The following is a 67,511-nucleotide window of genomic DNA, read 5'->3' on the forward strand; positions in this document are numbered from 1 at the left end:
GAGATAAAGTTAATACTTTAAATGCTTTGATATACATGATTTGTTTTAGGGTTGCTTGGGAGGCAGGAGGGAGAGGGGAATTGGGGGAAGGGGGTAAAGGTAGGAAACATAGTAAGATTTTTAAGCATGTGTTTAAAGTACTCATACATGACCAGAGAGGTTAGTGTAACAAATATAGAAGCAGCAGCAGCTGTTGTTTGGACCAGGAGACCGGGCTGTAGGATGCATTATGAACAGGATTTTTTAGTTGGGTATGGTTTGACTGGAGAGCTGGATTTCAATGCGACCTGTGGTGACATGGTTATGAACGGTGGTAGGCGCAGCAGCTAGGACTATTTTGAGAAGTAGCTTTTTGGGCAGTTGAAACGGTGTATTGTTTAGGTATAAGTTGTTATATTATTGAGGAGCTATTGTTGTTTTATTTTTATTTTATTATAATACTGAGAAGCAGGCTCATCCTTGCCTTGTATGCAGCCCACGATCAGTCCCCAATTACCGGCTTTATTCCCCAAGGCTTCTTGGGAGGCTTTTTTTAAACTCAGTGCAGGCACAGGTTATATTACATATATTACGTTTATTACAGTCCCCTTCTCTAATCTTCCTTATGTTTGACCAGACCACCACAACACACTGTCCATTGTACTTATACCCTCATTTCATTCATTTTTGCCATTGTTTTTTTAATTTTCTTATGGTGGTTTTTTTTTTTTTTTTAAATAAAATTTAATGAGTCTCCCTCCTGTAGAGGGCATCATTGATGTGCCCCAGAGCCAGTCAGTAAGTCTCCCTCCCATAGAGGGTATCATTGGTGCACTCTGGGGCATGCCAGCGAGTCCCCCTCCTGTAGAGGGAATTGTTGATGCATTCTGTGGCAACTCATAGGACATTTTATTCCAGCTTCCTGAAACCCACCTAAGCGGCACTTCAGGGGAGACTGACTGAGCACACGCTTGTATTCAGTCTACTGCAGCACACATTCTGGTGCTCAGTACCTGGCGATGCAGCCTTCTCCTACAGTGATCCCTGCACTCCAAAACCTGGCAATGCAGCCTTCACTTCCAGCAATCCCTGCACCCCAAAAACTTGGCCACAAACACATTTCCGTTCAGTCCTCTTGTTTGTGCGTCCTAGATGTGGTCCGTATTAAAAAAGGGGTGTGAAGGGGTGTCTCGGGGAGTCCCAACCAAGGTGTGCACTAGAGGTGGTAAGTAAAAGGGTACTCACCTCTATCCCTGGTTGTGAGAAACTCTCTGAGGATTCCTGATCACACCCTGCTCGCTGCGACAAAACCATTAGGCAAAAAGATTCTTTTTCCCAAGAATTAGGCAGGCACAGACCATACTTAAGGGGATTTATTCATGGTACCGGGAAGACTGATAAACGGTTTCAAAACTGTAGTGCTACAATAACCAATTTTATACCTTTCTTTTATTACTTTATTTGCATTTATTTGTATATACAAAAACAAACATTGTTACAAGTCAAAAAATAACTCTAAACAAAAATAAAAACAGTACATACATATAAAGGTCATCCTAATTACATCAAGTATTTATGGCTATCTTGCGGGGAGAAGAAGCGGGGTGAGGGGGTAGGGATAAGTGTTTACAGATATTCGGTGGGCTGTAAAGGGAGGGTTTGTTCTGTTCTAAAAGCTAACTTACTAAGCAAACATTTAACCATATAAGTTTATTAAGTGTTTACAGTTGTCAGTGTCCTTAGGCTACTAAAGCATTCCTGCTTAATCTGCGGTTTCTGTTTTAGCTGCTAGCTAAATCTTAACTTTTGCCTAACACTATCCATATTAAGAAAAATAGACAAACTGAAATGCTGTGCCAGTGAAATCCGTTGGAGTTTTGCCATTGTCTTAAATGGAGTCAGAATTCCACACCTCATCTTTGAGAGTAAGAAACATAACTGTTTCTATGCTTTGTGCAAAATGGAAAGATGACTGATGAAAAGACTTCAAACTGGTGCATACCCTTAGGTTATAAAAAGTATGATCTTTGTCTGAATCTGCAGGCTAAGTTCTTGGTTTTGGATTTTTTTTTTTCCCCCAAATCTTCATTTGTTCTGGTGTTTTTCTGTTTGATGAACTCCCTAGAGGGTTTACAAAGTGTTAAATATGAAGTTATTTTGAAGCATAAATCAGTATAATATGAGGTTTTGTTAGTACTAATTATAAATCACCGAAGCGAAAATCTTAATGTAATAAAAGGACAAGTCAGACACAAAGGTGTGGCACCTTACAACTGGATATAAGGTAGGACCTGAATCCGCCTTTCCATTAGAAAGCATTGAAAATTATAATATTACAAAGTTTTTCTAATTTAAATTCTATAATTGACAAATGTTCATGGCAAAAATACTAAAACAGTGACAAGTAGTTCTAGAAGTGTCTGAATATTTTACATATATTTTCACATAAAAAACTAGAACATTATTAAGGTTGCAAAGTCAAGAACTTAAAAGTTAGGAAATCCCAGAATTAAGGATGCCTGTGCAACCTTAATTCAGTTCCTTTGTGCCGATGTATTAGGATACCATTTTTCTATTATCATATACTGTTTTTTTCACAGGACCCCAGCCTCATTCGGTGCACACTTAATGAGCAGTTCAATATTTTGTTTCCCCATTTTGCAATGTGGGGTCCCATGCCTGATTTACTGCACACTATTCAAACCTGGCTCTGAAGATAGATTTATTAATTTCCTCATGGGCTATTCTGTGGTGCTCATCACTATATAGTATCTGGTTGCTTCATAAACATTAATTTATTTTCACAACATCCATTTGTGTGTTGAGAGGGTATTATCATCCCCATTTTACAGATAGGGAGCTGAGGCTCAAAGAGAGAGGTCAAATACCAACTAATTTTGGGTGCCCAACATGAGACACTTGGATGTGATTTTTCAAAGTATGTAGCATTTAATATATTCAAACCTTGGCTCCCATTGACTTTAACTGCAGCTGCTAGCACTCAGCACTTCTGCAAATCAGATCACAGGGTCTGGAATCAGACACCCAGAAAATAAGGAATATATAAGAAACTTTTCACAAGAGGTCAGTAACTTGACTAGCATTACACAGGGAGTCTGTGGCAGGGATGAAATTTAGATTTCCAGGGCAGGATTCAATTGCCTCCCCAGTGAGACAATCCTTTCTCTTCCTGTACACATCTTCTGCAGTCTGAATAATAGGCCTTGCTACCAGCTCTGCCTATAGTACATGTGTGTCTTCTCACATAATTTTTCTAATATATTAAAGATAATCACAAGTGACTCATGAAAGGAAAATAAACCCACTTCTTTGCTTTCTGATAGTTTAGCTTTTCTTCCAACTGTTTCTTGAGTGTTTTTGTTATCACCTGTTAAACTCAAACAAGTCTCTAAATATTCTGAATAAAAATAATTTCCTCTTAACTGAGCAAAATCATTGAGTTCTCTTAGGAGGGAGCTGTTTTCTGCAATCCATATGGCGTATCAAAATTGTCAGCTAAAATTGCTTACTTGAAACCCTGAGATTTATTATTAAGCTCTGTATTCGACACTTCTGTTCTTAAACCAACACCAAATTAAACTTTTTTTAAATGTTTTATTTCTCTGCATGTAGCAAAAATCTTTCTTTTGGAGAGAGTGTATTTTTGGTAACTATAAAAGTTTAAACTACTTCCAGAACTATGTTTTGTGATACATGGTAATCACTCTGAGCAAGCGTTAAGAATATTACAAGTATTACTAGTACAATTCTTGTGTTATAAACGGTTCCCTTTGCACATAAGAAAGATGGATTCTCATTCTTGAACTTCTACAGTGGTCACAAGCACTCTGACATTCAACACCTAAAAGAGAGAGAGAAGGAAATTGCTGGAGAGAGACTAGCAAAGGTATTATATCTTTTTATATTATATTGTTTTGCTGGTTGTAAATGTTGCTGGTCATGTTTTGTTTTGTTTCCTATCAATGCAAAATTTATAATTCTCATGAATTCTAAAGGATACTCGGCCTGATTCTAATCTATCCTTGCTTTTACACTGGTTTAACTTGATTGAATTCAACAATAGTAATGATAATTTACAGCAGAATGAGACCCAGTGAGCCTGAGTCATCTTCACCGGGACATAGACTCCATGTGTACACTTACCGGGTATTGGCTGCTGCGATCGATGTAGCGGTGGCCGATTAGCGGGTCTAGTGAAGACCGGCTAAATCAACCACAGAGCGTTCTCCAGTCAACTCAGGTATTCCACCGGAATTAGAGGAGTAAAGTAAGTCGATGGGAGAGCATTGTGCATAGATCGTGGCAGTGTCGATCCCCAGTAAGTGTAGACATGGTCTCCATGTCCCAGTGAAGATGAATCAAGCTCACTGGGTCTCATTCACCTCTCTTACTCTGCTGTAAATCATCATTACTAGGGCCCTACCAAATTCACAGTCCATTTTGGTCAGTTTCACGGTCATAGGATTTTAAAAATCATTAATTTCATTATTGCAGCTATTTAAATCTGAAATTTCACGGTGTTGTAATTGTAGGGATCCTGAACCAAAAAGGAGCTGTGATAAGTGGGGGTTGCAAGGTTACTGTGGGGCGGGAGGGTTGTGGTACTGCTAGCCTTACTTCTGCACTGCTGCTGGTGGCAGCGCTGCATTCAGAGCTGAGCGACTGGAGAGCGGTGGCTGCTGGCTGGGAGCCCAGCTCTGAAGGCAGAGCCACCACCAGCAGCAACACAGAAGTAAGGGTGGCATGGTATGGTATTGCCACCCTTACTTCTATGCTGATGCTGGCAGGGTGCTGCCTTCATAGCTGGGCTCCTGGCCAACAGCCGTCGCTCTCTGGCCACCCAGCTCTGAAAGCAGCGCAGAAGTAAGGGTGGCAATAACATGACCCCCCTGCAACTCTCTTTTGGGTCAGAACCCCCAGTTTGAGAATCGCTGGTCTCCCCCTGTGAAATCTGTACAGTTAGGGTAAAAGCACACAAAAGACCAGATTTCACGGGCGGGGGAGACCAGATTTCATGGTTCTTGATGTGTTTTTCACGGCCGTGAATTTGGTAGGACCCTAATCATTACTGTTGTTGAATTCAATCATGTTAAACCAGTGTAAAAGCAATGATAGATTTGAATCAGGCCCAGTATCCTTTAGAATTCACTAGAATTATAAATTTTGCATCGATATAAAACAGAACAAAAGATGTAGCTGGAGTAGCATAATTTAGGTTGACTTGCACCGTAGTGGAGACAAGACCGGAGTTGCAGCTTGTACCACTTTCCTCTCCTGAGGTTTCTGCCCAAAGAAAGCAATATTTAAGTTACAGTGGAGACTGCTCATGGCATCTGCTGAATGAGCCCTGGCTATGCACTTCCCAGACAGTGCAGCCCAGTCTTACAGCTGCACTGGCTGGTTGTGGGTCATCCAGTGGAGGGATTATGTTTACATAACAAGGTCACCATACCTCTTAGTAGTCAGCGATGAATGTTGGTAATATTAGCCACAGTAGTGTTACAGGATTATTTCAGTGTCAGAAAAGACTAAGAAGCTTGCAGTTAAATAATCAATTGTATATATATGCTGTTATAACTTCTAAATTTTACTGGTGTAACACTTCCTATTTTAAACCTTTTCAGGATAAAGCGATGGAAGAAATACTGAAAATTAGATCAGAGTAAGTTAAATATTTTTCATAACCCTGAAAACTGGATCACAAAAGCTGTTTTAAATACTGAAAATAATTTACTTATATCTTAAAAGACATTATTTTCCAACTAACATTGAAGATCTGAACAAGAAAACTTAAAACCAGAAATCCTGTTTACCTTTTAAAATAAACATTCAGTTCTTAGCATTTTTCATCAGTAGGTGGTAGTAGTAGTTTCTACATTTAATACAAAAAGCTACTGTCTAGGTAAAGTGCTCTGAAATATGCTGAAACTGCATGAGGTTCTCTGAGTATGTGTCCTTGTGGATTCCACTGTAAGGCATGCATGCACATCAAGCATGTGAGTTCAGAATCTCTTGCATAGCCATGTCGGTTGGGACCATGGCATGTATCCTGTTTCCTTGTGGTTCCCATGCAGGGGTATAAAGGGCAGAGTGGCCTCGACACTCCCTCAGTTCCCTTACCCACCTGTGGCAGCAAGGTGAAATCCCAACTGTGTCCAATCTGCTCAGGCTTTGTCTAAGCTCCAAACTTTTGAAAAGTATTTTTTAAGTTCTTCCTTTTAGTTGAATGTTCCAAAAAACAAAACAAAAATGGAAGAGATGACAAGGGAAACACACATATCCCATCCCTCCCCATGCACCAGGGCAAAGTTGTACAGCTATTTAAATGGTGGACTCGAAGCCCTCTGTGCAGTGGCCTGATGCCCATATATATGGGTATAGCAGGTGTTTTTTCTTCCCCAGGGAAGCTCACCTCCGTAAAATATGCTCCATCTGCTGCTGCATCTCCTCCCACACATGGAAATCCAGGGATGTGAAGCTCAAATAGCATCTCTTGGAGCAATCCATGAAGATCCCCTAGGTCTGAGGCTAAGAAAGTGGAGAGACTTCTGCCTCCCCTTGACACTGAGCCCCCTTCTGGCACTGATCCGGCACGGGCTGATGATCCATTCCTTCCTAGGTTTGCTTTGAGGATCCACTCTCTCCTTTTTATCCACCACCATCTTCACTGCAACTGTGTCAGATGGCACTGTTGTTCCCAGAGGAGGAGTTCTCCCTCTTTCCAGGCCTCTCGTTTCCTGACTCCACCAGAGAGACTGTAACAATGCCCTAGGATATGCCCTAAGAACACTTAGTCCTGTGGGCCCCTATAAGACTGGTAGTAGATAGGCCACCCACAATCTGCCACTGTGACCCTTCTGGTCATAGTGGGATCCGCCATCCCACCAGTTCTGCAGTCATAGCCTATCACGTATCTTCATGAGGAGAATATCTTGATCCCCCTCAGCATAACTATAGCAACGGCCTCCTCACCAGAATCAGAGGAGCAACCAGGAAATCTGACAGGACAGGCCTGGGAAACGCTCCAGATTCCTTCCCTGCCCAAAAAACCACGGGCTACTGTGTGCCTCGCCAATCCCACTAATCGCCAGGGTGATTGCCAAAGCCAGACGAGATCGAGCCAAACCCATACTCATAGCTCTGTACATGCGGAGGCAGTTCTGGCTGATGGACTTCCTGCATGTCGGCACAGCTTCCAATCAGGGAAGGGAACAAGGGACAAATATTCCATCCAGACGTGGTGACTGTACAGCTGATTGGCTGAGTACCTTGGAAAACGACTGCTTTTCACATGTTCAGGAGATCCTAGCGTGAAACAGTCCACAAGGAAGACTTACTCCTTCAAGTGGAAGAGGTTTTCTATATGTATGACACATCACCTAGTGTCAAAGCAGACCTCAGCATGTAAAATTCTGGATTATTTACTGCATTGAAAACATTCCAGACTATCCTTCAATTTGATCATCTGGTGCAATATCAGTTTATCAGCTTCTGATGTAGTCACTTTCCTATTAAAGGTATTGACGTTTTTTAAGGGCCTTATTCATGCTTATTCCACCAGTAACAGACTCAGCCCAGCATGAAACCTCAGGGCCTCCTAAAGCTGATGGGGCCGCCCTTTGAGCCCTCTCACCATCTGACCCTTAAAATAGTCTTTCTGATTGCTATCATCTCAACCAGGAGAATGAGTGAGCTTCAGGTGCTCATGGCAGAACCTCCATAACCTCATTCCACAAGGACAGAGGAGTTCTGAGACCTCATGCAAAGCTAATCTCAATGTAGTGTCTGATTTTCATGTAAATCCTGCAATCTCTTTTCTTCCCTAAGTCACACCCAGGGAGAAGAAACTGAACACTTCAGACATATCTCATGCCCTTTAGTTACTACGCTGACTCGACTAAATCTTTTCCACTGTCCACATGCCTGTTTGTAGCAATAACTGGCCATTCTAAAAACCTGGCCATTTCATATCAATGACTACATGGATAACCATCACCTGTGTTACTTGTTGGCGAATAAACTGCCCTCTCTCTCCGTCAAGGCCCCCTCTACCAGAGCTCAGGCAAATTTCTCAGACTATTTCCAAACATGCTGACATCCAAAATCTGCTAGGCTGCTTATGTGGCGCAATCTGTTTACATTTGTAAAGCATTGTGCACTGTATTTGGCTACTAGGTCCAATGCCTCGTTGAAAAGAGCTATACACACCAATCTTTGTTTTGATGCAGCTAGCATTCCTCATTCTCAACATCCTGAAGAAGATACTGCTTGCCAGTCACCTTCAGTGGCATCCACACTGCCATATACTTGGAGAAGAAAATACAATTGCTTACCCTACAGTAACAGATTTTTCAGGATGTTGTAATCAGTGTGGATCCCACAACCCACCCTCCATTCCCACTTTCAAGGTCCTCAGCTAACATAGGTTTCAAATTGTGAGGGAAATGAGGGAGAGTCAAGGCTACTCTGCTCTTTATGCCATCACATAGACCCAACGGACACAACTCTCTGAAAAAGAATCTGATCTCACCTACATGGACACTTGCATACTTAGTGGCATACACACTGACTCCAACATCTCAAAGAACTACAGTTATGTTAGGGTAAGTAACTGTGGTTTTTCTGTTCATTTGTAAGACTTTTCAAAGCCAATTTGATTCAGAAAAGAGGGCCAGTCCTATGAAGAAGCATAAAATGTATGTGAGTAGCCCCACTGATCTTAATGGGATTGTGCATATGAGAAAGTGGTTGCAGCATGGGCATTAGATTTATTTTTTGAAAAAGCTTATCGCTTATTAGAGAGACTCCTGTTAAAATTAATATTTTATTTTAGTTTATTGCTTGAATTAAAACAATACATTAGATTTAAAACTGAAGAATTTTAAAAATCTAACTTTTCACCATTTATTTATTTATTTACTTTACTTTTGCCCTTCAGTCAGCTTGAATGATGAAAATAAACAATTTACTATGCATCCGGTGAAGTGGGTATTCACCCACGAAAGCTTATGCTCCAATGCATCTGTTAGTCTATAAGGTACCACAGGACTCTTTGCCGCTTTTACAGATCCAGACTAACACAGCTACCCCTCTGATAATTTACTATTTGAGTGCCATTAGATTGTCCTATGCCATATAAATATGGGGTGAGCCATATTTAGTCTCTGCTGCTAGAAATTCACCAGTATATGCTGCATATTGGGCAGACAGTAGTCAAGACTGGATGGATGGATTGGTCTTGAAATAGTGCTGATATAATCATTAGCTAATCCGTGTCACTTCAAATACTCATGCAATAACAGTGCTGCAATAGTTAGACGATGAACCCTGCAGGGGCATATTTTCCATGCAAATAAAACTTGTAAAAAATGGAAATGATTTTGAGTTTAGTCATTAATTATTAAAACCTGTCTTTAAAAACTAAATTTTGGACTGAACTACCAGACAGTTTCCCTTTTTAATTGTAAGCAGGAATTTTTTGTTATCCTCAAAATGTATTATTTTTCAAATAACTGTTTTCAAGTTTGCCTAAATATTCTTCAAAATCTGCTTTAACTGAGCAGAGCCCATGTGAACAAAGAAAGAGAGAGGTTCCAAGAGTTGGATCAGTGTCAAAGTAACACTGCTGGTGTGAGAAACCAATAGGGTTGCTTCATTGAATGCTCATATCTTAAGTCTTTAGTGCTAGAAATGAATATACCTTTAGAAAGATGGAAAATTAAGCTTTCCAGTAACGTCTATAGCATTTGTTCCTAGCCTTGATGGCATGTTAGATATTGCACATTACATTCACATCAGCATTCTGATTACCATCAAATTTCTCCCTGCGCGCGCACAAGCGCACACATACCACATGGAATCACTACTGTTCATCATCTAAAATCTTGCAAATGGTGTAAACCATTAATCTCCAGTTTTAGGAATTTGAGACTATTGGCTTCTCCTGTGATGTCAGAATTCAAATAGCGGGAATGGGAGCAAAGCGAAATTCTAAACAGAATAAGCTGATTTTAAACCATGCATCACCTCACGTTTTTGTCAGTATTTGCTGTTGAACATTATATAGTACTTCTAGTTTGTCTGTTTAGCTTGGTTTTATTTTCTCATGTGCCCATCACCACAGTAGTTTGATGCTGCTTAGAGTTTAAATATTAAAGTCAGTATTTGTATCACTTCTGTGGTTTCTTCTTCCAGCAAAGCCCCATGCAGCCTGCTGTCATCAGCAATTCCTTTTTTACATTCAAGAAGAGTGTCAGTGGGCCAAAAGAATTAAAGGTGACTGGCAAAGAATTTTTTTAAAATGGGTTGGGGTGGTTTTTTTAACCAGTCAGACAAAAATTCTCGTCTCCCCAATGCTCAGCTGACTGCTTTGAATCTTATCTCTTGTAGTGTCATATTTTACTAGTGCTCTGGTCTCCAAAGAGTTTTTTCTAGAGTAGAAAAGACCTGAATTACTAATGTAAAAAGCAAGGTGGGATGGGAGGAATCACTTTTTCCAACAAACCTTTCAGGCCATTTTTATTGCAACATAAAAAAGCAATAAGACTATGAGGCCTATTTTTTTCCAGCTTTGCAAGTTCTCTTTTAAGTGGCAAAAATATCAGACAAAAAATATATGGTCTATTGTTGTCTCTTCTCACCTTTAGGCCTTTTGTTGCTCCTCTTGAATGTGGAAACAGGACCTGCTTTTTGCAGCAGCGCTGGTACTTAGTCTCTCAAACTTCTGGGGAGGAAAAATGGAAGTAAAACATGAATAGGTTCACAAGTGTATATTCATTAACAGTGGAAATACTGGTAACGCATATGTTTTAAGATCTTACACTTCACAACCTGCCAGGGCTAGAAACATTTTAGCAGAGCAAAATGTTTCCTGAGCACTGCTCCTGGTCTTGTGATCGAGAAAAAGAATGTTCAAAGCATCACTATGAGCAGTGCAGGCTGAATTACTTGTGGGCGAAAATTCTATATGTAAAGAGATATTCACCATTAAGTAATCAAATATAGTAGTAATATAATCTTCATATAAGAGAATCTGAGTTCACCTTCTGAGTGCTGAATTTTTGTGGGTGAAGTGCACTCTAGGAAGTTCTTGTAGGCTAGGATTCCATTTCCAATTTCATTAGCTTAGTTGAGAGAGTTGGAAATTTAAGCTTGAAATGGAACACTTCTACCCAGCATTGAATCCCAAGTGAAGGGCACTAGCTAGGGTATGTCTACACTGCAAATAGACACCACAGCTGGCTCATGATGCTGACTCAGGCTTCCAGGGCTCAGGCTAAGGGGCTGTTTAATTGCTGTGTAGATGTTCAGGCTCAGGCTGCAGTCCGAGCTCTGGGGCCCTCCCACCTTGCAGGGTCCTAGAGTGTGCTCTCCAGCCCAAGTCTGAATAGCTCCGCCACAATTAAACAGACTCTTAGTGCAAGCCCAAGTCAGCTGGAACAGCCCAGCCACATCTTTTTTATTGCAATGTAGACATACCCTTAAAAGATTGGGCAATTGAAGATGGTGGTTATGTACCAATGTTAAACAGTGCCTATTAACAGATACCAGGGCACGTATGCCAAAAGGACCTTTTAATAACAGAGTGCGATGGGATATAGAGGAGTGATGTGAATGCATTAACATGGTTAATTTGAAGTGTTTTGTAATACTTTTATATCTGTAGATTAGCAGAGACCAAAAATGCCCTTAAGAGTACAGAGAGTGCCTATCTTGAAATGACCATGGAAATAGAACGAACAAGAGCTTTGGAGTCAAAAACATTCCAGGAAAAAGAAGAAATGAGATCAAAACTGGAAGAAACCTGTGAAGAGAGAGACAAAATTGAAAAGGTAATAAACAACATGTGTGACTTCCTTTCACTAATTGTATCCACTAGAACCTCACAGATTGGGAGACAAACCCATGATAAGTAGTCAATATTGTGAATTAACCAGAAAACAGTAAAGGAATCAAGGACTGCCTCCCAAAATGTAGCTTTTTATTTTATAGATTATTTTTATTTCAACTGTATTTCGTAGTGTAGTAATCAAATGCCAAGGGGAGCTCTATGCAGAGATGTGATCTGAAATGCAGATCAGCCAACTGTACTTTTCCACGAGAGAAATCTAGTCTAGTAGCCAATGAGAGTGAGGAACAAGTAGGTGTCAAGTGGTAGATGGACCCACAGGTATGTTATATGCTACAACAAACTTAAATACAGTAGAACCTCAGAGTAATGAGCACCAGCATTACAAACTGACCAGTCAACCACATGCCTCATTTGGAACCGCAATCAGACAGCAGCAGGCAAAGAAAAAGTAAATACTGTACAGTACTGTGTTAAACAAACTACTAAAAAAAAGGGGGGAAAGCAGTGTTTTTCTTCTGCATAGTAAAGTGTCAAAGCTGTATTAAGTCGATGTTCAGTTGTAAACTTTTGAAAGAACCATGTTTTGTTCAGAGTTATGAACAACCTCCATTCCTGAGGTGTACTTACGAACACTGAACTCTGAGGTTCTACTGTAGCAGTATTGCCAATTTCAAAAGAAACCGCTTTCTTAAAATCTGAACACGTCAAAAAAAGACAGAGTTGTATTTAATTTGTTATTTAATTACAGGAGATGGACTTGCTAAGGAAGCAAGTAGAGTTTCTCGCTGTGGAGAACGGGAAGTTAGTAGGTCACCAAAACCTAAACCAGAAGATTCAGTACCTTGTGAAACTGAAGAAAGATTATGCCAAACTTACTGAGGTATGTGTCCCAGAGATTAGAATACAGATTAAATAAATGATCTGTGGTAGAACAGAAAGCAAAAGTTTGATCAGGAGACTAGAATTCTCATTCCTCTATTTAAATATACCTGGCATCCCACAATTCCATGCAACAATGTTTGATTCATAGCTAGTCAGTTTCATCATCAATGTCAGTATTGTTCCATTTTCTTAATTACTCCTGTAGTTATAAGACACTAAAGAAGCTGTACAGCTTGCAGAAATTAGTTGTTAATGTCATCACATTTAGGTGACTTTTCTTTTTACAACTTAGAATAAGTATAATCTCTTGAGACAGGCTTTCTTCTAATTCTGAGTACCATATTTCTCTCTCTTTACAGGAGGTTGAAAAACTGCGTGTTGAAAATGTCTTTTTGAAGGAAATTAAAAAAGCTGAACCATGTCAAGAATCTTGATCAGCCACAACAACAAATAAACTTGCAAAATTGTTCATTTAAAAATGTTGATAGACTTTAAAGAGAGAGTTCTAAAAGTAAAGCTTCTCCTTCATCACTATTAACTTGAGCCCTTCATCAGATGTACTCAGGATAATGTTATTTCAGTCTGTGTAATGTGCCAGGTGGTGGTTTTTAGTGAAACAGTCTGCTTCAGCTTATCTGGCAGATTTTCTAACCCCCACCTTTTGAAGTTGTTCTACAGCTTTATCCATAGGTGCTGCAGGACTTTCCTTGCAACTTTGTACTTGTACAGGAAAAGTGACTAGTTTTCATTGGAACATTCTCTATTTCTTGTTTCCTTTTGTACTTTAATTCAGATCAATGCTTTTCCTTTTTTTTTTTTAATGCTAGGAGTTTTTCATATTACCTCAGTTTATAGAAAGGTATTTTGTACAAATTCAACCAGTATCTAAACTTCTGCCTGTTGTTTTTATGGATGTCTAAATGTTGATACTAGAATGATGAAATTCCCTTGTCAAGTTGTGAAATGATTCATATTTCTTTATTGCTCAAAAATACATGTTTTTTATTAAGGATTTTTTTTCAATAAAGCAAGAATGTCACTTTAATAATAAATTGATTTGTAAATAGTACTATGAATATTTGGAATCTTGTGGCATAATTGCTTGCTTTCCCTTGTTCCACTCTTTCTGGAATTCAAGTGCTCTCAAAACAAACTTTTTTTTCACTGAATAAGCTTCAAACAGGGACTACTGTAGTGATAAGAAACCATTCTGCACGAGTATTGTTGAGAATAACCTCACTGGCTAACTTGTTTGAGCACTGTATAACTGAAAAATCTATCAAACAGAAGTCCATCCCCTGTCAAGAGTTTTAAATGTATGCAACATCTTGTAAGAATATATTAGAACCTCATTAGTTGCCCTAAAGACTTGGAGATGGATTGCAAATGACTGGAATATTCAAAATAGGGGGGGAAAGTATTGATAATGCATTACAATATTAATTGGACAAATGTGTTAATTGAGTTTTATCTATTTGATAGTGTCAGTAAATATTTTGTATTGTTTTGTATAAGTAATTAAGTCTTAATAATGCAATTCCTTATTACAGCACTTCACTATTGCTGAGAAGAAGGGAAGAGACCATTTTTGTGTGAACTATAGGGTATGAAGTTTAGTGAGGTTCTACTGTAATTAACTAGGGGCTAAAATGACAGTGATTTTTTGTCAGTTTAGCTATGAATTAAATATTTTAAATTCAGATATTAATATTCTGTATGAAAAGTAACCTAATATTCCAGAGTAGTTTCTATTTGAAGTTTTTCAGGATGAGGAGAGAAAAGGAAAATCAAATCTTTAAGATGGGCCTCTAGAAAACTGAGGGTGTTAACTTGCCCTATTTAGACTAAATCAGGAAATTCACTTCTTTCCAGAGATGAAGTCATTTTAGAGATGACCTCCACTCTTGCTCCCTTCATTCCTTATGGAGTTCTTTCTTTTCTGCAATAACTCTCCACCTTGATAGCAGTGAGGTATAGAGGTAGGTCAGACCCACTTGATAGCTTATCTGATATATTGCAAAATTTGTAATACTGTTAGGGAACAGCAAACAAGTTATGGCAGCTATGGTAATATAATTTGTACCCTTTTTTATGGAGTATGTTTATAATATATATAGTTCTTCTGGAATTGTCACTTTTTAAATAAAGATTTGTATATATAAATGATTTTATGTTTTTCCTATACTGTATGCTCTAACTTTTAGACTCATGCACACTTAGGGATAGATCCACAAAAGGACTTAGGTGCCTAAGTATAAAGTGAAGAACCTCAGAACCCTGACTCAGCTGCCACCTAACCTTGTAGGTATCTAAAGTCCTAGGGCCTAAGTTTCCACCGGTAAATTCGCCATGGTGCCTACATTTCTGATGGCAGGCTGCTGTGTGCATGCTTCAGTGCTGATGCCTAGCCCTTGTCCAAACCCCAGCAAGATTCACAAACTAGGCACCTATCTCACCGGCACAGCCCAACCTTAGAGTAGGTCTACTGGGTCAGGCCCCATACAAATTATATCCTATACTCCAGTGCTTAGCACACGCTGCCAGGATGTGGGAACCCAAGTTCAATCCTGATTCTGCCTGAGTTGGAACAGACACGTGGACCTCGCCATCTCATATGCCAGGTCAGTGCCCTAACCACTGGGCTAGAGTTATTCTTGCTTTCTGGTGAAATGAATATATAAGGAGAGCATGAGCATCATGATGTGTTTTTGTTTTTGTGAGAAATGGCTGACTTGGCTTAGCTACCTAACTCCAAGAGAAGATTCATGGCTGTGACTCCCTAGTGAAAATAAATGCCTAAAGCCCAGATTTTTAAAGATAGGTGGGATTTTCAAAAGCACATAGGCATCTAATACCCATTGATTTCACCCTAAATCAGTGGTCCCCAAACTTCGGGGTGCCCCCCAGGGGGGACCAGAAGAATGTTTGGGGGGCTAGGGCCAGCCCCCACAGGGTGGAGAGAAAGCACCACCCAGCTCTGCTCCAGCCCCACCCCCAGCCACAGCTCCACTTCCAGCCCCACCCCTAGCTGTGGCCTCAGCCCCTGGTTCCCAGCCTGGCCATAGCTCTGCAGCCAGCCGTGGCCCTGGCTCCAACCGCAGCCCCATCCCTGACCGTGGCTCCTGGGGCGCGTGGACAGCAGTAGGGGGGGGGGGGGCATGACGTAAAAAGTTTGGGGACCGCTGCCCTAGATGCTTTTGAAAATTCCACTAGGCACCTAAATATCTTTTATTTTTTATTTTTTTTTTAAATCTGGCCCTAAATTCCTTGAGGTGCAGGTCTTATCTCACATCCTTCTTGGCATTTCCCATTTACTAGTTTAGGCAGCTCCCTGCTCAGTGCTGCCTTTTTGTGTATCCCATTCCTAGGTGAATAACTCTCCACATACATTGTATAGGGAGCCTGGCTGCCTAACCCAGGACTGAGGATTCCACTGAATGGCAGGACACCAAAAGTTAGGTGTTGTATAGGAAGCCTAATTCCCCTTTGTGGATCTAGCCCTTTGACCCTATTTTATAATGGAATTCATAGAAGGAAGTTGCAATCTGCACAAAATAATGGGTCCAGTGGGATTTCTCTTCCTCCTAAATAGCCAAAAAAGTGTGACTGGCGGTATCATTTTTATGATCCAAATTCACTAAAGTCCCCTCCTGCCGCTTTCCTGCCAAAAGCAAATTCCTGTTTCTTCTACTTGTCACCATCAGTTTTTCTGAGGAGGGTTTATATGGTCAGTTAGGGTTATAGCTGTGCAGCTAATTGATTGGATTACTGGGTATTTAGCTCGCCATGTGCTTTCCCCATGGCAGTGACTTAAGCCAAATTTTTGGAGTGGGTTTACCCTCACACCCCATCATTGATGCGTCTGTCATGACCGGCAGACATTCTGGCTTCATCAGTCCTTTCAAGCTCCCCAAAGGTTTGCTATGTGGTTCCTTGCTGCATCTATTCTTTTATGTGAAAGGTGACTGGATTTACCTAGTTAAAAATCACAAAATTTCAAAGCATACAGTTAAGCAGCAAAGCAGGAAGATTAGGTGGTCATGCAAAAATATTTCAACTAATTGTGAGAGCACAAAGGGATTTACAGAACTGACAACAAAAATTTTGCCTTAAAAAACAATAATATGCTAGAATCGCTTTCGGGAAACAAGAAAATGGGCCTACTGAACTCTTGCCAATCAAAGCATCACATGGTGCCTGAACTCACATTGCAATTACTGCCTTTCTTTAAATAACCTGTAGCGAGGGGGCGTGGCCTTCCAGATGGAGGGAGGGATAGCCATGACTGCCTCCTAGTGGGCAGAGCCAGGACACCCATGCCCACCTTGCCAGAAGCAGAGGGGCGGGACAGGAACTGGAAATATAAAAGTTGGGCCCTCCAGCTGAGTTGGAGAGGGACCACTGGCGGAGAGGACATCTCCAATGTGCTGTTGGAGCTTGGATCCAATAGCGGCTTCTATAGCACCTGAGACCCAGAAGGGCTGCTGGTTGCCAGAGACACCGAGGGGCTGCCTTTAGCTGTTTACCTCGGCGAGATGAACAATGACCCTGGGACTCAGGTACCCCCCTTGAATGGTAGTGTAGGAAGTAGCCCCGGGGAGCCAAATATAGTTCGACTGTGTTGTTGACTGACAGCTGGCCAGCATCTTGTGGGTGGTCCCCGCTGACCCCGTGGCGGACCACTCCGCCACTGCTAGGGCCTGGGCTGGGACCTGGTGGAGTGTGTGTGGGCCTGTGTCCTTCTACCCGCTGCCACCCCACCTGGGTGTGGCAGGATCCCCACTCTAGGCCAGGAGGCCTGTGTTTGTCAGCAGTCTGCCACAGCCAGGACCCCTGACTATATGCCCAGACAAAGCAGGGCACCAGACTTTGCTGCCTGAGGGCTTAAGCTTATAGACTTCACCTCTCTGACCTGACTATAGGCCAGAGCCCTCTAACTGTTTGGTGCCTTGCACTGCCTGAGGACCTGGGCTCTGAGATTATTGATTACTCCGCCCTGCCAAGTGGCGGAGCCCCAGTGCTAGTTCCCCCTGAATTGTGCCCCTCCAGCCGCACGGAGGGACAGCCGTGACTGCCCTGCATAACCACAGAAGTGTATAAATTGTCACATTAAGGAACCCCACAGGTGTATCCTGACTTTTATCAGAACGTTTCAAACACACAGGAGCAGCCTTAACCTGAGTTCTAGAAGGATGCTTCAAGCTGGGCTTGTGCCATTTCCTCTGCTGTCCACACCCACACAGAACGCACCAGAATACAGCCGAGCTTTTCTAAGCATGCGTTTGCCCAAAAGAACCTACTTTTCGGCTACTGTGCAACTCTGACGTCTTTTCCTCTGACAGAGTAGACTGACAGACTGCTAAGGGCTGCGTTACAATAGCCTCAGGCTTGACCCAGCTTGTGCCAGTAAGGTCAATTTACCATGCAGTGGAACAGAGGCAAAGGGAGTCCAGCCGGGCACATCCGTTGTCTGTTTTCTGACGCCACATGCTCTGTGTGCTGGTGTGACCAGAAGACCCAGCATGTTCAAAACCGTATTTACAATCTAGATTGAATTGGGGAAGAGAGTGGGTCTTCAGGTATGTTTTTGTTTTAAATACCGAACTAGTTTACAGCTAGGGTGACCAGATGTCCCATTTTTAAAGGGACAGTCCTGTATGTAAGCCCTCCTGCAGGTGTCCCGACTTTCTTAAAAACAGGCAAATTGTCCTGTGTTTCCTCTCTCTCCCTTCCTCCCCTCCCCTCCATGAGTACTGGTGGGTCTTGCTGCTGGCTGGATCCCTTCTCGCCAGCCGCCCGCCCACGAGTGGTGAGTGGCGGGGGGTCCAGTGGCCGACGATGGGGGTGGGTGTCCAAGGCTGGTGGCAGGGCAAAGCTGCAGTGCGCAGGGCTGGCTGCTCCCCGTGCTGCGTCATCAGCGCAGCCCCCCTGCTGCGTACCAGCTCTCAGCCAGCAGGGCCCCGTCCCACTTCCGGCCAGTGCTGGCTGCGCACTGCGGTGGCTGGTGTATACGGGCAGGCGCCAGGGGGTGGCCAGTTATGTGTCGCCTTTGCTGCCCACCCGGCAGCCATTTAGATGCTCGCCCTCTCACTGTCTCGCCCTTTCACCTCCCCTCAGCCCCGGTGCTCTTCCATATTTCCCTCCCTCCCCCCCCCCCGCGTCAGGCTCATCCCGCTCCCAGCACTGTGTGGAGAACCAGCCCCACATCGGAGCCGTCAGCTCACCAACAGCCTGGCCAGCTGGCTCCTTCCTACCCACACTGCCTCTGGCTGGGCCAAGACCCTCTGGCCTGAGCCTCTGGCCAGGAGGAGCCGAGCCCTGCATGTGTCAAAGCCCCGCAGAGGGCTGGCATGGGGAAGCCTCTCTGCCCCTCAGCTATGCTCTGGAGTGGTGGTGAGCAGGAAGCAATTTACAGCCTGTTTGTGCCCTGACCCTGCAGGCTCCACAGCAGCCCCTCAGGCAGGGGCTTAGCACTCTCTTCACCACAACCCTGCTCCACTACCCTGGGTCCTGCCCCCAGGGAGCACGGGGCTGCTCTGTCCTGGAGGCACTCTCCCTTGCTGAGCCACCTCTCTGGCTGGGTTCACAGATGCTCCTGCACTCAGGTTCCCTGAACCCTGGTGCACAATGCATCCTTAGGGCTTAACCCCTTCCTGCCTGCGCTGTAGCCCAGCGACAGAAGGCGACTGGATTATGGTGGGTTTCAGAGTAACAGCCGTGTTAGTCTGTCTTCGCAAAAAGAAAAGGAGTACTTGTGGCACCTTAGAGACTAACCAATTTATTTGAGCACAAGCTTTCGTGAGCTACAGCTCACTTCATCGGATGTAAGCTCATGCTCAAATAAATTGGTTAGTCTCTAAGGTGCCACAAGTACTCCTTTTCTTTTTGGATTATGGTGGTGGTCAGTAGCAGCCTGAAGGTATTAGCTGCCTTTCAACACTATGCAAGCAGGACAGGACAAGCTGCTTCCAGCCACCTGGGAGCCCAGGGAGAGAGGAGCTCTGCAAAGACACAAGCCAGGTCATCCCTTCCCCACCTCCTCCTCCTCCTCCCCCCCGGGCCTGGAATAGACACCAATTTCTCCTGGTGCTGGTGGGTGCTTGGCCCCCTCCCCCCAGCCCCGGCCCCATTCTAACCCCTTCCCCAAAGTCCTGACCCCAACTCTGCCCTCTCCCTGCCCCTACTGGACTCCTTCCCCAAATCCCTGCCTCTTCCCCTGAGTGCACTGCATTCCTGCTCCTCCCCCCGCCCTCCCACAGCTTGTTACGGAAAGCGCTGGGAGGAGAAGTGTGGACGCGGCACACTCAAGGGAGGAGGAGGAGGTGGAGGTGAGCTGGGGCGGGGCGGGGAGCTTGGCTGCTGGTGGGTGCTCCAGCCCCAGAGCACCTACAGAGTCGGTGTCTATGGCAGCTGGAAGCAGCTCCCATCCCACGCAGTGCTGAAAGGTTGCTGTTGGCCACATTCTGGTGTGATCCCTGACAGAAATCTGGGGGGTAGGGCATGTGACCCTGCACGCCCCCTGCCCATGTGTTGCCTTGGGAAGACGTGGCAGCAGATACCAGGAGAGGTGGGTCCATCTTGGGGGCCCAGTCATGCACAGAGGGCAGAGAGCGTGGGGTAGGGAGGGTCAGCTCGATTATTCATGCCCCCCCCATGTGATAGAGGTGTACAGGAGTGTGTGTGTGTGTCACCTCTCCCCATGTGATTGTCAGGCGGGGGGATAGGGGATGTTTCTATCACCCCTCCCTGTGTGAACCCTAAAGCCTTGAAGAGAGAAGGGAAATAAAAAGAATCCAACGATGCAGTATTTCTCTTTAACAGGGGCTCAGTCAACTTGATGTTAATTTGAATGTTTGTACTGCATGGTTCTGACTGACTGCCACTGAACTCACTTCAATACCCGTAATTTTTCAAGGTGTCCGTATTTAGCATAGGAAATATGGTCACCCAGTTTACGGCAGTATTTTGTCATGATATGACAGTTGCCAATTCCTTCAAATATAGCAGTAGAGCTGGTTGAAATTTTTTATCAAAGTAATTGAGGTGAAAAATGGCTTTTTGTCAAACAAAACTTTTCATGGAAAATGGTCATTTTTGACAACACTCGCCCCTCTCTTAATGGGAAAACCAGAAACAGAATGTTTTCCGTAAAAGGATTTTCAAAAGTGAAATTATTTTGGTTTCATTTTTTGATTTAAAAAAAACACTGAAAATGTTTATGGGAGCTTTTAACAAATACATTCTCCCCTGCTCCCCCATGAAGAATAACGTATTTTTCTACCAGCCCCATGTAAATGCATCTTACGTAGGGTGACCATATTCCCCAAAGGGAAAACGGGACACCGTGTAATGCTGGCCTGAGGCCGCCCCTTGCCTCCCTCCCCTGTGAGGCTGGCCTGAGCCCCGCCTGTCCTCTGCACAAGGCTGGGGTTGCTGCTCGCCTGAGCCCTGTCCCTCCCCACCCCCCCCTATGAAGCGGTCGTTGCTTGCTGGAGCCATGCCTCCCCCTTCTGTATGGGGCTGGCATTGCCTCTCACCACCCTGCACATTCCTCCGCATTGCACCCCACTTTTCTGACAAAAGTGGGCGTTTGTCCCATTGGTTCTTGCAAGTCAAGTCGGCAAGAGCCAATGGGATAAATGCCCACTTTTGCCCAAAAAGTCAGGACAGGGCTTAAAAAAGGGACTGTCCTGGGCAAAATGGGACATATGGTCACCGTCATCTTACAGACAATGATCATCCACTTCCTTCTGCAAGATGAGCAGTGTAAGGCTCCAGTCCTGCAAGGAGGACCACAGAGGCAGATTTCTGGATTTGCCTGCACAGAGAGCATTGGGGGTTTGGAGACTAAATCAATTAGAGCCTAGTCACACACCAGGGGAGAATGCCTAAACCAGAGTGCTCCACAAAAATCCAAGACTTTTCATGTACCATCATGGGCTACAGCATACTAGATACATACAGAAATAAGAAGCAATAACAGAGTTACAGAACCCAAAAGTAACGAGGTTTATTGTCATGAAAGAGGCAAGTGCAAATTAAAAAGAATTTGCCAAACAGATAACAAAAGGGGGACTATTCAGAAGACCTCTGCTTGGGATCCGGTTTTAGGTTGTTTCTTTAAGAAAAGCCATGTTATGTGAGGTAAAACCTCGCAGTATGCTACAATCAGCACAATAATGCATAATACCTGGATATCAACCACGACAATGCATGATACTGCCAGTCCGGTAACATATGATACACCCCAATCCATCCTATGAATCGAGGCACACATGGAACACCAAAATAGGCATGACAGTAATTGACAGATAAACCATTACTTCACCCCATCCAGGAGTTTAAAAAGGCAAAACAGCATGCAGATACTAATGGCATTATCACTACACAAAGCTTGTGATTGTTACAAAAGGAAAAGCTAACCTCAGCATGAGCCACAGTCTAACCATTCCCACTTTCTCAAAACAAGTCCTTAATCATCATAAACTGACAAATTAATACAGGTGAAAGTAGATTTTAACAATCTTTATTAAATCCCCATTAACTAGAATCAAAGCAACTGTGCCCTTAATAGGAGATAAGGTAATGTAAGTGGCTTATCGCCTCTAATTCACTAATCCAGGAGGCAGGAAGTGCCAATGACATCCATCTCTAGTACATATTCAGCAAGACCAAGAGTGACACCCTGTTAAGATATTCAGTAATTCCCCTAGGCGGTGATGGTAATCATCTTTTCCCCAGATATTCCTTTGACTTGGTTAGACGTCAGTTTGGCTACAATTTTTTTCTCTCCTGTTTTATTTGGAGCACATATTATTTGGGATTTAATGATCCTACCAGGCATTATGTCCCTAAGGAGAAGGGGGGGAAAAAGACAGTTACTAACACAATGCTGTGTATAGTCATTGCTTTCTAACAGTTTCTTTGCCAATGAAATATAGCTTTCATAGTCTACATAGAGTTGATATTTCCTGCAGTCTGAACGCAAAGTGCAACAAAAATTCTACTGGGGGTGGGGGAGAAGGGAAGGGAATGAACCAAAGTGCCAATTGGTGGTTAGGGACTTCATCCACAAAGAGACTTTGGTGCCTAACAGCCACTTTAGGCGCCTAAGGACAACATTTAGGCAATGCTGAGCTCTGCCTAACACTATGTGCCTCAATTTCTGCAGATGTGTATGCACAAAACGGCCTAACTTTTGGTGCCAACTTGCTCAGCACTCTAGTTCACACCTAAGCCCCAGCAGGATTCTCAGAATAGGCATTTCCCCACCTATCTTGCCTGCAGGGACTGATCCATTAAGTGTTCCCAGAGCATGTCTAAATCCTTACAATGGACCGCGGGGGCGAACAGATGCGGAATTTTGCAGACTGGGGCATACCACCTTCTCTGTGATTAGAGCACTTACCTGGGATGTAGGAGGCCTGTTTTCAAATTCCCACTCTGCCTGATTTGGAGCAGGGACTTGGACTCAGGTTTCCCACATCTTAGCCTAGTGGTCAGGGCACTCACCTATCAGCTATAAGGGGCTGTGAGTCTCTCTCTCTCTGGGTTTTGGCTGCAAGGCCACAGGCTACCAAAGCAGCTGACCTGGCTTAGGCATCTAACTCCAGGACAGGATGCGCCCTCTGGCCTGGACTTAGGCGCTGAGCACCCTGAGAGGGGTGGGACTTAGCCTCAGCATTTCCTACCTGCTCACTTAGGTAGCTCTCCATTCAGTATGCTGGCTTCTGTGAATCCCCTTCTCAGGCACCTAACTCTCCTCATGCATTGTATGGTGGGAGCCTGGGTGCCTAACTCGGGGCTGTGAACTCCATCAGGCGGCAGGCTGCCTTGAAGTCCGGCATGCCAATGCCTAAGTGCCCTTGTGTATTTAGCCCTAGGTTTCTTTTCGCTGTGTCCAGAGATGTGGCTTCCTCCACTTTCCTTGGCAGACCATCCCACACTCTGATAAGGCTAAAGTCATTGAAAGAAAAAGGCAAAGAAAGTCTATTCTTAAGCTGTATATGTTGAATAAACCAATGTTAGATGGGCTGCTGCACGGAAACATACATTGTGTGGCGTTGCATCTGCTTGTACCAGGTCTGACTAGGGCCAATAGACTTTATAAAGGCAATGGAACACATTATTGGATGTACCAAATTGCTTTTAAAAAGTGTACAAATTTCTACAGACAGCAGATACATTAATGCAAAGTACCACAATTATTTTAAGTGTAATCTCACCCTTGATCAATCGTTTCCATTTTAAAAATGCCCAGTCCTTCTACATGCAATTTGCACTTTTCCAAGGGAATACACAAGGTATTTTTGAAGATAAAGGAGCAGGTAAAATCTTCATTAATCTTTGCAGTTTCTGGCATCTGCAAAATAAAGAAGGATTACAGAGGCACAGATTAGGTGTATCCTCTTATTAAAAAGCGGAATAGAAGATGTCTATGGCAGCTTGCATTAAAAGAGAGAATGACCATGAGAAAGTCATGCCTTAGTCAATGAGACAAACAGCTGAGGTCAGAGAGTTAACAGAAACCAGAGATGTTAGTCATCTGGTCCATTTCCCTGCCAAGACAGAGTTGTTTTCCACATAGATTCTCCAAGGCTTTGTACGCTCCAATTTTAAATGACTCAAACAATGTAGTTGCCACCACTTTCCTTGGGAGTCTACCATCTAATAGATTTCACTTACAGGAAATAGTCTTTTAATATTCAACCCAACATTTCATTTGCTCAATTTCATTCCATGCCCCTTCATTATTGCTGCACATGCTCCTCCCACTCCTCAGTGTTTATATACAAGTAGCTGATTCTCATGACCATCCTACCTGTTGTTCAGACAAGATATTCTGCTCCTTTAATTTTTCCTCTGAGGTCATTCGCTCCAGTTATTCTATTTATTTGGCCTCTGAATTTTCTCCAATTTGTTAATATCTTTTTGGGAATAAGGAGCCCAGAGATAGAAATGGGCCCAAACCAAACCTCCCAGTTTGAACATCCCCAGACTTTGCAATCTGAGGCCTGGTCTACCCTAGGAATTTACATTGGTATAGCTACCTCTCTCAGGGGTATGAAAAATCCAGACCCCTAAGAGATATAGCTATACTGCCCTAACCCCTGGTGTAGATAGTGCTAGGTCGATGGAAGAGGCTACTGCCTCTCGGGAAAGTGGATTATCTCTAGGTTGTGTCCATGCTGAAGTCTTAGCCTGGCACAGGGCTCTGGGACTATACTACCCTTCATCAGATAGCTGTATTTTGGATAACTATTCCCCGGCTCTATCAATTTGCATTTTATCAGGATGTAAATACCATTATTATGTTGGATCATATTAAAGAAGTTCTGTATTAAAATCACAAATGAGTTTGATTCCCCATAGTTTAAATTCCAGGGTATTACTAATTAAGAGGTCTCTTGGTTTTTGGTGCTGTTTCTCTCCCTCTATGTGTGAAACTTGCAAGCTGCTAATTGTGTTAGTACATTCTAAGACAGAGTCTGTTCTCAAAGCAATTCACAGAGAGAGAGACTCAAAGCAATACTCTAACAACAGAAACAGCACTCAGAGACTCCCCGCCCTTTTGTTGTATTAACAATTGTGATTAAAATAGAGATAGAGGATGGATGTGGATGGATGCTTGGTGTGGATAATAACTGAATGATCAGGGAGGTGCCAGCCTAAGAATCACACAACCCTCAGGTGCACCAGTGTAACCCCACCCTGGCCAGAAGCATGAACTACGGAGGGAGATGTGTCTCCCAGAATCCCAGCTCCCCTTTGTAGCACAAGCCAGAGAAGAATTTGGCCTTTAGTCTACAATAACATTGAGTGAATATGTTGTTTGGATCATTAATAGAAATGTTGAATGAAATCTTGCCTAACCCTGATCCCTATGGCACCTACTGGCCTATCGGCCCTTCACTTGGTACCTATCCGTGTGTCAGTAGCCTGTGAGGCAGTTTTCAATTGACCTGAATGTACACAGAGTTATACCAACTACAACTCATCTTTCAGCCAGGATTTTGTGAGGGACTGTGCCAAGGGATTTAAAGTCCATCTTTATGACATCTTTAAAATGCCACAGCAATGCCCAGTCAAACACTGCAGCCACCTTTGTAACAAGAGGAGCTGAAAGTCTGGCTCCTCACTCTGGTATTTAGCCCTATAACAAGAGGCCTGGTTTTCAAAACATCTGAGCTCCCAGCAGCTCTCCCAGAGGAGTGTTGGGTGCTCAGCACATTTGAAAATCAAGCCACTTATTTAGGTATCTAAATATGGATTGAGGAGCATAGTTTTAGGTTCCGATTTTTGAAAATCTTGACTGCGATGTTAGCAGGTAGAATATCATAGAATCTCAGGGTTGGAAGGGACCTCAGGAGGTCATCTAGTCCAACCCCCTGCTCAAAGCATGTTAGGTTGGGGTAGCTCGGGGCACCTACATTTATCTGGAAGCAGAGCTCTATGCCCTTATTTTGTAAAATATCCAGATGCTCAGTTCTCACTAGCGGTCTGTCTTTCTAGTCACAATTCTGGCTTACTTATTTACCTAGCCATCCATCCATAGGCGTTTCTATAATACCCATCACCAGGGTATCTATGCACAGCTTCGCCAGTCATTTAACTTCTTACCTCCACCTTGAGAGGGGGATATTGGAACGTTAGTGTGAGTTCATCAGTGAGCTTTTCATTAGTTTCCTGAATCTCAGCAATAATATTGACTTTTAGGAGAAGTTCATCCTCAACAGATGTTACAGTCTTCATATAATCATCAGCTGCAATATTCAGAGGGAGCTGAATAACTGGACAAACAACAGGGGGGGAAAAAGATGTTAATGCAGCATTTTCTGTACACAACAACAGAAGGCTGAAGCAGAAAGTCAGTTGATCTTCATGAAAATGTTTGGTGATGTCTATTCTACATAGACTTGATGTGCTGCATAGCTTTAATTATGGACCAATAAATGGGAACTGTTTTGCTTCTGGTCTAACATGGTTCCAACTGGGGATGTAAGTAACAGTTAAAAAAAAAAGCAACCCTGTAACTGACTAAAATTTTATTGGTTACACGGTTAAACATTTAACTGGGGAGCAAAGGGGGGGGTGCTGCAGGATCCCCACATTTTACCGGGGGCTCCGCTACCAGCCCCTGCGACGCGGGGGATCCCAGACACCAGTCCTTGCTGCAGGCCCAGCCGCCTGCACCCAGGGAATCCCCTGCCCATCCCCGCACCCTGGGTTTCTCCCGGCTGCTGCCCCCCAGGAAGCAAGGGAGTCCTGGGCTCGGCAGCAGGGGAGTTTACGTCCCTAGTTCCAATATGGGCAGAAGGTGAATTATCTGCAGAGGCAGTAGGCCAACACTCACCGAAAAGGGTGGGGTTGCAGTTACTAAGCAAGCCATGGTTAGGGTTGAGGAATGGAACTCCAAAGAAAGTCCCACCCAGGCCTTGGCACAGTAATGATGGGGCCTATATGGGTGAGAACCAGGGACATGAAGACCCTCTGGGGGAAAAGTTCAAGTGAGCAATATCTGATTGACAAGGGAAGATTCTGTCCCATATGTAACTCTCTTGGCAGAAGCTTTCAGCACTTATTAGTTATAGTGTGTTTCCTTGATTCAGAAGTAGTTTGATAGGATGGATTGTAAAGTGCTTAAGTGCATTTGGACGTATGAAATGCATAGCTGCATTTGGGCTACTTCCACTTCTTTGCCAGAGGCACAGGACAGAAGGTATTTATTGGGATTATGTAAATTCTCTCCTCTTCTTAACTTTGCATTTTATTCCTAATTTTCTGGAAAACCTCCTTAGTGCTTGTGAAAGGCTCCCACACTTGACTTGCAGGAGACCGAATTCTATCTAGCCACAAAATCTCCGTCCAACTAATCTTCTTTAAATTTCCTGTCCTCACCTTTAAAGTCCCAACCTATGTAGCAGACCTCCACCCCCATTTAGTAGTAGAGGAAGTGTCCTATCACATACTTTCTGTGTATTCAGATGGCCATTTTATATATGTGATACACTCATGAATCCCGAGAACTGAACGTATTTTAGCCTGAGTGACTGACTACTCCTCTGAAGATTCTTACTGCAAGTGCATTATTTGCTGTTAATTATTTGTCATTCATTAGTCTCCTGTTTTAAAAAATTTCAGTCATCTAGCCAGGGATCAGAAATACTCTCTTGTGACCCCCAGTGGCACACCATGAATAACAAAGACAAACAGCTTTAGCGAACAGTTCAGGAGCAGCCCATTGTCTGAAATTAGTTTGTGTAAACTATTCTGCAAATAACAGCCGAGAATGAATACATTTGCAGAAGCCCTGAATCAGTTCATCAACAATTTAGAAACAGAAACAACACAAAAGGGTTTAAATTCACAATCCCTAATGATTACACAACCAATAATCCAACCAATTTTAGATGCCAAAATGTGCAAATTGGTGTGTTGGTTTTAGTGCTGTCGACACTCATCCACTGGGAACTGAACTGAAGTTAGCAAACTTATTTCACACAGGCAACCAAAAGGCCATCAAACTAAATGCAAATGTTTCAGATTATACACTCTTTGGGAATGTCTTTCTTTGTTCTGTGTTTGTACAGAACCTAGTATAATGGGGTTCTGATCCATGACTGGGGCTACTAGGCACTGCCATAGAAGAAATAAATAATGATAATTATATAGACCTTCCCCTGCACAAATCCCTCTTTGCTATGCCATAAGCATCGTCAGACCCCAGGTCATACACCTGTGTTGATTCACAGTCATTCCACACTAGCTGTCTTGAAGACACATTGCAGTATCATAAGAGAAGGCACATGGGATATGACAGATTCATGGACCCACCAGGTTTGCTTTCAGTCTGGACAATCTGTTTGATGGATCCAAGATTGGCCTCTACTTTCCCGGTGTAGCACTGCAGTTGGCAAGAGGCAACGAGATTGATCGTCCACGCCCCAGCAGAGCTGTTTTTTGCAATGATGTTCAGATTAATGGGATTGCCCAGCCATAAAGCTTTTTCGCCCTCTACCTCCAGTTGGATCCCAGCCTGGAGGGGTGGAGGAGTTGTGCTGTGACAAACTGCCAAATTTGAAGAGTTCAGATAGGAGCAAGCCTTTTCCACAGCTTTCCTTTCCTCTGGAGAGCCTGAATACCAGGAAAAGGAAAAGCAAAGCTAAAGTCATAACAAATAATGTGCACTGTAGTTTCCTCAATCTGGTCCAATTTTTCTCTGTTTATCCTTCTGCTAAAATATAGACAGCACAGCAGGGCATGCTTCCCAGCACTGAACACTGCATGTTTAAACTAGTGTACAGATCTCTCCTGATTTTACTCTACCGTAGGATTTAAACAGCAGGTGAACACAGCAGGCCAGATTTTCAGAAGTGACCAGTAATTTTGTGGGTTGTCAATTTCAGACACTTCAGAGGACCCCGATCTTTAGAAGGTAGGTGCTCAGCACTTCCTGAAAATCAGTCTATCAAGTTAAGCACCCAAAAAACACTACTCTTTTTTGAAAACTTAGGTCACCAGGTTTACACAACTCGGGGCAGGGGAGGATGACTGGGAGTCAATATAAATATGTGGTGGCCAAAAACTACACTAAAAGCGTTCCATAGAACTTTGTATATACAGAATGGAGTGTGAAGCAGGTTCAGATATCCCAAGGCTTCTGTTCACAAGAATGGGCTAGCACAAAGACCTAAGACTGCAAGAACTGTCGAGAAGAAAACTCATCTAAAATACCTATATTGGAAGACTGGTGAGAAGAAGGATCAAATGCAGAGTCTAACTTAAATGCCTTTCTGCAATGTTCCTCTGATTTCCCAATCTGACTGATCCTCAGATGAGATGTTTTAATAGTCACATTGCTTAACATAGCAAGTTTCTGGGTATGTGGTGGGGGGGGAGCTGTTTCTTGAAATATGATATAATTTGTAGATAGAAGAAGGTATGAAATGGAGCAATTTTGGATCAAGCAGAACTGCTGAATCTATTGGGCCTATTTCTCTTGTTACTAGCATGCTTGCTACAACCTCTTACTGGAAAACAGCCAGCAGGTGTCACTGCAGACACAAAGATACTCAGCCAATATTCCTGATTCCCTCGCTGTTTCTGAATGTATTTTGCCGAGTAGTACACTTTAAATGTGCATTACTAAAGCAGCCGATTGGATTTCCACACTGATAAAGCATGTGACTACTCTGGTGTCTGCAGAGAATCACGTGACCAACAGTCTCATCTTATCTTCTACAGGATGCTGGAAAGATCTCGGCTACCGGTCACCTTCTGGGAATTTGTACTGTGCCGTAATGTCTTCCCTCGTGTTCTTCCCAACAGCTTTGGTGCTGATGCTCTTCCCAATGGCCTTGGACTCCTCACGCAGTTTGACAAGTTTCTGTTTGCCATTCACGTTCTTCACCTGCCAGAAGACCCTGTCGGCATTCACTTCAGCAAACACAAACTTGGAGTCGTAGAGCAAATAGACTTCCCCACTTCTGATGGCTTTTAGTGGACAAGGGCCGCACTGGTAAACACCTAAAGAGTATGTTGAATGTTACTTTCTTTTCACGTGTATTAAGTGAGGCTCCATTTTCCTCAATCACCACATACACACAATATCTCTGACATCCCACAGCAGTGGCCCACCCCCTTGGTAACTGAACCTGGCAATAAATACTACTCCACACTAGTTCCGAGCCCAAAACTTTTTCGCTTCTTTAAGTAGCAGATTTTTTACATGATGAAATGTGATTTGTGTCAAAGGTGCAGAGCTCAGGGAGGCCTGTAAGAGCTTCTATATATTTTACTCTCTTTAAGAATCACAGAATGAGAAAGACACAGTCTTGTGATTCAGGGAGTTGGACTCTGGATTCAACTCCTGGTTGTGCCATTGACCTGCTGTGTGATCTTGGGTAAGGCCCTTTCACCCTCTGTATCCCAGTTCCCCATCTGTAATATAGGGTAATACTACCCTATTTGACAATACTTCCTGTCATTTACAGATGTATAGAACCAGGGCTAGTAATATCTTCTCAGGGAAACCCTACAGAAAGGGCAACACTACATGGGAAACCCCCGAAGCTGCAATTTGTAGTTTCTGACTCACTGTCTGGGTGGGGAGAGGAAATCATGGTCCTCCCAACAAATAGCCGTTGTGAAGCCTTTGCAGAAATCCCAGGGCTTAGAAGGTACTGGGACCTTGATGCTACTCCCTGGGCCTCCTGGCTAGCAGCACAGCACCTGCCTCCTCCTCTACCATACCCTGTTCCCCAAAAGAAAGCAGTGTGACAATGTTATGATTAACTGCAATGGAGTTTTCTCTGTGGTTTGCAAGAACACCAGGTAGAGAAACTGTTCCATGACGATGCAATCTCTTTCCACCTTTCCGAAGCCAATGAAGCCCTAATCACATGGGGTTTCCCTCCATAGGCTCAGAGGAGTGGCTCCCTTCCCTTAGCTGTTTTAGGATTAAAGGAGTGGGATTTCTTGTCCTTTCAGTCCATTCGCAATGCATAGTGGGGATGGAGGAGGGATTGTGGGTCAGTATAAGGCCCCTGAAGTATGGGCTACTGGACAGAGTACTGGACTGAGACTCAGGAGTCCTGAGTTCTATTCCCAGCTCTGCCACTGACCTGCTGGGTGACCTTTGGCAAAGCACAGCTTTGTGCCTCAGTTTCCCCATATGAAAAACAGGAATAATGATACTGACTTCCTTGGTAAAGCACTTGAAATCTACTGATGAAAAGTGCCATATAAGTGTTTTATTGTTATTTGAAATCTGATTGATTTTGTAAGGAATGCTTTTTTCTCAAGACACTGGGAACAATTCCCCATAAGAACCATTCAGGTTCAGTGCATTAAGGGCCTTGTCCCAGTTTAAACTTCCTATTCTTCATTACAGTCTGTCTCCCTCCCTCACTCTGCAGTCCTCAGTGCTTCATTAGATGCCATCTCCCTCCAGCCTCCTCCTTACTCTAGAGTAGGAGAGATCTGATAAATAATCCCATTCTTTGTATGTTCACTGTTGGTAGCCCTGGTTGCAATCCTCAGCTCAGCTGATGCTGCTAGGAATCCTACCACAGTCTCCCCTATGAAACCAGCTGCAGACATGCAATTTCTAAGCAGGTTTTACAAAGCAACAAAAGATTCCTGAAGCCCAAAATCACGGCTGAGCATTTCCTGTGAGGTGCTGAGCACCCTCAACTCCCATTGACTATAATAAGAGTTGACAGTGCTCAGCAGCACTGCAGGATCAGGCCCTTAGTATTTATCTGTATGTGCTGGAGTTCAGCATATTTCAGTTTGCAATGATAATTCTAGGCCTTCTTTATTTCAGCTCTTCTGACTCCTGCTACAATTATACAGTTGCTAACTACTCTATTCCCAAACCCAAAATGGCAAGGGACAGCATATTAAATAGCATCTGTAACAGGGGCTAATGCACAGGCCAACCCCTTGAAACCTGCTTTATCTGTAGGATCTAGAGATGTATACTGATGGATGTTGGAAACTGACCCGAAAAGGTACAGGCTGAAAAAGTGTGTCAATAGAATTTACTGTAAAATAAAAATAGCGCTTTGCCTTTCTGTAGTGCTTGTAATCTGAGGACATCAACATGCTTTGCCAACATTAATCAATTAGTCTTCACAACACTCTTTTAGGCAGGTAACGATCATCTCCTGTTCAGTAATGGAGGCCCAGAGAGGCAAAATGACTTGCCCAAGGTCACCCAGTAAATCAGGGTAGAGATGAGACCAGAACCCAGATCTCCTGATTCCCAGCCCCATGCTCCAACCCCTTAAACCATTTTCATTTCCTAGTGCCCGGAAATGTTTGATTTTCTGCTTGCAAAAATGCCGTAACATTCACATCCATGGCACCAGCAGTGAGGCCAAAGGACTCTCATTTAAGAGGTCAGAACATAGGGCTGGGAATCAGGAGATCTAACTTCTGTTCTCAGATCTACTCCTGTGTGAACTTGGGCAACTCACTTGGCTCAGGTTTGACATGAATTGGACTAGTCAAGTACTTAACGTCAAGCAGGTGTTTATGGCCTCTTCTCAGCAAAGCACTTGATTTCCTTGTAAAATAGTCCCCCGCTCCCCAAAATCACAATAGAGTCTCTTTGTTTGTAAATCCTACCTTGACTTATCTCCTGTGGGGTGGCATCAACTGCCTGCCAACCATCAAAACCCTGGGGCAAGTCTGGCCTTTTCATCCACACATCATTCCACACGTGAAAATTCCTACATGCAATTAGGTTGCAAAGTTAAAAACAAAATTATTTGCACCCTGCAATTTAACATGCATATTCAGCCTCTTGGACTCAAAGAGCTGAGCGATCGGACTGATCCCCCAGAGGAAGAGGTGGGCTCAGTTTTGTCCCCGGACTCATTTTTACATCAGATATACTTTTTTAAAGAATGGGGAAAAAAATCTGTATTTTTCCATGCATTACATCCTTTGTACATAATGAGAAGAGAGCTGTAAAGCACTGCAGCAGTCTTACATCTTTCTGTCTTTAATTGTCAGATTGTGATCTCCTTACTCACACTGACTGGTAGTTTACACCGCAGCTTTACTAGTGGTGGCAATGAGACTAATTGGGGAGCCATGTGCTACTCAGCCTGAACAAGGAGGCCACAGCCTGGCCCTTTATTTGGGGAGAGCGAACAGGGACATGCACCTGTGCAGAACAAGACCCTCCTCCAAAGCCTGCTGGCTTTGGCCAATGGGAATCTTACTGTTGACTTCAATAGGCTTTGGACTGGGCCCAGAATGAAGCTGGGCTCCTAAACATGACCTGCCTCATTCACTATAAATCAGCTAGGCTTTTGATGTACGCACAACTCCATCTATCTTTGCTCAGACCATTACGTGATCATTGTTAAAAATACCCTTAATGTTATTTTTTAAAATGTATGGCCTGATCCAATGTCCACTGTAGGCCATGAAAGTCTTCCACTGATTTAAATTAGAACTGGATTAGGCCCTTACCGCTCATGAGCAAAGTATGATTTTCGAAGGCTCATAATGCGGCCAAGCCAACCCCAAATTGCATCAAGTCACTTGAAAACACTTCTCTGGCCCGAGAGTTGTTTCCATGACAAATGTCAAGCACCAGCCATGTAGGCACTAGAACCAAGCAATACATAAGGTTTTTTGGTAATGAAAAAAAAAGGGGGATTTTTTTTTTTCATTTTCTTCATCCACAAAGATGGCTGAAACACTTTTCCATGTGGTTTGCAGGAAAATTCAACTTCAGAAAGAGACCAAGCATGCAAAATTTCAGCTGGATAGGATAGAAAGAGATGAGCAGGACAAAACAGGGGCTTAGAATGGAACAGCTTGGGAATCCTTAACTACAGCTGGTGCTAAGCTATAACACAAACCCTACTAGAGCCCAAACTATCTCAGATGCAGTCTAATAGGGAAATGCCTAAAGAAAATATTCAAGCTTCCTCTTATTGTTCAGCTGCAAACTCAAAATAATCGAGAAGTTCTAAAAGAAAAATTTCCTTGTGATTAGAAATACAAAGTAAAGTTCTACAGGAAAGCTTCAGGAGTACAGGAATTATCTAGCATTCTTTAGAGTTACCAGACAGAGTCTGATGTCATGTCATCCAGTTTTTCGCCTCTTTCATTCAGGTAGATGTCAACTTTCAGATTTTCCTCAGTATCGTGAGCTGAAGCGAAGTTAGACACACTTCTGGCTGGAATCCCCAAGCAGCGCATGACTGAAATATAGACGAATAAAACATCACTGGGAAAGGCTGTTTGGAAAGTTCCCCACCACCGGCTGCACTGTGTGTGGAGGAATCTTTCCCCAGTGTTTGGTTGATCAGGAAAGATGGATGGTACCGTGTTTTACCTGTAGTAAGAACTCCGGAGAAAACCCAGCACTGACCAAAGCAGATGGGTTTTTTTGTTTTGTAGTATTTCTGCAAAATTAGGGCACTTCCTGTCCAGGCCATGGGAGAGGTTCCACCAGTATAAATTCCTGACCAGTTCCCAAAAAGGACTCCTGAGTCATCATTGGAATTAACCTAAGACACAGAGAATAGAGAAAACGAAGTCTGGCAAGCAGGGCCGGTGCAAGGATATTTTGCACCCTAAGCGAAACTTCCACCTTGTGCCACCCCGGAGCATCGTTTATTATAAACTTCCAAAAATGAATCCTGCATAATGTGGCATTGTTCATTAGAATTAATACACGTTCTGCTTGAAAATTGATTAATTTCATTATTTAGTCTACATATTTAATGAAATAAATGTTCTTGGGTCTCCTGCATGTGTTTAGAGTCCCTCTTGCCCTCCCTCCCCCCCGGCATGGATCTAGAAAGTTTTGGGGATCAGAGCACAGAGCTGGGAGTCAGGATCTGGCTTCTATTCTCCACCCTGGCACCAACTCACTGGATGACTTCAGGCAAGTTACTTCCCCGTTCTGGGCTTCAGTTCCCCCCAGCACTAAGGTGTGAAATGGTTCCTTGCTCCTGGGCTGGAAAGTGCAATGGAGGCGGGAGGGGGTGTCTGAAGGCCTGTCTTCCCCACAGGTGTGAGGCGAGGACAGAGTTCCAGCCTCTGTCATGATCGTCATGGTTGCTTTACTCTGCCCCATGCTGCTGAAGCCCCTTACTCAGAGAGCTCTGGCCCAGGGCAGAGGCGTCTGTGTCATTCTGGACCTGATTTTGAGAGATGCTGAGCACTGCGGTTCCCCCGATGTCTGTGGGAACTCTGGGGTTCTCAGTACTTCTGAAACTCAGGGCAATTTATTTCAAATGCTGGGCCAGGACTGAGCCTGCAAAGGCAGGTCCATATACACCCCTCAATCCACAGCAGATCTCCCATCAATAACAATACAAGCAATCAGGAGAATGATGAGGGGCAGTTGGCCCAATGCTGGGAGTGGGGAGGATATGGCCCTAATGTGGTCACTAAACTTCTACCTAGTAAAGTTACTGGTGCATCTGCTGTCATTCAGCAGGAGAACAAAAATTTCTTGGGTGCTGCAGCCTGTCCAGGGTTCAGCTGCACTTAACCTGAGTTGCTCGCACACTTGCAGTGGTTGTGCACCACGCAACTGGCCATCCATGTTACATGAAAATCTGATGGTGTCGTAATTAGACTTAACAGTTACTGCCACATTTCCTAGAGCTGCTGTCCCAGGCTGGCTGCAGACTCAGGTAGACAGAACTGTGTCGGCTAGACTCCCATCACCTTTGGAAGATTTTCCTTGTAGTCATAAGGGCTTGAGACAGCTGTGTTTCTTCACGGAAAACTTGCAGTGTGTTGCCCTTGAATCCCTGTGTTCAAAGCAGGACTCCGACAATGACTCCCCAGGTGACCTTGGGCAAATCACGTCCCTGTTCTCTGCCTCAGTTTCCCCAAAAATGGGGCTCTATTTACCTGCTCCACAGGGCTGCAGGGATGGACGGGGATGAAGCCTTGGAAGGTGGCATGTGCTGAGGACGGTTACACTTTTGCAGCTCTTTAACCCTGTATCCCCTGGCAGGCCATGATCCACCCCCACAGGTGGACCGGTGGCCACGGTCTCCTCTTCCTTCCCCCACCGCCACTGCATTGCTGTCAATAGGGCTAGCTGCAGGCGGGCTGATATCACCCACTCTGATCTGTAGCTGGCAGCCCTCGGGCAGCAGCCGCTGCTGCAGCAGGGGGTCCGGGACTGCCAGAGCCGGAGGGAGCGGACTAGGAGTGATGCGGCAGCTCGGGGAGGAGGTGGCTCCGAGGGGCCGCGGGCGGACAGTGACGTGTGGCGCGATGGAGGGAGGCAGCGGGGCCCGCGGTTGCAGAGGACGCCCGCAGAGGTAGGTGCTAACGTGGCTGCGAGCGGCCCATCCCCCCGCCGGGAGCAATAGTGTAAAAAAAAATGGGGGGGGGCACCACTTTTTGGTGCCCCCAAATCTAGGCACCCTAGTGGTTACACTGGCCCTGCAGGCAAGAGACCCAGTGGAACTCAAACCTGTCATGGGGATCCCTTCTGTGCCTGCACTTGCTCTGGGCACAGGGCACCCACTGTAGCTATGGTAGTTAGCAAGGTGGTCAGCCAGCTGCCCATGTTCTTCCTGTAAGGCTCAGACATCCAGAGAGGAGGTGTAACTCAGGCTGCTCAGAGGAGCTGTAACTCAGGATGCATTTTGCATCATAAGTTCTTCTAGTGCACTGAAAGGGGAATGTACCATGTACAACAAGCTGTTCTCCTGATTCTTGCCCCACCCTCCTCAGCTGCAGCGAGTACCACTTCAGCATAGCAGCCATGAATCCGAGAGCACTGGCTAGATAATGTGGGGATGCTACATTGCAGCTACCTTTTCCCTTGGCCAGTTTCTTCAGATCCTGTCCTTCAGATCCATGTGCGTTATAAGCAAAAATCCGTTTCAAATTAGGCCTGTAATGGTTTTCTAAATGCCAGGGGCAGGGAAGAGATTGAGACAGACAAACAGGTGGAAGAGGGGTTGGAACAAACTGATTTGCAGCAGCAAAACAAAAAGAAATGAGTCAATGGCAAGTCACTTCTCGGAGAGACTCACCAAAGCAGACATGGCTCTGGACACAATCACAGGATCTTTTCTAACTTTATGCTTGAGTTTACTTTTGTCCAGGAGATACATACAGGAGTCCAAGACGTCTTCCTCAAACTGTTTTGGAGATAAAAAACAATGGCCTGTTTATGTGCTGCTCCAAATGCAAACTGCCTGATGCTAACAAGTCCATTTGCGCAAAAAAACCGAGGAGGCCTTGTAGCACCGTAGAGATTCACACATTTATTTGGGCATAAGCTTTCGTGGGCTAAAACCCATTTCACTGGAATTTTCTTACAGCAACTAATCTATAGGACTGAGATTAACCTCCAAACCTTCTTTATTATGTCAGATGAATTTAGTGTCCATGAAAGGTACTGGATTGACTTCCATGGAGACTGAAGTTCACCAGTTATCCAAGGAACAGGGCCCCAGAGCTGCCATACCTCTGCCTAAGGCCTGAAATGGAAGGACCTCATCTGGGGGGCAAGCATAGACCAGTCTCCATGCATTAATATAGAGGACCTTATCCAGCAATCCTTACTCACATGAGTAGTCTTTAGTTACATTAATAGTCTCACCAAAGTCAGTGGAAGTACTCATGTGAGTAACAAAAGCTTGTGAGAGTAAAAGGGAGAATGAATATATATTGCAACCTAACTGTAGAGAGACAAGGTGGGGGAGATAATATCTTTTATTGGACCAACTTCTGTAGGTGAGAAAGACGTGTATACACAGAGCTCTTCTTCAGTCCTCTGAGACCTTTCTCCCTCGCAGGGTCTCAGAACCCGGGCTCCAATCTGAATGCAAACGTCTACACTGCAATTTTATAGCCCCTGCAGCCAAAGCCCCGCAAGCCCGAGTCAGCTGATCCGAGCCAGCCACAGCCATACCGTCTGTCTTTTATTCCAGTGTAGATGAACCTATTACTTTGGTTTGTTTTTTTTATTTATTACTTGTGTGAACACACAATTTAAGAAATATGCCAAAGAGCACAAGAGACCAAAGCTCTCTCTTTATCTATAGCACACATACAGATTTCCTCCACTTCTCTGCTAACGGTATCTCAGAGCTGTCCTGGAGGGTGACCTTTCTGAGTTACAGGGTAGTTCACCCATCATGCCCATTCAGTCACTGGTCAACCAGTAAATGTGTAAATTACATGATGAGGTCTTTAGACCTTTTGGGCCCAGTTCTCCCCTTTCTTACACTGATGTAACAGTGTGGAGAATCAGATCTTTTATTTCGTAACACTTTCTGAATATCATTATCACATTAATAACAACCACTTTTTAAATCAAATCTATCGTTTAGGGTTTTATATTGTCTGCAATCATGGTAATATCTGAGTGCCCACCATGTTAAATCAACAGCAATAGCAAAGTCCCTCATGGACTTCATGGAGTTTCTGGCATGTCTCCCTTTTCGGGGTAAAAAACTCTTCTTGGACTAGGGTTTTTGCTTTCTATCTTTTAGATTTCATTAATTTACCTTTTAAAACCATGTCTTGGGGGACTGTGGCTTGGTGTAGGGGGGTTTGAGTAGAAGGGTGTCCGTGCTGTGTCATTCATAGGGTGGGGAGGCCTTTTTGAAGAATAAGGTTTCACAATGTTTCCTAAAGATGATTAGACTCTGGATTTGCCTGAGGTCCTCTGGAAGTTGGCTCCATAGCCACCTCCCCTCTACCAAGAATGCTTTGTCTCACATGCTTCATGTTGGACATTGTGATCTGACTATAAATATATAAAACTCCATTCTCAGGCCCTGATTCAGGAAGGAACTTAATCGTGTGTGTTACTTTAAGCAGGTGAATATTCCCTTTGAAATGAATAAGATTACTCATGACCTCTGAGATATGTGTGTGCTTACGTAGCTCCTTGAACTGGGGTCTCAGCGAAAGGTCACATTTGTTGGAATAGCACCTGCTTATGTTGAGAGAGAGAGAGTGTGATCACGCCCATATTATTACAGTCTTTTACCTGTCCAAAATTCCAGGGTCTTCCAACTATATTTTGTACTGATCCAACATAGATGTAACCTGTGTCACTGAGAACGTATTCCAATCTTTCAGTATCATTAGGCATGAAAACTGTGTCAGCTGAAGAAAACACATGAACATGTTACTTGATTTTCATGCACTTGGTAGAAAACTTTTCAAAGGCTCAACAAGTCTTTTCTGTTCTTGAAACATAAAGCTAGTGAAGCCTAGAGTTAGCAGCACTGGTTCCAGACTAATGATTAAACAGCGTTCAGATTTAATCCTGAACTTTCTTCCTTCCCTGGAAAAATAACCATGTTCTCTATGAAATAGTAGAAAACATCTTTCTTTTCAACACCTACTTCTTCACAGTGAACTGGACAGTGAACCCCTTTTTCCCATCGATGAGCAGCTACTCAGAGAAACAGTGCCATTGGCTTAAATGGGACCATTAGGGTGAATAATGGAGCACCAATGGAAGTAAGGGATTCACAGTCAGGCCCAGTATCAGTGCTAAATATTATTGGCTGACGTTCCATGGCTTGAAGAATTAGGCGTCAGTGTTTTAAAGAGAAGAGGAGCAAGAAACTGAGACTAAAGAAGGAAAGTATAAAGAACACATCATCTCCTATAGCAGTCATTGTAACTACATGTCACGAGGCCATTTCTATTACCTTCACACCAAGGGTTGAACAACACGTAGACAACTTTGTTTCCAGGGCTATAAATGTGAGATCCAGTTTTCACACTCAGAAAGTATTTTCCAACAGCTGCATCTGCCGGACTGGTCACAGTTACCAGGCACTAAGCAAAGCACAAGGCAGGCGATTATCCATCACATTGCCCCCTCTTCAGTGTGAACAAATGTGGTACAAGTAACACTCTCTGATCTTACAGCAATGAATCTAATCAAGCCTGTGGCATGTGCTGAAGGGAGAAATGGATGGGAGGAGGACAAGGCAGCTGTCAGAATATAGCAATAGAGCGATGAATTCAACGGGATGGTGTTTCTCCTATAAAGCTAGTGAGCAGACAGCAGAAGCCAATCTCAGAGCTCTGAGTATTCTCTCGTGTCTCCCAATTAACTCCCCTTCCCATATTGCAGTGACTCTTTTCCAGGCATAGAAAAGGGCTGGGCACAGCTTCCCTTGAAGCCTGCTGATGCTGTTCCATCTTGCGTCCATCTGCCTCAGAGCAAGCCCCTAGAGAGTGACACAAGTGTTCTCTCTCTCCCCAAGGCTGAGTGTAGTCCCTGCTTCCACAGCGCCCTCCAGCCCTGGCATACCCAGAGCACCCACTCTGCCATTGCAGCACCAAGTGGTCCTTTCATTTGCCACTTGAATAAATTTTGTGTACAAGTGATCTATCTACCTCCTTCCCATTGGTGTTAGAGATGTTGGCACACCAGCACCGGGAGTCCTGCCCAGACCTCAGGTTCATCAACAAAAGGGTCTCGTTGGATTCCATTGGTTTCTCACCTGGAAATAGATCAATACAAAATACAGAGGAGGTGTGAATCAGCATGTGATAAGATGACAAGGTCTAATGGTTAGACCAAGTGTATGGTAGTTAGGACTACAAGGTTCTATTTCCTGTCCTCATGCTTTGATCTATAATCTAGCTACCAGCCAAGGTATGGAAGAAATTAAGTCTCCACCATAATGATGTAGTATAAAATTGGCCAGGTGCATTATGGTGCATCCATTCCTTCACTCTTCACCATAGCAGCATTGGCTAGTGTTGAGACTGGATACCATACAAGTCTGGTCGGGCTAGCGTACCTGAGCATGGCAACTCCTGCATTGCTAGACATACCATTGAGAGCTAAAGAGTTGTGTTCTTACCGACACTGAGCTGCACCACCACTTTGTCATTGTCTTTCAGTTCCCGGTCAAAGGTCAGCTTTAACTGAAACACCTGCCCTCGTCTCACAATCAGACTGGTGTTTTCATGATATTCCTCAGTGTGGTGAAGCCCGGCATTTTGCTTTTGGAGCAAATCAACTCCAAGGGTCTTCAGGCTGCTGGCTGGAAACAATGAGCAAGGAGAGAGAAAGAGAAATGGTTTGATGTTAAAACTCTCCTGGGGGGGGGCGGGGGGGCAAATTCCAGTTGCTTTTACTGTTTACTATGTTAAATAACGAAAGCAACTGAGCGTAGCTTCTATTCTTAGTGGGACCCAACTCCCAAGCCCATCTCCATGTGTTTGATGAATAAGTGCAAATAAATAATTTAAATAATTTAAATAATTTTAGGACCGACTCACGTTAGGACCCCAAACAGTCATCCTGCCCCCAACTTCCCCCCGCCTCAGTGTTAACTAGTCAATAATATTGTGCAAGGGCTGAAGAACCAGAGGATGAAAGGGACTAGAAATAACAGTGAAACAGAACAGGCTCTGATTACCCAGTGCCCAAATTGAACGAAATGTACAAAATACAAATAAATTAGATGCTTAAAATTCCTTCAGTTTTCTTAAATTCAGATGTCACTGGCAGCAGAGTGTAACCAAGCCATAGACACAACAGGCCCAGTTCATCTCTGCAGTCAACCAGCGCTAAGCAGAGGGCCCAAAATGGGAGGCAAAGGTGACTTTATGCCACTCTTGCCTTACCCAATCTGGGTGCCAATGTAGGGCTGCTCTGCCTTGGGCCTGGCTGCCAAAGGCCCCAAGGGACATCGAGGCAGCTGGGAACTGCCAGAGCACAGAAGCACTTCACTCATGTCTCCATTCCCTCAGGAATAGCCCCCAACGTGTCCTCTGAGTGGGGACCTGCTGTCATAACTGGCATTGAACTGTCTATGCTGATGCTATGCCATATGGGAGGCTTCCCTTATCTCAAGGGCATTCCTCAGAGCAGCCAGTGTAAAGGGACTGCAGCACAGGGATGACGTAACCGGCATCTAAATGCAGCATCAGGAGTAGAACCTAGAACCTTCATTTCCAAAACCACAGGCCTCCACCACACAAATTAAGCTTGTGCTGCTCCTTCAGCTCTGCTTGTAGAGGTCTTCATTTCTGGACGTATAGGAGCTACGTGTTCAGACCCTGTGGCGAGGGGTATGGGATGGCTGGAACAATAGATAGTTGTCTGATGCCAGATGTGTTCAGTTTAGCTGGCAATTGTGTTGTTTGTGCCTGTTGCCGCCTGGCACAATGGAACTCTACGAGGGTGAAGTTCAACTGTGGGGGAAGGAACTTTCTCAAGGGCTGGCCCAGGACTGTGGAATGAACTTCTGTAGGCACTAAAGACCATCACAAACTTCACCAGCGTGCACACCGAGTGCAAGACACATTTCTTTGACTCTACCTTCTTTCATTTACACATAGAGTGTGTGTGTGTAGATATTAACAAACAAATACACAAAACCACTCCCTGGCGCACACTTCCCCTCCTGGGGTGAAGGTGATGAAACAAACACAAGACAGATGTTAGCTACATTGTTTAACGCACTACCAGAGGGTGCTCAGATATAGTGATGAGGTGCATGATATAAGAACCTATATAGAAGAGAGTAGCTTATCTGCATCACTCTCCAAAATATTCAGTTACTGGGTTTCTGCAATGCGCTTCACTCCCGCCCCTTCTAAATACAATAAACGATTAGTTGTTCAGGATTTTTTGAGAGAACAAACTGAAAACAGAACCAAGCAGAGCAAGGGGATTGCCACCTTTTGCCATGGCTGCTCATGCATGCCCTACTTCTCAGGGGATGTGAGCACTGTCAGCTCTATACAATGTGCCTTGCGTAACCATTTTCTTGGTCAACAAAACCTTGGATTCATCCTTGTCACTTAAGGGGACGTTGCCATGGTTTGGAAACTCAACTTTACTACTCTGGAGTTTAGTCTTCTGTGCTATCAGCTGCCATGAGCTAGGCAGGTGCTGAGCCGAGACTCCTGCTTATTGCACGACAACTGCATCCCGACAACAAATTTTGGACAGGATATTAAACCGCATGCTTCAGGGCTTCAGCCGATCTCTAGCTATTAGAGAGAAGTGTGAGACCTGTCGGGGAAGCAGCTTACTCCATGCCTGCCTACTGTGGGGTTCTTACACCCTCCTCTGCACCAGCTGGTATTGGACACTCTCAGATACTAGGGCCTAGATGGATCTTAAGTCTTATCCAGTATGGCAGTTCCTGTGTTCCTAATGCTGTAGGGCCAGCTCATAGTCTAGGCTATGAATCCTTTGGGGGCATGGATTATATTTGCACTGCGATGGGGTTTTGCTCTTTGAGCAGCACCTCTATTGTGCTACAGCAACACGAATCCTCCTCCTCACCATCCAGGTTAAAATAATACCAGCATCATGCTAACCTTTGAGCCTCCTGTGGACGTTTGTTCTTCCTGTTGATTTCCAGTAAGTACCATAGTGAACTCTCACAAACAAAACAAGACTGATTAAATTTTAGGCATAGACCCCTCGTTTTTAGCTCTTTAAAATAGATTTCTGAAGCTCTTTGGAAGGAATCTTCTCAGTGTACCATCAGTATGGTTTTATCACGGGTGGAGAATACTGTAATCACTTCAGTTTACATAGGAGGAAAGTATTCATTTCCAGGCCTATTCAGAAAGTATTAAAAGGTCTGCACTGGCATTTAACTAGCACAGAGTAGCTTCAAGAATCTGTCCTCTTCAAGGGTTTTACTTCTAAGTGTATTCTCCTTACAGCAAGGATTATCTCTGTGTCTGTATCTTGTACAGACCTGAGCACATCATTTGTGCTTACCAGATAATAATTAATAGTCATAACAGATGTCTCTTTGAAGCCATATTTGGACTGCTAAGATTTAGAGTTTTAAGTCCAGTCCTGCCAGGTGCAGAATATCCTTAGTTCCTAATGAATTAGACTGTGCTGATATCATTGGGAGCTCAGAGCAATGGGAAACAGCATCCCACGGGACACTGCAGAAGGCACTTAGCACCATGTAGGACTGGGCCCTTGTAAACTATTACCACTAGTAAATCTCATTTGGGAATCGGTGCTCATGACCAGTTGAAAAACATTTCACCCGGGAACACCCTGACCAACAAAGAAACAAAGGGAGCATTAGAGTGATGAAACGGTACTCAGCTAAATGTATTGTCAGACTAGGTGGGGGCAGTGTTTAAACTTTAAGGCCCGGGTGATATCCTGACCCCACTGAAATCAAGGGGAATTTTGCCCTTGACTTCAATGGGGCCAGGATTTCACCCTAGTAGTATTATTCCTGTTTACCTCTAGTAAAACAATGAGTCATACAGATGCCACATTCTAAAAAACTCCTCCTGATAGTTTTTGTTCTATTACTGAACAACACAGGGGCCCCAATTCTTCCCTCCACTAAGACAACTTTGTGACACTCACCCAGAGCAAAGCAGCCTGAAAGCCATTTTCATCATAGTGGCCCCTACACCACATCCTACTCTGCGGTGAGTGCAGGGAGTTTGAGCAGGCCATCCTTGCGCCCCAGCAGTCTCCAGCTGTCATAACAGCCCTCTGGGGCCTTTGGCACCCAGTGTAACTTAGAGCAGCCTTAAGGCTGCTCTTAATTTATTCCAGTGCCCAGGAATGGGGAAGGGTGGTAAAGAAGCACCTTTGTACTCCACCCTCTGAGCAGCATGGGTGCCCCTTAGCTGCAGCTGAGGCTCAGAGCTATGGTATCAAGACAAATCCACTCTGCTACAAGAGGCAAAAAAAATCACAGGGGTCTGGCAATGGCAGAACAAAGCTAACACAGTCATATTTAAAATGAATTTCCTTGGGGCACTCATACCTTGGTCTCTTGCTGTTAGATTGCAAAGGTGTGACAACACAAACCAAGGAGTGCCAAGAAAAAGGTTAGGTAACTTTCTATTTAAGTGCACTGATGCAGTTTTTATTTACACTCTAAGCTTCCAGTAAATACTCATTTATAATTACTGTGTAAATCTTGGTTGCTTATGACTAAGGCAGGCATAACTTGTGACAAGCATGTGTGGAAGATCCAGGTATGCTGTTGCACTCCATATGCTTTATAAAAATAGGTTTAGAAGTGTGAATAGGATGTAACTGAAATATGCTTCGTGCAAAAGGTCACTTGTAAGGTACCATTACAAAGCTTATAATCTACTGAGAGTGTTCATCCTATTTGTATGAATGTATCATTCTTGTATCTGAAGCTAGAAATATGAAGTATAACTCTGAGGTCCTATTGTAATTATGCAAAGTGTGGGCCAATTATGCCAAGTGTGGTTTACAATCTTGATGGCTCCCATGGAATAAAAAAATTGGTTGTAAATGGCTCTGTTTACTTGTAAGCCTTCCTGCGTTGGTGAGAGTCAGGCCTGGAAGAATGGAGGCTGGGGTCTCACAGGACATGTGACTATGTCATCTGGTACTGGAATCCATCTTAAACCTGGTGCTTTTCCATTTAGGAGGACGGGTGGGGACCTAGAGAGACAAAGGATTCCCACCTTGTGCCAAAGCTATAAAAGGGGGTGGAACAGAACAAAAGGGGTCTCAGTCATGAGAAAGCCCTTGCTTTTCCTGTAAGATGCCTGCTGGAACGAACAAGGACTGTACCAGGGGAAAGGATCAGGCCCAGACTAGGAAGGAATCTAGTCTGTGAAAGAAGCTTATTGGAACAGCTCTGGGGGTGAGATATTACCTTTATCAGTTTCTTAATGTATTAGGCTTAGACTTGCGTGTTTTGTTTTATTTTGCTTGGTAACTTACTTTGTTCTGTCTGTTATTACTTGAAACTCTGGAGTCCCAAGCTGGCAGAGAAAACGGGCTCAGAGGTAAATTCAGCACATCAGGTCACAGTCCCAAGGGGGTCTCTGTGACTGAACCTGTCACACCAGGAATTTAAAAGGTTCTCATGGCAGCAGAAAAAGAACAGAGTCAAAGGCCAGGGGGGTAATTTCAAAGAGAAAAGATCCTGTAGGATGGTTGGACAGATGTAGCTACATTAACTGCATCATGGAACATGACATTAGGGTAAGCAAGAACCAGTCACAACATCTAAGAAATAAACCTAGTGCCCAGTCAGTATTAGCTGTACTAAATTAGATGCTAACAGAGTTAGGGATTGACTCATCTGGATCAGACCAACAGCTGCATGAGGAAACGTTTGATAATTTCCCAAACATTATTTGACAGCTTAAATGGACCCCAGCATACTCTCTCAAGCTCCTTAATGTGACAAGTCAGACCTACAATGACTATATCAGAGGATTACAGAAAAATATTTGTGCCTGTTTTCCCATTTTGTTTACTTTGTGGTTTTTTTTTTGCAGCTCTTTATACAGAACCAGTTTCACTATTTCCTGTACGAAGCAAGAGCTTCACGGCAAAGTTAAATAGAGTTATAACTCACGTGGTGTCTAACTCCAGTCCTGTCCACACACAATATCCCTTCATTTGAGTGTGGTGGTGCTTTCAACTCAAGTTGGTTGGCCCGTCTGGGGGAAGAAGCTGCAGATTGAGTCAGCGCAACTCATCAGCTGCTAACACAATCATTCTGTGCAGCACAACTGAGATTTCGCAATGCGGCTGCTCTCACTCAAGCTAGGCTAACTTGAGAGGAGTTAACTCGGGTGTAAATAACTTGAGTTAACTCTGCAGTGAAGATACAGTCTTAGTAAGCTATGCAGAGTCCCCTGTAGTTTGTGTCTTTCAAACAGCAACAAGGGAGAGAAAAACATTTTTAAATATGGGAAAATATAACTGTAAAATGATAAAAATTGGCAGGGTCTCAAGTGCATGTTTAATGGTTGAAAGGATTTTTATTTTTTAAATTGTCTAGATTTCAAATTGACAAAGTCCTTTCACATGAACAAAGATATGCAGTTACAAGGGCTGAATTCTCACAACTAGGCTCCCTCAGAAAATTATGTATAAGCAAACAAACAGGTATAATTTGTTTCAGAGTAGCAGTCATGTTAGTCTGTATCTGCAAAAAGAAAAAGAGTACTTGTGGCACCTTAGAGGCTAACAAATTTATTTGAGCATAAGCTTTCATGCAGCATCCGATGAAGTGAGCTGTAGCTCACAAAAGCTTATGCTCAAATAAATTGGTTAGTCTCTAAGGTGCCACAAGTACTCCTGTTCTTTTTAGGTATAATTTGGTCACAAATGTGGATTAACTGGAAGTCACAATCAAAAATTATTTATAGAACATAGCGTATTATTTATAGGATAGTTTTACATCATATTTCCTGAAGTTCATTGGGATAGTATTAGTTTACAGTTACCAGAGGTTTTTTAACTTAATCATTATAATAATCTTTTAAGTCTCTGTTTTCCTACCTTATGTATGTTCTTTATGGTTTTTTTGGTTAACTGAATTGATTCTGTTTGTGCATTCAGAGCATACCTGAGAGCTCGATTTATATCTCAGTGTATTTTTGCCTGGTAAATGTTTTAATAATAAGCATAATAATTGCATAACAATTAATAATAATTATAAGCAGAGTTGGTTACACATCTTACATTTAAGGTTTTTCAACACTTCCTATTCTGAGACTCTGTTTATGGTTGCTTATAATTTTGCCAATTTTAAACCATTCAGGTTGAAAATTCCCATGCTAAGTGTCTGCCTCACGCTGAATTCTTTTGGAAAATCTTAAATCTTTTTTGCAGCCTCAGTTTTGGCATTTGCTAACTTCTGAGTGCTTGACTTTGCAATGTTCTAGTAAGATAGTTTTTTGATGTAACATGTATGGAGAAGAGGTAAAGAGAAAAATGGAGGGGGAGAGAGAGTAGATATAATAGAAATATTCTCCACATACTAAAGGCTTGACATGGTTCTATCCTGTGAGTACGCATCTGCATAGTTAGTTAAATAGATAGAAATACACGTTTTTTCTTAGCTCTTTATTATTTTGTTCACGGCAGCTGCAAACAGTTCCAAACACTGGCTAAGATTGTCCCTTCATGTGGCAAAAGACACAGAAAGGGTTTTTAGATTGAAAATCTCCATGAGATTTCCCTTGTGGAGGTTTCCACAAATTAGTCTCTCAACCTAGCAGCGTACTACCTTCTTTGGGTAAGGTAGTACAACACCGTAAGCAAGGAGAAGGCTCAGAACTGTATGGTAGAGTGGGGTGGGGTTGAGTATGGTCTAAAGAGAAGGCACAGGGGAGACACAACAACAGTTTTCATATATGAAAAAGGTTATTATAAAGAGGACCGTGATCAATTGTTCTCCATGTCCACCGAGGGCAGGACAAGTAGTAACCAGCTTAGTTTGCAGCAAGGAATATTGAGGCTGGATCTTAGGAAAAACTTTCTAATTATATGCACCAGAACTAGTTACCAAGAGAGATTGTGGAATTCCCATCACTGTAGGTTTTTAAGAACAGGTTGGACAAACACGTCTCAGGGATGGTCTAGGTTTAGTTGGTCCTGCCTCAGCATGGTTGGGGACGGACTAGTCACCTCTAGAGGTCCCTTCTAATCCTTCATTTCTGTGACTTCATGGTACCATGGAGGCAGTTGAACCCACCTTCCATGAACAAGGGAGGAGAGCCACATGCATAGGGACCCCTCCATACACAGACTGGGATCATGATCTGGCTCACTGTTAGGCCCAGCATTTTAATGCTTACAGCTCCTAAATCTAGTAGTTACAGAATTAATTTAAAAATGGGGGTGGTAGAGGGCATGTGTTTGGCTTCAGTGGGAGTAAGGATTACTCAGGAGAGCTTCTGGATTGTGGAATTGAGCCTTTAAGCTTTGGTAGGATGGTTTAGAGTCAGACCAGGTGACAAATTACAATTTGGACTGTAGAATTTACTATCCGGATTTAATAGCAATCATTTACCACTACAATGGGGACCTGTGTGCAGGCTTCTTCTTGGAGCCAAGCTCAAAGCAGCAGAGATGAAAGAGTCCCTAAGAACTTCCCACTGAAGCCTGCCCATGGGGATCTGTAGCACAACTTGAACTCTGTTAGGTGATGATTTACCTCAGGATCTGTATTTTGTAAGGCAGCCCAGTTTCTTACATAACAAGCAGCACAAAGGGCCATTGTACTGTAAACAGTTCAGTGACAATGACAAGCTACTCATCATTGCACTGAACTTATTAACAAGGAAAAGGGGAGTTAAACATGCAAGTGGGTGCATATATTTTATATCTATCTGTTCGCCGAAATTGCAGGAGAGAAACTGAAGCAGAAGAAAATCTGTATAGTTGGGAAGTACACTTAGGGCCATTAGAGGGAGATCTGGAGAACTGAAAAGAAGAACCCACTGGGCATGGGCGGCAGTGAAAGAGGTGCCAGGAGTGCTGTGGCACCAGCAATTCAGTAACTAATCGAAAGGAAAAGTGCATGCTGGGTGTATTTGTCCCTGCCTGCTCTATGGTTTGGAAATGGTCAGTCCTACAGAGATGAAAGAAAAGAAGATAGTAGTAGAAAATAATACACAAGGAGGATGGCAGGCAAACAGCTGGTAGACAGATTGCGCATGGAAGAAGTCGGGGAAAGATGAACTTGGGACTCTCAGTGATAGGCTTGAGAACTCGTTTGGACACATAATACGACCAGCACAGAACGACCAGGACAGAAACCACAGGCAGAAGAGGACAGAAAGAATGGCATGGAAGACTGAGGGGATATATGATGGAAAGATTCTGTCAAGAAAAGCCTGAAGAGAAAAGGCTGGAACTCCAAGACCTATGAACCCAGGACATGGACCAGAAAGACAGGCAAAGAATCCTGGACCCCTCCGACTCTGTGTAAACAGGAAAAGGAGTGAAGAAGAAATGTATGTATCTTAACTTTAGCTTAACTTCTGTACTTGGAAAGATAATGGAGCAAATAATTAAGCAATCAAATTGCAAACACCTAGAAGATAATAAGGTGATAAATAACAATCAGCATGGATTTGTCAAGAACAAACCAATCTGATAGCTTTCTTTGACGGGGTACCAAGCCTTGTAGATGAGGGGAACACATGATGTGGTATATCTTGACTTTAGTTAGGCTTTTGATAGTGTCTCCCATGACCTTCTCATAAACAAACTAGGGAAATACAACCTAGATGGAGCTACTATAAGGTGGGTGCATAACTGCTTGGAAAATCATTCCCAGAGAGTAGTTTTCAGTGGTTCAGTCATGCTGGAAGGACATAAAGAGTGGGGTCCCGCAGGGATAGGTTCTGGGTCTGATTCTGTTCAATATCTCCATCCATGATTTAGATAATGGCATAGAAAGTACAGTACACTTATAAAGTTTGTGGACGTTGCCAAGCTGGGAGGGGCTGCAAGTGCTTTGGAGGATAGAATTAAAATTCAAAATCATCTGAACAAACTGGAGAAATGTTCTGAAGTAAATAGAATGAAATTCAATAAGGACAAATGCAAAGTACTCCACTTAGAAAGGAACAATCAGTTGCACACATACAAAATGGGAAATGACTGCCTAGGAAGGAGTACTGGGGAAAGGGATCTGCGGGGCATAGGGGACCACAAGCTAAATATGAGTCAACAGTGTAACGCTGTTGCAAAAAAACCAAACATCATTCTGGGATGTATTAGCAGGAGTATTGTAAGCAAGACACGAGAAGTAATTCTTCCGCTTTACTGCATGCTGATTAGACCTCAACTGGAGTACTGTGTCCAGTTCTGGGTGCCACATTTCAGGAAAGATATGGACAAATTGGAGAAAGTCCAGAGCAGAGCAACAAAAATGATTAAAGGTCTAGAAAACATGACCTATGAGGGAAGATTGAAAACATTGGGTTTATTTAGTCTGGAGAAGAGAAGATTGAGAGGGGACATGATTACAGTTTTCAAGTACATAAAAGGTTGTTACAAGGAGGAGGGAGAAAATTTGTTCTTCTTAACCTCTGACGATCGGACAAGGAGGAATGGGGTTAAATTGCAGCAAGGGGGGTTTAGGTTGGACATTAGGAAAAACTTCCTAACTGTCAGAGTGGTTAAGCACTGGAATAAATTGCCTAGGGAGGTTGTGGAATCTCTATCATTGGGAATTTTTAAGAGCTGGTTGGACAAACCCCTGTCAGGGATGGTCTAGATAATACTTAGTCCTGCCTTGAGTCCGGGGACTGGACTAGATGACTTCTCAAGGTCCCTTCCAGTTTTATGATTCTGTGATTCTATATAGCAAGCTCAGACTCGTCTCAGAACTTCATCAGCTTATGTTCCCTTTCCTCTGTAATGAACATGTGTTGCCAGCAACAAACACACTAACTAGACACATTACAAATAGCTTCAGATCAGGTTCTTAGTGCAGGAGCTTGCCAAAAAGCAACTCCTGCGCATACACTGGTCTTACAGCTTACGAAGTTTTAAAACTCACCAGCTGGCTGACTCATGATCCTTTCTGGTCTTGTGTCCTGAAGTACTGGCAAAGCCCGTCGTCACTTCTGCCACCTTCCTCTGATCACGTAGAAGGAAGCAGCCCCTTTTTATCAGAAGCTGGCTTTGAAATGACAGCATGTACGGTGCCAAGGGGTGGTGTTTGGAAAGAGGGAGTTGATGTGAAAGAATTAATACAATTTACACTGCACACATAAAACCCTAAATACCAACAACATATAAATCACAACAGATCTGACTGGTGACTTAGCTGCAATCAATGACAATAATAGTTCCACAGAATCCGGTAACTCCAGAGCGTGTGGGCGTGTGTGTTTTTACGAGTTTATTCTTTCTCAAAACTGGATGCTGTAGTGTCTAGGTTGCAACCTGCTTTATCCCCTTGAAAATAAACTGTTTCCACTGAAAGCATTTTAATAAACATTGTGGATACATTTCTATTAGGCTTTGTAAATTCTCGTTTGAACAGAACATATATTCTGTGCCTACCTGTGGACCCTAGAGACTACATACCAAGAGACTATGGAACGGTTGAAAAGATTAATTTGGCATCTATACTCCAGAGGCCTTTGCACCCTAATCCCTGGCCATACACTAGCACATTTAGGGCCTGATCTATTGCTGGTCATTGGTGTCACTTAGTAAGTTTTTTAAATTGACTTCAATGGGCTCTGGATCAAGATTTTGGAGCCTTGCAGTTTTGTTGATCTGTGTCACAGTTCACCTTAATCCATCACTTTACTTTATGATGCTCCTGAACCTCTATGTATTGGGAGTCCCACACCAGCCTCCCTCCTCTCTCCCCGCCACCTCCCGGGGTATTCTACTAATCAGTGGGAGTATCCTTGTCTAATATGAGCCCTGGTATATGAAGCAAGGTGAGATTCTTCCTGTGCCCTCATATCAATCTGACCCTGTCATGAAAGGCCCCTGGATGCTGATCTCTGAAGTCTGATTTTTTGTGAAGGTTGGTAAGGGGATTTCAATTTTAAGATGCAGTAACATTTTACACAGTCATGGTTTCAACTCTTTCCATGTTTGTAGCAGATTGACTCTGTCCTGCTTAGGCAGAAGTCATCCTCTATCTTTGCTAAATCAAGTAAATGGAGTTTAGTTGACAATCGGGCAGTGTTTCAACAGTTTTTTCTCTTGGGTTCCAGACTATTGATAACAGCAATTCCACTCCCCCACTCCCTTTTTTTATGTTTCCATAACAAGTGGCTACAATCGTTAGTCACTTCACTTGTATTCATAATGAGCCGGGCTAATAAGGCTCTTTACTTAACAGAAGCAGGAGTGGCACTGAGTTGGCAAACTTCCTCCTGTTTTATTGAGCAGCTCAGCTAACTTTGGACCTAAGCTACCTCCATCAGTTTGGGCTCAGAGTCCTAGAATCAAAGACTCAGTTTAACGTTCACTTGGGCTCTCGGCAGCCTGTAAACCCGAAGCTTCCCGCTTCTTGTGTTATGAGGAGGACTCTTGCAGTACATTCAGTTCCTAAGGGTTCATCTACACTGGAATAAAAGACCTGCAGAACGGCCGTGGCTGGCCCAGGTCATCTATCTGGGTTTGGGGTGCAGGACTAAAAATTGCAGTGTAGATGTTCGGGCTTGGGTTGGCACCTGAGTGAGCGGGGAGGAGCCCAGAGCTTGGGCTCCTCTCTAAACCCAAATGTCTACACCACAATTTTACAGCCCTGTAGCCTCAGCCCCGGATGCCTGAGTTGGCTGACATGGGCCAGCCACGGGTATCTAATTGCAGTGTAGACATAGCATGTGCAGTGAAATCTGAGGATGTTAGAACACATACGTTAAATCCTGCTGCCTCTGAAGTCTATGGGTGCTTTGCCCTTTCTTTCTTTTTCTTAATATTGGTAGTATCTTATCTAGGAAGAGTCCTGGGTAGGATCGCTGGGTGAAGTCCCTGAGGTTAGAGATTTCCTTTGGGGAGTGGGAAGACAACTGAGATCACCCCAGAAGCTGCATAAAGGACCTGATCCAAAGCCCAATGAAGTCAATAGCTTGTCTAATTTAGCCAGGACTAAAGTCAACAAAAGAAGACTAGGACAGGAGCTCATTGGAGTCAGTGGCCATTGGCTTTAGTGGGCTTTGTATCAGGCCTTGAATGGGCTTTTTATGTGTTGCAGCTCCACAGAATGTCACTGTGGAGATATAGTAGTGATTTAGGGTCCTTAGGTCACAGAGGAATGTCCAGGCACTGGACAAATTCAGATTTAAATTGCTAAAGCTGTGTCAGATATATTTATGGGGGAAAATTTCCCTAATGCAGCTCTGGCATTATTGAGCATCATCCATACACTGTCTCCCTCCTGCCCATGCTAGATTTTTCAAGTTCGAGAGTGGGGCTGCTACATTATTTGTGGTCTACGTCTTTATGTCTCACAAGAAGGTAGTAAAATATCCTCTTCCTTTCTCTTGCTTTGGCCAAGTAAGGCATTGTTAATACACAAACAATGAAGACCCTTCTCATCCATGGAGGAAATGGAAGTATTTTTAGTACATACCATCTATCTGGTCTCTTTTTGTTGACTTTAGATAACTTGGATTAACTGTAGGATACAGAGCAAGTACTTTCATGGTAGTTTTGTCTATATAGTGAGAGACCTTTAGAATACCTATTGATTAAATTACTGCACAGTGAGTCACCAGAACTTGAAATTGTATACTGGGCAGAGCTATAATTAATGTTATTCTTCTGTACGCAAGGATGAAATAAAACAAAAGCAGAGAAATCAGTATCACCAACCAGCACTTATTTCCCTATTTGAGAGTTCACGCCTCATTGTAGTTTTAGCCTCTGAGTAGTTAAAAATTCTTACAAGAAAGGAAACTCCCAGGGTATGGCAACAAAGACTCATTACATGCTAGAAAAACCAATCAGCAGCATTATAGTATACATAATTTGCAAACAACAAAAGGCTCCGTCACATATTTAGTTATAGGTTTTTCGTCTTTTATTGCATAAACAGTTAGGCCTACCATAGGCGCTGACTCCATGAGTGCTCTGGGGCTGGAGCATCCACAGAAAAAAAAAATAGTGGGTGCTCAGCACCCACTGGCAGCCCCGCGGATCAGCGCCGCCTCCTCCTCCCTGCCAGCACCTCCCGCCCACTGGCGGCCCTGCCAATCAGCTCCTCCCCCACCCCACCACCAGTGCCTCCCAAGATCAGCTGTTCAGCTGTGTGAAGGAAGAGGCGGGGAAAGGGGGTGGGAAGAAACGGGACAGGGACTTGAGGGATGGGGCGGAGTGGGGGTGGGGCAGGGGTCGAGCACTCCCCAGGAACTGAGGAAGTCAGCGCCTATGTGTAATATAATGATGTATTTTTCAGAAGTGACTAATGATTTGGGTGCCTCCATTTTTGGGGTGCCTGATTTGAGTCATCTTAAAGAGGCCTGATTTTTAGGGTGGGGTATCCACTACTTTCCAAAAATCAGGCCCTTTAAAAGTTGTCTTGGGCTGAGCACCTAAATATGGAGGCTCCCAAAAGCACCCGTCCTTGCTAAGAATTTAAGCTTTTGTATCTATACACAGTTGTCATGTTTCAAACGCTTTTGAAATGTAAACTAATCCTCCCAACACCCCTGTGAGGTAAACATTACTCCAATTTTACAGAGAAACTTAGGCAGAGAAGTTGTACCTTACCAAAGAGTGAGCGATATATAAACTTAAATATAGTCACATAAGCCACCCATTGAGACTCTGATTCAACAAGGTACTTAAGCCCATGCCTAACTTTAAGTTCAAATAGTCTTTCGTTGGCTTCTGTGGGCCTACTCCCATGCTTAAAGTTAGGTGCATACTGAATCATGGCCTGAGTAACTGAACAAGGGTATAAAAATCAAACTCTGTCTGAAGATAATTTGTGCACAGTAAGATATTACATTTTGTATATCAATAATTTGGTTTATCAATATAAATTTGTATATCACAAATGGTTTGTGCAGCTGTACTAAAGAGACCCAAATACAGATACGACCAATAGGGTAGTAAAATGCGTATTTATTTTAAAACATTTTCATTATCAAATGCTAGCCTAAAATATTATCTCATGGAATAAAATGAGACACATACACTGACAGACCCTCTGTTGTAGGGCCAGATCCTCATCTGGGGTAAGTCAGTGCATCTCCATTGAAATTGCTGGAGCTACACCGATTTACCATCACTTTAGGATCTGGCCCATAGTTTTCAAGCTGGATCTTATTTGAGATTCTGTTTTGTTTCTTTTCCATTTAAGTATGATTCTGCTTCTGTAAAGATGCATTTCATAATAAAAATAGTAATAATAATAAATCTAAACAAATAATATAATCTGAGTGCTCTCATGAATATTATATCTCAGATGAATATACACTGGTTCACAAACACTCTGACTTGCATATTTTAAATATGGGCTGTGACAGAAGTGCATCAGATATTATCCTGACACATTCCATGTGTATGCCAGGCAAAGTCTCCTTTGATCTTACGAGCCAACTTGAGCACAAAGGGCAACAAGATGTCAGTGTTTCATGTAGGTTTACCATACCCAAGCCTGCAATGGTTCCAAAATGTCTGAGTTTAGCTTCTTAAGAACCTTTTTTTCTTCAGTTTAAATATAAAAAGTAATCAAAATCCAAGCACTTATGCAAACATTGTCAATTTCACCTATTAGAGTAAAGCTAGTTATATCTGGTAAACCCTTCCCAGGTAGTGGGACAGATTCCAAATCCAGAGAAGGCTGAGTCTGTCACAGAATAAAGCCCTATGATTTTCTCTATATGAATGGGGAAGGATTTTCCTTTTCAGTTTGTCTTTTTGTTGGGAAAGAAGCTTTGCACCCACACAAAGCAACACTGATCTCCCTCGCCCACTGATATCACTCCTCAAGGCCACCGGTAACAAACCGAAAAGGAGTACTTGTGGCACCTTAGAGACTAACCAATTTATTTGAGCATGAGCTTTCGTGAGCTACAGCTCACTTCATCGGATGCATACCGTGGAAACTGCAGCAGATATTATATACACACAGAGATCATGAAACAATACTTCCTCCCACCCCACTGTCCTACCAGCAGGACAGGGGGGTGGGAGGAGGTATAGTTTCATGATCTCTGTGTGTATATAATATCTGCTGCAGTTTCCACGGTATGCATCCGATGAAGTGAGCTGTAGCTCACGAAAGCTCATGCTCAAATAAATTGGTTAGTCTCTAAGGTGCCACAAGTACTCCTTTTCTTTTTGCGAATACAGACTAACACGGCTGTTACTCTGAAACCGGAAACAAACCGTATTCTTCCATCAGAGGACTGATAGGAATGAACCCTTTTTCAGCCTAACAGTGGCATCATTTAACTGCACAAAGTACCAACCGGCTGCCCATTATTTGGACCCACTGGAAGCTGAGGGTGCTTAGCACCTCTAAACAGCTCCAAATATATATTGAAGATGATGAAAGGAACATGTCTGAATGCGCAGGATCTTCAGGTTGGTAAACTTTTTTATTTCATACTTCTTTCTTAAGGGCTGGCTGTCTTCCTTCTGGACTATTCTTGAATTCTCATGTTTGAGCAAAAAATATAGTTGTTACTCTATGGTACCATCATTTTAGATGCAGTTGTGATAAAAAAAATAAATAGCTGAAATAGGCAGATCTTCCTTTTACAATTTCACCTTTAAAGTAGTACTGAGTGTCAGTGAATGCAATGAGTAATACTAAGTGAGCAGTATGGGAATAATAATTAAATAACTGCATTGACTTATTTTGTTTAGGAGAATCCATTCTCAACATACAGGATTCTGAAGACTATCCATCTTCAAGATCATCACCATTTTCTATAGTTACAGAATTATCTGTCAATGACAGAGTTTCAGTCACTTCATGTATGTCACATAGCCACAGTACATCACCTGTAGCAGAAAGAAAAAAAAATCTCCATAATCCAGAAACAAACATAAATTTGTGATAAGAACCAGCAGATTACAAAAAGATGTAATTGATGAAAAAATTGCCCGGTTTGTTTATCGCAACAAACTCTCCTTTCCGTGTGGTTGAGAACCCACACTTCATTAACATGGTTCAGTCATTAAGACCAGGATACAGTCCACCCAACAGAGCAGATATCGCAGGCAAATTGCTGGATAAAGTGTATCAAAGAGAAATTGAGCAGTGTGCAGAAGGTCTAGAGGATGAAATTGTTAACCTGAGTCTTGATGGGTGGAGCAATGTCCACAATGATCCTGTTGTATGTACTTGTGTGACAACAGAAGAAGGGAATATTTACCTTACAGAAACAATGTAACATATCAGGAAATGCACATACAGCAGAATAGTTACAAGAAGTAGCAGTAAAAGCTATAACAAACTGTTTTAAAAAATTCAAATGTCTAGGATGCAGCTTGGTCACAGACAATGCTGCAAATGTATCCAAAATGAGAAGGCATTATTTAGAAAAGAGTCCCAAGCTAATAACATATGGTTGCAGTGCTCAATTGATGCACCTCCTTGCCAAAGACTTCAGTGTTCCAGAAATAAAGGCTAATGTTTAAATTGCAATATACTTCTGTAACAACCACTTTGCAGCAGCTGCTCTGAAAAAAGTGGAAGGAACCAAGCTAACTCTCCCACAAGACATGCAATAGAACTCAGTAGTAGAACTCAGTAGAACTGTTTTGAGAACGAGGTCTAGAACTGGCCAAATCTGATGACAGTTTGTGAACAAAATCGTGAGAAAATAGATGGCACCGTCACAGCCAAAGTTCTCAACATTGGGCTTAAGAGAAACGGTGAACACGTGCTGAGTACCCTGAAGCCTATTTCTGTAGCCTTGAACAAAATGCAGGGAAATAGCTGTTTTATTGCTGACGCTGTTGAAATTTGGAAGGAACCAAATGAGAGCTTAAAAAGAGAAATATGCAATGACAGAGTTAAATTACAAGCATTAAAAAAAAACAAATGGGGCAAGCACTATCTCCAGCTTATTTTCTTGCAAATATTCTCAATACTAGGTACTAGGGTCAGACCTTAACTGCTGAAGAAGAGTTGGCTATGACATGGACATCCAGCCATCATCCCTCCATAATGCCAACTATAATAAACTTCAAAGCTAAGGGTGAACCATTCAAGTAATATGTTTGCTGATGATGTTTTAAAGAAAGTCAGCCCAGTGAACTGGTGGAAGTCACTTAAGCACTTTGATTCAGAGACTGTTGAGGTGATGATCTCACTTTTAAACAGCAGTAGCTTCTTCTACCGGTGTAGAAAGAATATTTTCTTCCTTTGGACTAATTCATTCCAAGTTGAGAAACCGTTTGGGTGCTGAAAAAGCAGGAAAGCTTGTTTTTCTTTTCCAGATTATGAACAAACAGGAAAACGAAGGTGAAGATGACCGAGTTAGCTGCAGAAGCCAATATTTTAAGTTTCTCATGTTGATCTGGCTGACACAGTCTATTTAATTTTTGTTTTTAAATATTTCATTTAACTATTTTAGTTAAACAATTTTAACAAAAACAAACCTGATTTTAAAAAACTTGAATGTTTAACTAAATTCAAAAATTCATATGTTTGTTTTGTTAAAATATTATGTTTGCTGTTGAAGAAAAAAATCCAGAATACATAACATTATTGTTTTAGTTAAATAAAACAATTTAAATGTCTGTCTGGTGATGTTCTCCTCCTAATATAGCATGGCAAGAAAAACCTCCAAATATTAATGATTAACCTGTTGAATTGGAGATAGTTCACCTCCCAATGACTTCATAAATATTTGCTTCAATTACCTTTGGTAACTGAAATAACCAAACAATCATTCATTTTCTGATATAACTGTAAAACTAATCTGAAAAGTTTTCAATATAAATCACTTTAAAAGTGTATAGTACGTACCTTCTAAAAATGAAAACTACATTTATCTCTGAGTTGTGAAGAATATGTATTAAGGTTATAACAACCAACAAGAATGCACTTTTATGTAGAAATCCATGATTAAATCGAGTCTTCCTGACTAGTGATTTAAATCAAATCCACCCTGCCTACAACGAATACAGATGAATGAATTTATAGGCCAAGCCACCTCAAAGATCTAATGAGGCCAAAAAAAAAAAAAAGAAATATTTGAAACAAGCAAATGACAAGTACATTTCCAATATGCCATAACTTTAAACCTTCTTTCCTGGTTCCTACCAAACTTTCCAAAAAAGCTCTACCCAAGGATGAGATGGGACATGCAAAATTTCAGGAAAATCAGTTTCTTTTCAGGGTGGTAGTAAAAATTATGCTTCCAGGGGAATGGCAGCTTCAGTCTTAACTATGGCCCAAATATTGCTGCACCAGAATAAAGATTTTGATATAAAATGTTATAATTTTCAATGTATTACACAACGTATATATTTATATTATGTATTTCTGCATTTCATAAAACTTCTCCGAGTTTGCAGCAACAAATTACTTTCAAAACACAGACAACACCTAAAGCAAACAATCATTTTCTGACAATCATAAAAGGCGTTGATAAGAGTTAAATAAATCAGTAGAGCAAATATTGATTCAGGGGTAAAATGGTTTATCCACATGCAAAAACTATAGCAGTGGAAAACCAGGAAAATACTTGACCAAATACCTCTCCACCTTCAGCAAATGACGAGAGGTGTGCGCGCGTGCATGAGAAAACAGGAATTTCAAAATCGTTGTTTTAGAAAAATATGTTTCCTTTTTCAGGCCTCCCTTCTTTTTTCTACAGTAAAAACAATGGTCTTTCATGTTTATTAGGGTTCTTTTGTATCTAGATTAAACAAAATTAATACAGGATAAGAAAATATACGTGAGTTTAAGAAAACTGCATCTCTGCCAACCCACACTGAAACTCAAACTAACAGTTATAAGCAAACAAGGAGATGATCCTGCAAAGATGTGCATGCCTGGGCCTCTTTGTATAGGGGAGCAGTCCCATAGCACGGCATAAAGTTACTTAGGTGGCCATGTTATTGCAGGTTCAGGTCCTTTGACCTTGATCCTAGCAACTAGCACACGTGTGATTTTATGTAGGTGAACAGTCCCATTGAATTTGACTGGATTGTTCATGAGTGTAAAATTACACACCTTCGTCCATCTCTGCAGGCTCAGGGCGATGGTATTTGCACTTACTGGCAGTACAACAAACTGTGATTTCAGTAACGTGGAAAATCTGGAAAAAATCTACCCAGAGTCCCGTTGGTGTAACAGATCAGAATCTGGCCCAGTAACTCAGAGTGGAAAGCTATCAATGGTCTCAAGTTCTGTGATGTAGGAGTGTAGTGAAAAAGAAAAAAAGTCACTCAACCAGCCTAACTCCTAGATTAAGAAACACATGGCCATGAGCCATCAGAAGCTGCAAAACAGGGTACTACACTGAAATATGGAACGTATAGGAGCTGATTCAGTGGTTAGCAAGTTTCTTTGTTTGCTTTCAATGAAAACAATCTAGACATTGCATGAATAGATTTGCAATATTTATAGTAAAAAATGTGATTTTTTTTAGATAGTGGGCACGCTGTGACTGCTGCTTACCACACCAATCACGATAGTTTCACTGTTACCTTGTCCGCCTTCCCATTTGTTACTTCCGCCTTCTGTGCCTTGTCTCATACTTAAATTATAAACTCTTTGGGGCTGGGACATCTTTTTTATTATGAATGTGTACAGTGCTGATCCCAGAGCGGGGCCTCTGTGCACTAATGCAATATCAATACCAATAATACCTCATCATTCAGAAGCAGATTCCTGAAGACTTCTGATGCCTGGTATAAATGATACAATATTTTCAGTGCTTCTGAGTCAAGCCTGACCTATTATTACTATTCAGCAAGCACTCTTCCTTAATCACTGTGCACTGAGAACAAAAAATATCAGGATTATTAAACGTACTTGGAAACCAGAACAGAATTACACATTCCTTTATAGGATCTGAAAGTAATTGATTATTATTTCTCTAAGAACTGAATCAATACTATAACAGACTACTCACTGCTCGGTTAGCACAGCAAAGCAAAAGGAGAACACTCTCTAAATGCCAGGCGTTAGTAGGATTGTAGATTAGTGTTCTGTTGTGTTCTCAAACACCAACTCTCTCTCCCCTCCCTGCTTCCCAGCAGCTGCATTCAGAGTAACACTATGGCTAGTCAAGTCCAGGGAGGCTAGACTCAAATGGGTGAGCAGCCCAGTGTCTGTGGGTCGGCTGTGAAACAGCAACTGATAAAGATCAGGCTGAGCCTAAGCTTTGCAACCATCAGGTCTTGCACTACAGCCTCTCTTTCAGAAAACAGCTGAACAATTTTGGCTAGTCCACACTAGAAAGCTGCACTTTTAAAACCTCTCTCAGTCTAGTTAAAGCAGTACAACCCCAGCGGTATAGATCCTGCTACCTTCGTATAAAGGTCCTTTATACAGGTACAGCTATTCTCACAGGGGAAGGGGAAGAATTATAGCAGTATAAGGCACCTTTTTTATTTTTTGTATTATCATAATGCCGAGGAGCCCTCATCATGGACCATTGTGCTCGGCTCTGTACAAACGAGGACTCAAATCTGTTTTCAGAGTGGTCACAATGTGAAGGAATACTGATTGTTTCTTCTGAGTTTGCCCTTATCTGCACGGAATGTCATTTCTCATCACATTGTCTAGTTTTGTTTGGTCCTTCTGAAGCTAACACCTGCTTCTAGCCTTGAGTAACCTAAAAAATTCAGCCTCATTCCCAAATTTTAGCACATCACCATTCACTCTCTTTCCCCAGGCACTAACAAACATGTTAAAGGCAGCGATGCAAGTAGAGTTTAACTCTTACTGGTACAGTACCGGCCCCTGACCCCGCTCACAAAAATGTTCCGTGACTAGAGCCCTGCACAGACACAAAATTTATACCTGGGGATGCGGATATCTGCAGATAGAAATCAGTGGCAAAAGGAGCAGGAGTGGGGATGCCATTCCAGGAGCCAGTGCCCCATGCCGCCAGCTCCTGCGGTGTGGCTGTACCGTCCCCAGCCCTGTCTTCCAGCGGGGCTGTACAGACCGCAGACAGGAGATGCGGTTGCGTGGAAGGGCTTGGAGCAGTACAGCCGTGCTAGAGGGGCTGCCGCCGTGGCGCGCTGGCTCCTGGGAGCGGCGGCCCCACATTCTTCTTCTTTGGCCGCTGTGGTTCCCAGGAGAGCCCTGCAGTTCAGCAGATACAGATTTCTATCTGCAGATATCCACATCCCCAGGTATAAATTTGTGTCTGTGCAGGGCTCTACAATTCATTCTTGAAAATGTGTCTTTCCAGTATGGCATTCCAGCAATAAATGGTATGGCGTCCTGACCGTACCAGCTTACTTGCACCACTAGTTAAAGGACAACTGTTATATTAAACCTATATATATTAAATATATATTATATTATACTAAACCTCCTTCCCTCTTGATCATAGACCAGTTATTTCTCCTCTTTGTTTTCTAATTCTGTCAACCAGTGAGTTGACAAACAAACAAAGGGATCAATTTAATGTGAACAATAACTCCTCCCCTTTCTGCAGGGCAGTTGTGAGTTAAGGAGAAGAGGCGAAGATTCTCAAGTGGTGTAAATCAGTGTGGCTCCTTGAGGATCTGACCCAGCGTGTCAGTCTTGGCTTTCAATTTCTTTGTCTGGATGTATCAGAAACTACACTTTTTGTTTCTTATTCGATAAACGGACACTCGGTGATAAAGGAACCAAAGAACAATGCTGCATAGTTCTCCTGAGAGGAAGGGATGGCTGCCAGCCACATGAATGCCATAGGACAGAGGTGCCAAGCGCCTCTGGCAACCTGAGGGTTAAGGCTTTGTAAAGATAAACACCTCTCTAATTTTAACACTCTGGGTCTTCTGAACTTCTTAATAAGGTGGCTACAGCGTACAGCTGACTGAGACTGCATAATACTGTAAAGGTGGCACACAAAGGGATATACACTGGGTATGTTCTTATTTTACTTCTTTATGATGTATGAAGGCACAAGAAGGTTTGTTTTCCGTAAACAAGCTTTTCCCACAATTGTGATTTTCTTAGAAATATGAGGAATGCCAAGTCTTGCCTTCCTGGCTCTTGCTGGAGAACTTCTTGGATGGCTCAGAAATATGGAGAGGCAGCTTTTTTCAGCCTTCAGCGGAAAGGACAAAAGTGCCGAAACTTTCGCAAACAGCCTTTTGCCATCTTCCCATTCTTTACATCTGCCTACTGCTCAGTTCTTACAACTTCTGACACAGCTGGTGCTGGCCCCTTTTGGAGCCAGCAGTGGTCTGACCAGCCCGGCAATTCCCATGTTCTCCGCATGTCTGAATTAAATAGGTTGAACCTACTCCATTCAATAGCTTTGAACCAATGTAAGCAAACAAGAATCGTCTCCCCCCTCAGCTAGTCGGTTTCTACTTCCTAGGTCTCTGTTTGTCAGAATCCTGTTAGCTCTGCAGTTATCAAGAGAGTCTTCAGGTTACACAAGACCTGAATTTCCAATGTGAAAAACACACTGAAAAAAGCACACACACCCAAAAAACATTTAAAAGACAAAACCAAACCAAATCAAGCCTATTTTAGATACCAGCAAGAAGAAACAAATGGTGCAAGCGTAACGTCCACCTGCACCCCGCCTTTGCAGGTTACCTTTACACGTCTGGCAGATATTGAGCAGATTTGCCAGTGGTGACAAGCCAAAGATACTCACTGGCCAGGGTTCTGATAATGCAGGTGACTCAGATGGGCCCTGGATGAGAACTGGCTCTCTGAATTTGCGGACGTCAACCAAAATCATTTTAAATGTTCATTACAGATGGGCCTCTCAAGACGAGCAGGATATATTTTTAGAGTTGGTAGGATCACTTGCAGATCTAGAAGACTAGATAAACTTGGTAACCCTAATGTTTGGCCAAAGTGGTGCCTCCCATCTCTTATGAACATGCAGAATGCTAAAATTATGGCTAAAGGCCTCAGTTCCCATAGTTACAAGGAAATACTGATGAACTGGTGATCCCAGAACAAACTGATGAAATATCCAGCACAGAGGTGCAAATCCTTTTGTACCTTTGTTTCTTTGAATTAGGATTATTGTTAAAATTGCCTTCATAAAAGATGTGGTGAAAAAAGAATATACGTACCTTATAAGTCACACTTTCTGCAGAATGTGATGTACTGAACCTATACACATTCAGAAACCTAGAGGACCAAAGTCTATACTCAGCAATACTGGCATGAATCCAAACTAACTATGGAGGTCAGTGAAGTTTCTTTAGATTTACACTGGTATAACTGAGTGCAGAATTTTGGTCCAGATACTCTGCCAAAGGGCAGGTGCAGTATCAATTTAATATCCCGTATGCAAAGTCTTTCCCTTGACTCCAGTGACTCCTCTGACTTTCCATTGACTCCTTCCTTTCTGAAGGATTATGGCCGGCCCTTACAGGGAGCATAGACACGATGGTCCTTTTGCTCTGGCTCTTACAAGCCTATAAATATTTACAGAAATACTAAGGACCCCAAGTTTCCCCATTTCATCGTTTTGTTTTCCATTTTTTTGTTTGTTTCTGACCTGTATGCAATCCACTCCAGTGGCAAAATAAACTTATCGACTCATAGAAAACGTAAAAGGACACCACTGTTAACATTTAACACTCTTTCCAAAACCCCAAACAGCTCTATTGTCATAGAAAAAGAAAAACAGTCATGGTCCATAAGGCTCTGATATCACTACACCAGGAATATCGTACTCCAATCAGGGCACCTTATGGGACAGATACAGTATTGACACATTTGAGGAAATTCAACAACAAAACTGATGTGGAGTCTAGTGGGATTGGTTTATGAGGAAAGATTTCAAGGCACGGAACTCGGTTAAGCATTGACAAAATGGAGGAGTCATGATAACGGGCTATAAATATGTGACGAATGTAAACACCCAGGAGGGGGAGGAATTTTTTCTAGTGCGTTGAATAGGACAGAGATATGACTGGGGCTCGTAGGATGCAAGTAATATTTAGGCTAAAGATATAGAAAAAACTTCCTAGCAGTGAGGTATCCTGTGATGAGCCTCTAAGGAAAGCGGTGGAACACCCATTGTTTGGGACATTTAGAACTAGACAGGGGAACAATCCACCCCAGTCAGTGAACAGACTGCAGCAGATGAATTGACAGGTCTTTTCCATCTCTACAGACTCTTAGCCAAACCTTGCTTTCCAGTACATCCACGCAACCCTAGCGACGTCAAAGAGTTTACATAAGAATGAACAGGAGCAGAGTTCGGGCCAATGATTCGATACGCCATATCCCACTTTTGCCTTGTTGAAATGTAAAACAAGAATTGCACCATTGGCTTGGAGAGACAAGAGTTCGCATCTGACTACTTGAATATCCACCAGGCAACACTGTGGCATATATTATTTACCAAGAACATAGTGCTGGGTGCCACCAGTGTACAGAAATGAAACAGTTTCTGTGTTGTTCTACTTCATGGTACAGTACAAATGCTTTAGTTCACCTTAATCCAGCCCTGTTGTCACAGTCTCTGAGGTTCTAAACAGACACTGTAACCGGGAAATAGCTGTACTATTTTCTATAAATACAATGCACGGCTGTGTGTGTTTATGATGGGTCACTTACCATGGAGTTAGAGCAAAAGGGTTGTTAGAGGATCCAAGCAGGAAAGGTAACACAATAACATAGATGAGGGTCCTGAAGAAGCAATGGAGAAGCTGTTTATTGGGGGAATAACCCCTATCAGACTCCAGCCAGGCTAGAGTGGATTGTTCTTCCTAAGGCTAAGCCAAGGATCAAAAGGAGGATACTAAACGTTAGAGGACCCTAGGCCTAGAAAAGGGTGAGGGCCACAGGAGTGGCAAGAGGCTGCCCTGGGAGTGTCAGTGAGAGCTGACAGACTGGCAAGGGGACACAGAGACACAGCAATTGCAGCAGGGGCAGTCAGCTTCTCACAAGTGTAGACAGAAACAAGAGGGCTGGCTGAGACACATGAAAGCTGGCAAGGAAAGATTAAGGCTTAGGCTAAAGGGAAATCTGCATGTAGCCTTTTAATGTTTGTACTCTTTGCTCTGTGGGAATGAATACATAATGCATTGTGTTGAAGAAGCTGTTCTGAGTCACTTTTAACCACTTTGCTGGTCTCAGGTCCCCAGAGCGAAAAGGCTTACAGATGCCTAACTCAGCTGGGCCTTGGTACACGTGATTGGGAAACAAGGAGTCTGACACTCAGAGCCAGACTGGTTGGACTGCATGGTTCCACCCGGAGTGAGGAGCAGGAAGTCAGGCTGTCACTTAAGGGGAGGGAGTTAAAAAAAAAAATCGAAGCACAGTTCGCCCTGTAACCATGACAGCAACATTCCAAGGAGAATCATCCAAGGAGCAAGTCTGTGGAGCATCACCCACTTACAGCATAAAGGCCCAAAGGCTGATTTTGTTATTAGATTGTTGACATAGAAACTAACCCAGCAGGTTTAGGTTATTTGTCCTTCTTCTCAAACTGCTGCTGTTCTGTCTGAGGTGAAGCTGTGTGCAGCAGCAGCAGTCCACAGAGTGTCACGCTGATTCCTACCCACCACAAGAGTGCACGAGTCTCTCCAAAGAGCAGCCTGCCCAGGAAAGCCTGAGGGAAGGAAAGAGAAATACATTCACAAGGCAGAGTTGCAAAGAAATCTTCTCCAGTACAAAACCTGGGGCAGATCCTCAGCTGGTGTGTACACTGAATTACACCACTAGATGATCTGACCCGTGATTCTTAGTATAAAGCCTGCCTAACAAAACTACTCCAACCGCACCAACAGAAACATCCGCTGCTACTTAGAATCACCGGAGTTAAAGTTGGAAAAGACCTACCAGGTCATCCAATCCACTGTAAAGCCAATACAGGATTGATCCCTGTTGCTTTGTCCAGCCCAGTACAAAAGAAAGACTTGGCAGATGCTGATTTTTGAGTT

The 67,511-nt window shown here is 43.1% G+C and overlaps 3 protein-coding genes across 3 annotated transcripts in view; 1 reads left to right on the forward strand and 2 right to left on the reverse strand.

Annotated features, from left to right (window-relative positions):
• The first annotated feature begins 3,731 nt into the window (after window positions 1-3,731).
• On the forward strand, window positions 3,732-14,862 carry KIF15 (kinesin family member 15). Its single transcript, XM_084620923.1, has 5 exons — window positions 3,732-3,886; window positions 5,625-5,662; window positions 11,666-11,831; window positions 12,600-12,731; window positions 13,093-14,862. Exons 2-5 carry the CDS (start codon window positions 5,634-5,636, stop codon window positions 13,165-13,167), a joined length of 402 nt encoding a protein of 133 aa, XP_084477049.1. The 5' UTR covers window positions 3,732-3,886; window positions 5,625-5,633; the 3' UTR covers window positions 13,168-14,862.
• A 6,930-nt stretch (window positions 14,863-21,792) lies between these two features.
• TGM4 (transglutaminase 4) lies at window positions 21,793-51,618 on the reverse strand. Its single transcript, XM_084620922.1, has 14 exons — window positions 51,535-51,618; window positions 41,086-41,268; window positions 40,613-40,719; window positions 39,916-40,045; window positions 39,243-39,361; window positions 37,273-37,380; window positions 34,596-34,770; window positions 34,323-34,461; window positions 32,867-32,970; window positions 30,008-30,259; window positions 28,568-28,867; window positions 26,354-26,523; window positions 23,959-24,095; window positions 21,793-22,584 (listed from the first exon to the last, which is right to left on the reverse strand). Exons 1-14 carry the CDS (start codon window positions 51,548-51,550, stop codon window positions 22,443-22,445), a joined length of 2,082 nt encoding a protein of 693 aa, XP_084477048.1. The 5' UTR covers window positions 51,551-51,618; the 3' UTR covers window positions 21,793-22,442.
• A 14,965-nt stretch (window positions 51,619-66,583) lies between these two features.
• Window positions 66,584-67,511, reverse strand: part of TMEM42 (transmembrane protein 42) — a 15,776-nt gene continuing 14,848 nt past the window's right edge. The window contains exon 3 of the mRNA XM_084620324.1: window positions 66,584-67,180. Within this exon, the coding sequence (XP_084476450.1) occupies window positions 67,037-67,180 (144 nt within the window). The 3' untranslated portion in view covers window positions 66,584-67,036. The remainder of the gene's footprint in view (window positions 67,181-67,511) is intronic.

This window comes from Lepidochelys olivacea (genome assembly GCF_965140295.1).
Source record: "Lepidochelys olivacea isolate rLepOli2 genome assembly, chromosome: 2".
NCBI classification, from domain to species: Eukaryota; Metazoa; Chordata; order Testudines; family Cheloniidae; genus Lepidochelys; species Lepidochelys olivacea.

Excerpts from the sequence above, each read along its gene's own strand:
- KIF15 (XM_084620923.1), top strand. The coding sequence starts at position 5,634 with ATGGAAGAAATACTGAAAATTAGATCAGA. Across the intron at positions 5,663-11,665 it reads ATACTGAAAATTAGATCAGA|ATTAGCAGAGACCAAAAATG; the intron begins GTAAGTTAAATA and ends TTATATCTGTAG. Across the intron at positions 11,832-12,599 it reads AGAGAGACAAAATTGAAAAG|GAGATGGACTTGCTAAGGAA; the intron begins GTAATAAACAAC and ends ATTTAATTACAG.
- TGM4 (XM_084620922.1), bottom strand. Across the intron at positions 40,046-40,612 it reads CTAACACCAATGGGAAGGAG|TGCCTGGTAACTGTGACCAG; the intron begins GTAGATAGATCA and ends TGCTTTGCTTAG. Across the intron at positions 26,524-28,567 it reads CCAGACTGAAAGCAAACCTG|TTATTCAGCTCCCTCTGAAT; the intron begins GTGGGTCCATGA and ends TTGTTTGTCCAG.